The sequence below is a fragment of the Centroberyx gerrardi genome, chromosome 8 (assembly GCF_048128805.1).
Source record: "Centroberyx gerrardi isolate f3 chromosome 8, fCenGer3.hap1.cur.20231027, whole genome shotgun sequence".
Classification (NCBI taxonomy): Eukaryota; Metazoa; Chordata; class Actinopteri; order Beryciformes; family Berycidae; genus Centroberyx; species Centroberyx gerrardi.
Genome location: NC_136004.1, coordinates 24,094,846 through 24,166,934, shown reverse-complemented (window position 1 = coordinate 24,166,934; position 72,089 = coordinate 24,094,846). Strand labels below are relative to the sequence as shown.

At 41.5% G+C, this 72,089-nt stretch overlaps 2 protein-coding genes across 2 annotated transcripts in view; one reads left to right on the top strand and one right to left on the bottom strand.

The window, feature by feature from the left end:
• The window catches only part of unc5ca (unc-5 netrin receptor Ca), a 215,972-nt gene extending 193,166 nt beyond the window's left edge, over positions 1 to 22,806 (top strand). Inside the window, exons 11-18 of the mRNA XM_078284992.1 lie at positions 381 to 516; positions 1,267 to 1,354; positions 5,868 to 6,036; positions 8,649 to 8,882; positions 11,128 to 11,277; positions 12,542 to 12,706; positions 15,588 to 15,766; positions 18,382 to 22,806. Of these exons, the coding sequence (XP_078141118.1) occupies positions 381 to 516; positions 1,267 to 1,354; positions 5,868 to 6,036; positions 8,649 to 8,882; positions 11,128 to 11,277; positions 12,542 to 12,706; positions 15,588 to 15,766; positions 18,382 to 18,544 (1,284 nt within the window). The 3' untranslated portion in view covers positions 18,545 to 22,806. The remainder of the gene's footprint in view (positions 1 to 380; positions 517 to 1,266; positions 1,355 to 5,867; positions 6,037 to 8,648; positions 8,883 to 11,127; positions 11,278 to 12,541; positions 12,707 to 15,587; positions 15,767 to 18,381) is intronic.
• A 1,951-nt stretch (positions 22,807 to 24,757) lies between these two features.
• Positions 24,758 to 52,465, bottom strand: bmpr1ba (bone morphogenetic protein receptor, type IBa). The gene is made up of 11 exons (XM_071917997.2): positions 52,368 to 52,465; positions 31,746 to 31,908; positions 31,009 to 31,108; positions 30,619 to 30,721; positions 29,504 to 29,600; positions 29,077 to 29,215; positions 28,210 to 28,402; positions 27,140 to 27,437; positions 26,746 to 26,921; positions 26,389 to 26,519; positions 24,758 to 25,894 (listed from the first exon to the last, which is right to left on the bottom strand). The coding sequence occupies exons 2-11, from the start codon at positions 31,889 to 31,891 to the stop codon at positions 25,769 to 25,771; spliced, it is 1,509 nt and encodes a 502-aa protein (XP_071774098.1). The 5' UTR covers positions 31,892 to 31,908; positions 52,368 to 52,465; the 3' UTR covers positions 24,758 to 25,768.
• Positions 52,466 to 72,089: the final 19,624 nt, after the last annotated feature.

Sequence of the window (72,089 nt, the reverse complement as noted above, 5' to 3'; positions counted from 1 at the left end):
GTAAAAAAAAAAATGAATAGCACGAACCTTTACGGCCAGAGGTTGGCCTAGCACAATTACGCTTCCCTATACCTCCCGGCAACCTCTGATATCAACAGAATACACCTATTGTATACTTGCCATTGTACAAGTTTGTTCTCCAACACACTGCACCTACTTTCTGTGTTCCCTGTGGGCGTAGGTCAGCAGTGCATGCATGTAAAAAGTGGAACTTCTGTGATGGAATTAGACTTCAAACTGATCCAGTCTCTGCTGAACCACGAACCTTCATATCTCCCGCACCATGGCCAATTCAGTCTGTTATAGCATAAATTGTGTTATACCCTGTTATGTTTACATCCCTGTTATTACCACACTGACTGTTATCTTGTGGTTGGTAGGTAACCCAGTCTCTACTGGACAACAGCGATACCATGAACTTCCGCAACCAGAGCTTGGCCCGAACACGAGACCCATCCTGCACTGCTCACGGATCCTTCAACAACCAGGGAGGACACCTCATTGTACCCAACTCTGGTAAATTTACTATTCTACACACACGTCTATCAATCTACCTAATCATAAATATGGTTGCTATGATGATGGAGTGACTGGGGTGATTTCTTATAGCACCCAACTTGGGTGGGTGTTACTGCATCACACAACACTCAATTCATGTAATTACAAATATGGCTAAGATCCAAGACCATTTTTGGTTTGTTCATGACTACACTGACAACAAGGGAGGTCACTCTTTTTTCCTAACTAAGGAGAATACTATTACTAATACTACTACTAATAATAATAATACTCATATTCCACCCACTGACCATTCAATAACCAGAGAAAACACCTTATAGTGCCCACCTACTACTGCACTGTCATCATACTACATAAAACTGCTTCAGGATGTTCTCAAGCTAGATTAAAAAAAAAAAAAAAAACTAGACTCATAAGTCAGGCATTGAAAGCTGTGGGCAGGGAAAAATAATGAATAATGAAACATGCTGATAGGAAGCAGCTCTCAGAAGCTGTAAAACATCGTAACACAATTCACTTGATAATATATTTAAGAGAAAAGTTTTACATGGGTTGCCTTTAATAATGATTATTCAATAATTAATCACGATGATTAATTAACTCATAATGCTTTGCCCATTCAATAATTCAGTTGTGTGTGGTGAAATTAATACATTTAATGCTGAAATTCTCTCTCTCTCTCTCTCTCTCTCTCTCTCTCTCTCCCTCCATCCTTCCATCCCTCTCCCCCCTCTCTCCCTCCTGCAGGTGTGAGCTTGCTGGTTCCAGCGGGAGCTGTTCCTCAGGGTCGAGTGTATGAGATGTATGTGACTGTGCACAGGAAGGACAGCTTGAGGTAAGTTTCTCTCTCTCTCTCCTCCAGTTTTGCTGTCTATGTCTGTCTGTCTCTCTCTCTATCTCTCTCTGCATCTCTCTCACTTTGCCTCCCTCTCTCTATCAGTCTGTCTCTTTCTCATAGTCTCTGTTTCTCTCTGCCTGTTCCCTTTTGTCTTTTTCTTTCTTTGCTTTTCTCTGGATTTTTTTCTCAATGTCTCTCTCTCTCTCTCTCTCTCCCTCCTTGTGGGGAGCGGCTTCTCTGGGTTGTTTGTAAGGCTGCACGGAGAAGGTTTCACAGTATGACATGAGCTTAGGATGCACAGCGAGGGATGAATCCCTATTATTTACACTGTGATTCTCTCCATGCACATCCTCTTTTGGTGATTCAGTCAGCAGAGATCAATTAATACCTCAGGAATCCTATATTAATGCCAGGATTAAAACTCCTACCTTAGCGTTGAGACGATTACAATTTAATATTTCACAGATTAGTGATTACCTACTTAAAAGTTTAATCTCTAATGTAATCCACAGAAATAATCAAACACAATTGTATAATGTCATTACTTTTTGTAAATTTTGTTACTTTGCCACCAACCAAATTCCTTAGAATATGCAGTTAAACAATCTATACAAATTTAGAAAATGTAATTTGATTAGTGCTATTATCAAAATGTAGAACCAATATCACCTATTGTTTTAAGATGCGTGTGAATCTTCTACTGACCATAATCTCACAAACTAAAGGATTGTTTCACTCCCCTCCGTGTTTTTGAGTGATCCAAAAAGCAATCACCCATCTTTTGAAAGCATATGCAAGCTGATTACTGTTTCCACAGTAACTGTAACAGATTAGTGGCCTTTTTGGGGATTTCTGTAATCCTGTTGCATGTACTGTAATTCTTTACTCCCAAGCCCTGTGCATGAGGGAGCTAAAGCTTTCTGTTAACACATGAGGGAGAGACGTTCTGTTCAGTTGTGTGAAACATTCCCAGCTTCAGCTTTAGTGGATTTTTTACACATCATTTGAAAGTTTACCCGGTCTTTTGTGGTGTGGGTAAATCCCATAACCCTAGGGCCTATGAAACACCTATATGGTAAATATCCAAAACCCACTGCCTGTGAAACACACACACACACACACACACACACACACATACACACACACACATACACACACACATCCCCGGACACACACATGGCAACCAATATAAAAATAACAATGTAGATTTTTTGCTGCCTGAACAGTTAACATAACATTTTAGAGATGTAAGGATTTCATTCAGCAGAATCAATATGTATCCTGATGATGTGCTTCTCAGAAAATAACAGTCAATAAAAATAAAACCCTTTTAATGTACTACACAGTTTATTTTGGAGACATGCTGCTTCTCTGCATGTCTGTCCTCTACCTTTTCCCCACTGACACAGCTGAGCCGGCGGTAAAGTCCATAGCAATTGTCAATAGTAATTTTTAAATATCTGTAGAGCCTTAAGGATTACGTTTGGGTCAAAACACCTTGTATGTATTATATATATGGATTACCCCCCCCCCCCCCCCCCCAAATGCTTCCCCCTCTGCTTCGCTCAAGTCAATAGAAGTCAGTAAGAATCAGGTCCATGGCAATGCGCTAGAGTATTTCTCAGAATTAAAAACCTCTTATCTGTCCTCTGTCCTCATCTCAGTCAATAGCTGGCTCGCAAAAATCACGCACCCACATTGACTTTACATGGAACAATTTGCAACCCAGAATCAGGTGGTTTAGCTCATTTAAGATCAAACCCACAGATGTCACTTTATTATTATGTTTTTTTTTACATTTTCTACATACTTTTCTACATATTTTTGAATTAATTCAAGAACCAAAAAAAGGGAAATCCGCACTCTCAAAAAGATATCTTGACTGATTTGTTTAACATGTTTCAAATAAAAAATATACAGATTGCCAAACTGAAAAGACAATGTTTCACCCATGGGCTTAGTCAGTTCACTCTTTTCAATTCATACAAATAAAAATGAATAACATAATAAAAATAAATACCACTATACCGAATGAAGGGTTCGTGCATTAGGTGAGACAAAAGGCGCGGTTACAGTGCGAGTCATACTGTCTGTATCTCCCAGTATGCTTCTCCTAGCTTCTCCTATCCACGTGAGTCCTTCCCGAGTCAATAATGAGCTCCAGCAACATGGAGCTTTTGAATCGATAACGCTGCTAAGGATTAGTGGCCCCCTGACATAAGGTGGGCTAAAAAAAAAAAAAAAAAAAAAAATCACTGTTATGTGTTAGACTCATCTCCTGTATCCATGTGGGCTCTTTCCCACTCAATAAATATCTTCAGCAACATGAGGCTGGAAAATGGATTACTGAATACATAGGAGAACATAGACAGTGATTTCTATAAGTATTTGCATTGCGATGTATGGTTTCCGACTTTGGCTCCATAGTCGCTGCTTTACACTTTACTAATAAATCGCTGCCTAAATACTAATGGAGTTTACTGTGTATAATCGCACATGTAGTCACTTTAACACAGCCTGGAGCCAATACATCAAACACTGCTCTGTTGCTGTACTGTAACATAGCAAGTGTATTACTAGTCCCAAACATGCCTGGAGGTGAGCTGAAAAGCAGGAAGTAGATCCTGTGACCTGGCTCCAGTGTGGATGGTCTAGTGGTAATTTATTTTCTGTTCATGTCCTGTGAGCTACTGGCTCCAGCTGCGGCCCAACTGGAGCCCTGCTCACTACAGCAGTCATCCTCTGTTTGAACCTGTGCTAGTCCGTTTTATATTGTAGTCTGTCCAGTTCTGTAGTATTTCTTCTTCTTCTTCTGTTCTGTTCTGTTCCATTCTGTTCTGTTCTGTTCTCTTCCATTCTGTTCTGTTCTGTTCTGTTCTCTTCCATTCTGTTCTTTTCTGTTCTGTTCTCTTCTCTTCCATTCTGTTCTGTTCTGTTCTGTTCTGTTCTCTTCCATTCTGTTCTGTTCTCTTCCATTCTGTTCTGTTCTGTTCTGTTCTGTTCTGTTCTGTTCCATTCTGTTCTGTTCTGTTCTGTTCTGTTCTGTTCTGTTTTGTTCTCTTCCATTCTGTTCTGTTCTGTTCTGTTCTCTTCCATTCTGTTCTGTTCTGTTCTGTTCTCTTCCATTCTGTTCTTTTCTGTTCTGTTCTGTTCTCTTCCATTCTGTTCTGTTCTGTTCTGTTCTGTTCTCTTCCATTCTGTTCTGTTCTGTTCCATTCTGTTCTGTTCTGTTCTGTTCTGTTCTGTTCTGTTTTGTTCTGTTCTGTTCTGTTCTGTTCTTTTCTGTTCTGTTCTCTTCCATTCTGTTCTGTTCTGTTCTGTTCTCTTCCATTCTGTTCTGTTCTGTTCTGATCTCTTCCATGCTGTTCTTTTCTGTTCTGTTCTGTTCTCTTCCATTCTGTTCTGTTCTGTTCTGTTCTGTTCTCTTCTGTTCCATTCTGTTCTGTTCTGTTCTGTTCTGTTTTGTTCTGTTCTGTTCTGTTCTGTTCTTTTCTGTTCTGTTCTCTTCCATTCTGTTCTGTTCTGTTCTGTTCTCTTCCATTCTGTTCTCTTCTGTTCTGTTCTGTTCTGTTCTGTTCTCTTCCATTCTGTTCTCTTCTGTTCTCTTCCATTCTGTTCTGTTCTGTTCTGTTCTCTTCCATTCTGTTCTGCTCTGTTCTGTTCTCTTCTGTTCTCTTCCATTCTGTTCTGTTCTGTTCTGTTCTATTCTGTTCTCTTCCATTCTGTTCTGTTCTGTTCTATTCTGTTCTCTTCCATTCTGTTCTGTTCTGTTCTGTTCTGTTCTCTTCCATTCTGTTCTGTTCTGTTCTGTTCTTTTCTGTTCTGTTCTCTTCCATTCTGTTCTGTTCTGTTCTGTTCTGTTCTCTTCCATTCTGTTCTGCTCTGTTCTGTTCTGTTCTCTTCTGTTCTCTTCCATTCTGTTCTGTTCTGTTCTGTTCTGTTCCGTTCCGTTCCCTTCCATGCTGTTCTTTTCTCTTCCATTCTGTTCTGTTGTGTTCTGTTGTGTTCTGTTGTGTTCTGTTGTGTTCTGTTCCATTCTGTTCTGTTCTGTTCTGTTCTGTTCTGTTCCAGCAAATTGATTAATTGTTAAACTTCAGCATTATTTCATTTACAAGAAGTTAACACAATTAGAGACTGTAGAAGATTGGCTATTTTGATGATAGTTTCACTGTTATCTCTCTACCTTCAACACATATAGGCATCGAATTCTGGACAAAATCATATCTAACAATAAAAGTATTCTCAGATTTGGGTCTGAGAGACAATATCTCATCAAATGGGTCTGTGGCCCTAATGTGTACTAAATTAGGGGTCCTTGATATGAGAATCACTGGTCTAGACTTCCACCTGCTCTCTCTATTATTAATTCTCAGATCCTCCATACATGAAGACATGAAAACATAGCAAGAGCCAGTAGTGAAATCAATACAGTCCTGTGCTCATGGTGTCCAGCCCATTACCGCTCTGCTCTACACTCCCATTTCACCTGTGTGTTATCTGTGTTCCCCAGACCCCCGGTAGAGGACATCCAGACGGTGCTGAGCCCGGTGGTGAGCTGCGGACCACCAGGAGCCCTGCTGACCAGACCAGTGATCCTCACCATCCACCACTGTGCCGACAACGACCAGGAAGACTGGCTCATACAGCTGAAGAACCAACTGGCCATGGGGGAGTGGGAGGTGAGAGCTTATCTTATGTAATTCTTTTGTGTTTGTGTGTTTTGGTTGCTATTGTTCTCTCATTTTTATTTTTTCTGAAGGGCTTTAATGTGTTGCTTTTGAATTGTGATTGTATCGCATTTTCATGTAGACTCCAGAGAGAATGGCTGTCACCTTGGTGCCAACTAATGGGGATAAACTCAAACTTAGAGCTAACTTAGAGATGTAGACACAGAGACATGCACACACATACACTACCAGTCAAAAGTTTGGACACACCTGATTGAATGGACTTGAATGTTTTTCATTATCTTAACTCCATTTTGATCTAAAGGCTTATGCTTAAATGCGTGGAATTTGTTTCCTAGACAAATACAAATAGTGAAGTTGATGCCTATGTATGAATCTCTTCCCAAAGCCTTTGCCTTTCCATCAAGGCAAAGGGCGGCTACTTTAAAGAATCTAAAATATAAGATAGTTTTGATTTGTTTAACACTTTTTTGGTCACTGCATGATTCCATTTGTGTTATTTCATAGTTTTTATGTCTTTACTGTTATTCTAAAATGTAAAAAATTGTAAAAATAAAGAAACGTGTGTGTCCAAACTTTTGACTGGTAGTGGACCGAAAAAAATACAAAAGTAGAGAAGCATGCACACACAGAGGCATCGACACAAAATAGTCACACACAAACACACCAGATTATTAATATGCATGCATGTCCAACTCACACAGCCATGTATATACACACACATATGCCCATGCACATACATACACACACACGCGCATGCACACACAAATAATATTGTCTTACACCAACAGAATTGCCCGCATCGCACATACACATACACACATACAGAGTGAGGGAGTGAGAAGAAAAGAAAGAAAGAAAGAGAGAGAGAGAGAAAGTTTGGTAAACATATAAAGCGCCTACAGGCTACTCGACAAGCAGGGGGTTGAAGACTCCTATCAGAAATAATTTGTTATGCTCCAACCGTCCTCCTCTTCTCTCATCGTTCTTCTTATGTTTCTCTCCCTCCTTCTTTCCTCCCCTCCCTCTCTCCCTCTTCTCCCAGCATGAAATCTCTACCTCAGCATTCTGTGTGTGTGTGTGTGTGTTTGTGTGCACATGTGACTGTGCAAGCATGTGTCCATGTCCGTTTCTGTGTCCGTGTGTGTGTGTGTGTGTGTGTGTGTGTGCATGTGTGTATCCCTGTGTGTATGTGTGTGTGTGGGTGTGTGTGATAAGGCTGTCTTGCAGCATCAGTGTGTCTACAAGGCCCCTGTATGCTGTCTTCTGTTGCTTATCACAGCTCAACACAATGTCTCTGCACAATTAGCCATGCATAAGATTCTGTGTGTGCGTGTCTTTGTGTGTGCATATGTGTGTGTGTGTGTGAGAGAGAGACAGAGAGTAACAGAGCGAGTGAGAGAGAGAGAGAGAGAGAGAGAGAAAGGGAGGAAAAGAAACAAGAGTGGGTGAAGAGACAAAAAAAAAAGAAAAAAGTGGAATTTCACCAGGAAGTCGATTTATTTTTCTCTTATTGCAGTAAAACATCCATTTTCCATCAGAATGTTTCCCCCCAAAACCGGGAGAGGAAGGTAATTGAATTCCCCTCACATCAGGGGGGAGCAGCCATGGTTGTGATTACCAGTAATAACAGATTCATACCATATTGCTCTCCTACCATTTCGTATTGATTCAACTCATCTATGGGAACACAACTCCACATGAACTGTGATTCAAAACTCAATATTTGTATCACGCGTGTGGGTGACACAGATACATAGCACACACACATTTGCATGCACATCCACACGCAAGGGCACACGCGCGCACGCACATAATCACACACAGTCACACACACACATACAAACACACACATGCACAACTAATTGGAAATTCAATACTCATATAAAAAGATCGCAGTGTGTTTGTGCATCCTCCCACAACCCAGAGAACCATATAGATTTGCCATAACTCAGGCTGTGACAGAGAGCTGGAAAAGATATGAGCAACAGCTCACAGATAATCAGAGTGAAATTGAACACACTTCACAGACAAGCACGGTACAACAGCTCCGAACAAGTGCCGTCTATCCCCTAATGGAAACCTTGATTTACTTTATAAGTCAGATGTACAGACAGAATTACATTTGAATTTCAGTTCGGTGTCTGGTAGCTTAAAGTTAGATGAAACAATGAATCCATACTCTGGTGAATCTAAAATGCAGCAAATGGTTTTCCTAAGATAAATTACCAGACTAACAATAGGAATCACACAGTGTTCATTATCTTATTGAAGAGAACCCAAAGCCAAAATGATTAAAAACTCAACATTCTCAGTCGGCCTTTCTGTTGCTAAACAACAATTATTTATACTTAGCACTGCTCTACACCCATCAGCGCTGCCATTGTACTGAAAAATGCCTGTCTGTAGCAACAGAGGAATGCACCAATTACAAAACACACGACGCTGCTAACTGAGGCTTTTTTGCATTAGTGAAAAAGGCTTCAAAGAGAAGTCCAGTTGCGGTAAGTAAACAGGCAGAATATGGCTTGGCATGCCACATACTGACAAAACTCTGTGTGTGTGTGTGTGTGTGTGTGTGTGTGTGTGTATGATTCCTACAGGACGTGGTGGTAGTGGGAGAGGAGAACTTCACCACCCCCTGCTACGTGCAGATGGACTCGGAGGCATGCCACATCCTAACAGAGACCCTGGGGACTTACTGCCTGGTGGGCCAGTCGGTCAGCAAGGCAGCCGCCAAGAGGCTCAAACTGGCCGTTTTTGGACCCGTCTCCTGTACAACACTGGACTATCACATCAGGGTCTATTGTCTGGATGACACACAGGATGCACTCAAGGTAAAAGGTTGCACCTAAAAGAATCGCACCTGAAATAGTTTTGGTTGGGTTGCTTTTAAATGGAGAGTCAGTCCGCTAAATTAATTAATATATACACATACACGCACACACACAGACACACACACACACACACGAGGGGTGTATGACATTTTCAACTGCGTGCCTTGTTGCATTATTGCTTTATGGTGCTATGAGGGGTTTGATTCTCACTTGGACCACCCATAATAACGTTCTTCCCTTTTAATTTGCATTTGAAATAATAATTTCCATAGCTTGATAGTCGTTAACAATAAAGTGAGCATTATGTATTAAAGAAGAATATTGTTGCAGTCCATTCTTGGGAGTTTCTGTCTTCCTACAACATGGAATTCTTCTTCTTCTCTCACACAAGTTTGCCTTTTTTGACCAAGCAACCCTATTCCAGAAAAGGTTGTTTAGCTGTGCCGGCACACTATCACAAAAAGATATTATTCCTTGAATAGAAATGATAATCTCACTAGAGTCATAAATAGAAGTTTCTTCACCGCTAGTCTTCTGGAAATGAGGCGAGGAGCGGTAAACAAAAGGGGTCAAGCAATGTCAAAATAGCGGATGCTTTAGAATTTAAACAAATTCAAAGCACTGGAGGGACCATCTGATATGGGAGATTAACATTGGTAATTTATGCTAGCAATGGTAAGTCAAGTGTCAGTGCGGCACACGTGCACGTGCACGCACACATACACAAGCAGGAGCCCACACTCAGTTTGAACATTTCAAATAAGCGATTGTAGTTGGACAACAAAGTTCAGAGGTTGACTTTTTAATGATGGAGACTTTGTGTAGTATAATTGATCGGCTGGTGTTTCAAAGGGAAAGTGTGCTGTATGTCTACAGTAGAGCTGCTGCGTAGGAAGATGATGGGGAGGAGGAATTGATTATTTTACAAAGGTTGTGGGAGGCATCAGAAGACATACTGATAACTTATTCTTCCAAAAATAACTGTGTGTGTGTGTGTGTGTGTTCATTCATTTGTGTATGCACACGTGTGTATGTAAATGTAATGTAAATGTGAACGTGAAATGTAAATGTGTTCATGTTTGTGTGTGTACCAATGTGTGTGAGCATACCACTTGGTGTGCTTGTGTGTCTGTAAGCCATAGTTATTTCCTTAGCACCCTTGTGGTGCGGGCTTAGTTGATATACAGTAGTCAATTTAAAAAGGATGAGCAAAAATCCCCACAGGACTCCCTCTGCAATGTATTATTGAAACAACTGCAGCAAAGTAAAAAGTGCTGCTTCCTTTGGTATGTAATATGGACAAGGATATCAAATGGACAGTATCAGTTGTACATCAACTGAATTTGTTTTCCTATGATGATATCTAAGATACTAAATTAATAAAGCAAAAACCCAGATTAAGCGTGGTACATCGTCTGAAATTGAAGCTGAACTGAGTGAAGATGCTAGTTACAGAATTTTTTAAAACCATGGAAAACAGAGCACAAGGAAAATAAGTCTGATGGTTCTCTTGCCGTGTTAGTGGAATGAAAAAGTGTAACGGAAAAGAAAAGAAGGGCCCCCAAAATCCACTCTGCATCACTGTTCTTATGTTTTGGAATTGGTGGCTTTGTACAGTATATTGTCTTTGTGTGTTGTATTGTATTTATTTATTGTGTTGTGTCACATTTTAACCAACCTGTGAAGCCAAAAGACAAATTTCCACTGCGGTGGACAATAAGGTTCAATTCTATTCTTCTATTCTATTCTATTCTAAAATCTTGGATACAGAGAGTTTTTATCATTTTGCAGTATATCAGTTTCATTAGGATTATCACTCAATTAAGTGATCTTCCAATGTCAATAGAAGCTATTAGATTTTTACTGTCTTGTATCCAAGGTGTGCTGCATTTCCCTGCATCTCATAACAGCAGTATGCTGACTGATGGTGCATTACTAATCAATGTTTTTTATTGAAGCGGCTCATTGTGTCTCTTTAGTTTAACACAATTAGCATAGCCGCTTGGCTTTGCTTACATCTGTGGCACATCATTTTACATGAAAGCGGAGATGCTGTAGGGGAAATGGATGTAAGAGGACTTCTACAATGGCTACTGCTGTGTGGAAAATAAGGGGCTCGAGGCATTCCAAAATGTGATGGTGATGTCTCAAAATTGAGCAAAAGGAAACATAGGGGGGAAAAATACTTTGAAGTTTGAGTTGTTAACAGTTCATGTTGTTGTTTCTTTGTGGGGTTTTCATGCAGGAGGTTCTTCAGATGGAGACCCAGATGGGAGGGAAGCTTCTGGATGAGCCAAAGACTCTGAACTTTAAAGACAGCACACACAATCTGAGACTGTCCATCCACGACGTACCACACACACACTGGAAGAGCAAACTGATCGCTAAGTATCAGGTGAGATGCAGACACACACACACACACACACACACACACACACACCCCTAAAGACACTTCACAAATTACTAGTTACAAGTTACACAATGCTGCACACTCATTAAAATTCCAACACAAGCCGGTCCATTCCACTCTTAATAGCAGCTGATCTTTAGAAACAACATCACAGTCAATAATACCACTGATTAAGCCACACTCAGGAGAGACTTTGACAAGAGCTTTTTGTGAACATGCTTATTTTAAAGGTGTGTTTAAGGTCTGTATCCTGTCTGCAACAATTTCCTCCATTGCCAGTGTGCTCTACCAGGTGTGGAGTGGAGAATTCTTGTTGTAAAACTAGTGTATATGGATGTGTTTGTCTTTTAATATAGCAGTAACACCCAAGAGGGCTTTCTTTACTGTGATTATGGGTACAGTGGGTACAGCGGTGTACAAGGCACAGCCAAGTACAGTTTGCATTACCATTGTCCCCGTAATCACTGTGAAGAACACTCTCTGGGGTATTGTGGCTGTTACAAAATGATTACCAAAGTATTCTTGAAAACGAATGTACTGTATGTACCATAGACTTGACGAGACTAGAATTTTAATTGCTTGAGACTTGACTCGACGCATGAAGAGAATACTTGAGACTTGACTTGACTTGGATTCTGCTGACTTGGGACTTGACTTTGACTTGTACTTTGATGACTTGAAAAGGTTTCTAAAGTCTTGACAAAAGATCTTGTGTTTGTGTAAATGACTTAGACTGACAGTGATGAGATTTGTTCCACCAGACGACTGAATTTAAATTCTGTTTTCTGAATTTGTTTGGAATGACTGAATTTATTGAAGTTGAAACTGATTATAGAAATCAAACTCATGATGCTCTTTCCAATTTTTTATGCTATTAAAACCATATTGCATTGAAACGTCCTAGATATTTTGTTTTCTTAAAGATATTAAATTGATACTTGACTCTTGATTTGTTCAGACTTGACTTGGTGTTCTACATTTAGACTTGGGACTTGACTTGAGACTTGTGCCTCAAGACTTGAGACTGACCTGGGACTCGAGAAAAGTTGACTCGGTCACATGTACGTAAGAGTAACGGCAGAAAGCAAGAAATATCGCTCAGCAGCTCTCTAGTTACAACAAGAGCATAGCATAGCAACCAGTCATTATCAGAATTATCGGCACAGATGGAAGACGTCTTTGACCAATCGGATTGCTTGCCTGCGGCTACGCGTCATAGAAACACGCATATCCTTTGTGCATTTTCCAGGAGATCCCGTTCTACCAGGTGTGGAGCGGCAGCCAGCGGACTCTCCACTGCACCTTCACCCTGGAGAGACTGAGCTCAGCCACCACAGAGATCAGCTGTAAACTGTGCGTACGACAGGTGGAAGGAGAGGGGCAGATCTTTCAGCTCAGCAACACGCTGGAGGAGGTGAGGTCATCGACATCCGCGTCGCGCACAGGAAAACCGACACACGCTGTTTACTGGCTATCGGCCGTACATCCGAGAGGAGTGTGGAAGACAAATTTAACTCACACTGAGGTAGAGGGTATACACACAGAAGGACAAAAAAGACATGCAGAAAAGAGATGAACACAGGCAGATGGACATGCATGCAGATTCATGCATTAACACACACACACTCGTTCTACATTCTTCTACTTGCTTCTACATTCCACTACGAAAGGTCTTAAAGTCACTAAGTTTTTCTCTAGCTCTCAGACAGTCAGGGTTCCTGCTATGGTTCTGTGACTCTGTTCAATCATTCATACTGGGGCTAGAGGTCACATAACACGACTGGAATAACTGGTCTTTGATTTAGCTGGGCCATGTTACCACAAAGTCACCCCGCGGGTGTCTGCGTGTGTGTGTACGAACGCTTTTCGGTCGGAGGTCAGACAGTTCTTCTGGAATATCACTGCTTTGAATTCTCCCTTGGTGTCATGAGTGATAGCGTTGCTCATCAGAATTTTCTTTAACCCTTACTTAACTAGGAAAAGTGACTAAGAGGAATAGATTCTTTACTGCATACAGGGGAGCGGTTGCAGGAGCAGGATGGAAGGAACGCTGTACACTCACCCACCGTTGGCCGCTGAGCAGAGTGAGAAGGAGAATCGCTAACGTTTGAAAAGTTTGCAACCCTCGGAAAACTTTCTGTTGGCATTCATCAGAGTTTTACTTAAGTTTCAGGAGGAGATCTAATTTACTGAACTGCTCCATCCTGATGAAAAACCCCTCTGCCTTTAATCTCCTGTTTGCCAAAGAAGACAATCCTGATCCTTCCCCATTTCTTATTATCCGATCACATTACCTCCATTTAATATATAAGCCCTCACTTACCTCTTTCCCTTGTTCCGCTCGCCTCGGCCATCCCGCCACCAGCCTTATGTCCTCCCGTGGCATTATTCAGGGTTTTGTAGGGGGATGCACAACATTATTCTCCAACCGAGAGCTGACATCTCCTCACTGCATCAGACAAGACAAAGATGAGTTTCCATTCACACAAGCAATCCATTAGCCTTCTCCGCTCTTGACCTCAGCTGAGGAAGAAGCTCAGAGTAATTAATTTCACTATAGCAAAAGTGGTGGTAAGTAGGTACATTTTCTCTCATGTTTTATCCAAAAATCTATACTTACCAATGAGGAGGCACTGTATTTGTATGAACAAGGGTATGACATCTCCCATCAACACCCACTCCTAAACTGCCCTCTGCCCTTTTTGGGCAAGCTGTGCATCCAGTTGAATAAGTTGTAAGGATACAGCTTTGTGTCTTGGCTCATAAAGTTGTTAAATTGGCTGAATCATACAATGGGAGCCATGGTAGAAATCCTCCATGCTGAATTTCTCATGCACTGGTACTGCAGCAGCCACTGCAAAGTCTTCTTTCTTGAATAATATACACTAAATAAAAAAAATTGACTCAAAACTAAACCAACCTGTAGTCAGATCATGCCTTATGCCTTCTGATGACTAAAAATAGAACAAAATACAACTCTCCAAACAGTTCGTCTTGGCAGCAGTTGTGCAGCGAGCATGCAGTAAAAATTGAGACTTCGACTTCTATTTGGGCAATGCCAGTTTTATCACAAAATTAAATATTTTGTTAGATAATCCATTTTAAAAAGGCAACATCTAGTCTTACAAAATAATTACCGTAATCACATGGGATGGTTTGGCTAGTATGGTAATAAAGAGCTGAATAGCTAAAGGAATATTCAGTGAATCTCTTTGTGTATGCATTAAATAAAATGCTGTAGACTTAAAGACTTAAAACACCCCCAACCAGCCTGCCGTCTTCTGTATATTGAATAATGTACCACAGGTCTGAAGCATTTATTATTTCAGGAGAAAAATAGAGATGTCCCTTTGCATCAATCATTCAATCTCCAACAGCAGAGAGCTTTCTGCTGTAAATTGAGGCTAAGTAGACGCTGTAAATAGTAATCATTTACATCAACAGTGGCAGTTGTTGTTTCCCTCTGCCAAGCCACATTCATTAGACTGCTGCCTCCTTTCAGCCCAGGAGTGGTAGATTAATGGGATGAAGGTTTAGGGATATTAAGAGAGACAGAGAGAAAAGAGACCGGGACTAACAGATAGACAGGGAGCGAGGAGGATAGAGAGAGAGAAAGTGTTTGGAAGCAGATCTTTGTGTGTGTTGCACTCTTGTATTAATTAGGAAACCCATCTGTAATTGGTCACAACAGCAGGCAAGCAGCAGAGAGGAAAGCAGGAATCATGGGAAGATCTCTGCCAGAAAGAAATAGATCATGTCCAAGCAGAAATGAAAAAGTATGCAGAGACGATCATTATCAAAAGTGCCCATTGTATATATATATATCTTTGTGTCAGATAGGAATTTATTGATTTAACCTCACCATGTCACCACATGGATATATATTATAGTCCATATTTCATTTTAAATTGAGCAAGTTGTCAGAGCAGAATATACTGTAGTTGCATGCTCTCAACCCTTAATGCATTCTGGCAGATGGTCCAAGTCCATCCCTAGATACTTTTTCTCCTCTGTCTCTCCTACAAGAGCTGCAGTATACCGAACTGACGATAATCTATAGAATCCTAATTTCTCCATGAACTAAACGATTCAGAAATTGGGAATAAATAGTCATTTTTCCCTTTACACACCCATGTATTTTGGCATTTTAAAATGACTTTGGCATAGTCTGTCGGTCATAAACACTTAGTAGATGAAGGTGGCCAAAATGAAAGCGAAATTGAAAAGTGAGACGCAAGGTTTTTGCTGTACAGCGCTGTATGAAATAACTCATTTCTGCTTTTTTGTCTTTCCAGGAGGTCCAGTGCATAGACACGTCCCTGATGGACCCAGCCAGTAGCATCACTACCTTAGTGGGGCCCAATGCCTTCCGCATTCCGTTGTCCATCAGACAGAAGCTGTGTGGCAGTCTGGATGCACCGCAGACCAGAGGCAATGACTGGAGGATGCTGGCCCACAAACTCAACCTTGACAGGTGTGGAAATACACACACAGAAACAGACACAGGCACACATACACACACACACACACCTTTATCATTTATTTACTGCAGAACTAGTGCTTCCCTCAGGCTTTTTCCTTGGTGAGGTGGAAAGGCCTCTGAAACAGCATTTAGTCTGGAACTAAACTGAAACTGAAGTGGGATGGCAGCTCGTCTGGGTCGCCTGCCGCGCCTCTTCAGTGACAGGGGAAAGACTGAGTACAGCTCTGTTTATTCAAACCTCTGACTTGACTCCTGGCAAACAAACTCCACTGGGACAGATGGGGAGACACCACAAGGATGGGAACAGCCAGTTCCATAGAGACTACTGAAAGTTTGTTTGTTTTTATCTCTGTGGGAGGAACAGATACCATCGCACATACACATAAACACAGAGATACAATGGAATCGCTATTTGCAGTAGCGCCTTGTTCATCCGAACACCAGACTTCTGAGCAGAAATCCACAGTCTTGTCAATGAACAAATCTGAGCTCAAAATTAAACTGCACAAAGAATAATTGTGTATGCATGGTTTCAACACATTTCAGTGTTTTGAACCTGCATTCCTGAAGAGTCTGAACAAAATGTATTCTGCTAAAGTCACAGGAACCTAAACAGTAAAGACGCCTTCTGACTTATGAGCAACATCCTCAGTTTACACACACACACACATATACATATATATTCAGTCCAGAGGCTCATCTTCCAGCATCTACTGAAACAGAGGCAGATACAAAGATGGATAATTGGGCACAGTGCGTCGCATTTGTCCCAATGGGAAGCTCATGACATAGTCTGGTAATGCGTGCACCAAATACTTATGACAAGTGGGCGAAAAATGGGCAGGTAGGTAGATTGTTGTTTACTTTCACATTTCCTCTCCAGTTCACAAGGAGGATGATAAAAAGAAACACCATCTCCCATCATCTCTTCTCTTAAAACTGCCACATCATGACTGCCTGGCTTCAAATTATGACTCCGGTTTTGCCATCACACCCTAACACTGTCTTAGCCTTTTAGCTTTACTGTTAGCTGATATCTGGTAAGACATGCAAAGACACACACACACACACACACACACACACACACACACACACACACACACACACAATGAAGAAATGACAGAGGTGGATCTCAGCTATTGAGTTCACTTCCCAGCAGGATACTGTTGATCACATACTGCAGAGAGATAGAGACTGAGACACAGAGAGAGAGAGGTGAGAGAGAGAGAGAGAGAGAGAGAGAGAGAGAGAGAGAGAGACAGGGGAAGAATGGAAGGAAGAAAGAAAAGAAAACACTCTTATTAAGTGTTTTGAACAAGAGACACATGGGTACAGTTTATAGAGAAAATAAGAAAAAAGCAAGAAAGACACTGAGAAGGAGCGCGGTGACGTCCATGTCTCTTATTATGTTGAAACAATACCAGCAGTACACAGTCACAGGATTTACAAAGGAACAGAAAATCAGGTTTTTACCCCATGGGGCCTAAATCTGTTTTTTCCACTTTAAAGGCTGCAATGAGAAGATCAGATCTTTGTCACAAATGGTTTCAAAGTGAGAATTGTTTCTGCTCCTGTTAGTGTGTACAGTGACTAAAAAACGATTCTCCTTGTTGACTTTTTTGTACATTTTTTGGGCTGCAACAGGATTTCGAACGGCATTTATCCTAGATGTTTTTTTGTTTTTTTGTGTCTTAAATTTAGGCAGTAATCTCTTCACTCCAAGTGTACAGTCCACAACAGGATTTCAAAATGCAGTAGTAAGCTCTTTATTCCAAGTGTACATATAATTCCAAAAGTTAAAACAAGTATATTCACTCTCCTTGTTTCATTTGCGCTAACGTCCCTCACTCTTACCATTTAATGCCATTCTGCACATTTAAATGGGATTTTAGGGTGTAAGTTAGACTCCAGCAGAACACAGAGTTACTGGGTGAACTTTGTGGTTTAGGAATGGATAGTATTCAGCTTCCTGAAGATTCAGAACAGAAGAGAAAGTAGATAAATTGTCAGCCTACTACTGTATTTCAGTCAGGACAACTCACATATTGATATTAATACGTTTATTAATGGTTATGACAGAGCAATAGGTTTGGTTTTGGCGGAGTAGATCTGCTTTTATGGCTTGCTGCTGCTCATGCAAAGACTTAGACATGGAAAGTGCAAATGGTGCACCTTTCACCCTTTCCATTAGACTTTCGAGTGAAAAGAAAAGAAAGGAGTACTTTGTGTTAGATTTCAGGCAATTTAGAAGAAAAAATGCACAAAAAGTCAACGGGGTGGGGGGTCATTTCAATATTTTTTTTGAAGAGTATAATCATCAAACTAAGGATCATGATCTTGTAGACAGAAACAGAGAGATACTGACATGTTTACAGCTAGACTCAAACTCGCAAATAGTCACTTTATGGCAGAGCAATTTAGTTATTTGTTCAGCTATATTCACTATTATGTATTATAATGTAATAACCTCAATCTTTTTCAAATTTTCCAAATACGCTGTTCTGAAAATGTACATCCCAGATGACAGAGCTGGTTATGCTGGTTATACTCCAACATTTACCACATGTTTCTCCCTCCCTCCCTCCCTCCCTCGTTTGTTTCTCCAGGTATCTGAACTACTTTGCCACCAAGTCCAGTCCGACAGGCGTGATCCTGGATCTGTGGGAGGCGCAGCACTTCCCCGACGGAGACCTGAACGAACTGGCCGCTGTGCTGGAAGAGATGGGTCGCCACGACGGCAACCTCGCCTCCATGACGACGGAACACTGACAAAGCAACGTGGTTACCGTGACAATGACAGAACTCTGGAGACGATGACGAGTGAATTCCATACGGTTGATGCAGCAGCGAGGGCAAAAGAGTTTGATATGAGGAAAAGAAAAGTTGTCGCCATGGTGATTGAGAACCGGTGAAATACCGTGGTAATCATGCTGGCGTGGTAACAAACAGAACAAGAAGACAGCAGTAGCAGGAGAGACTGTGTGAGAACTGTGTGTTTGTGTGTGTGTGTGTGTGTGTGTGTGTGTGTGTGAGTGCATGTGTGTGTGTGTGTGTGTGTGTGTGATGTTACAGTGTCACATGTGTCTGAAGGAGCGATAACCCTACCTGCCACACAAACACAGTCGATCAGGAACAAACAAAACATACACACGCCTAAAAAAAAAGGACCTTGTCTAGTGTAACGCCAGTTGTTCTCTTTGCTGTTATTTTATACCGAACAGAAAAAGAAGAGAAAAAGAGAGAACGATAGAGGTACTGACCTTGAGAACCTCTACAGGAATGGAACAGAATCATAAGGAAGGAGAAAGGAGCTAAACTGATTACAGAAGAGCGGGAGAGGGTGAACTGAGGGAAAAGAAGATGAGCGAGAGAGAAGATGAGCCTCTTTAGGAAGAGGAGAATAAAAACAGAGAGAAGCTAAACTGATTACAAAAGAGAGGGAAGAGATAAAGTGATGGAAGAATCAGCAGGTGATCATCGGTACGAGCAGAATGGAAAACGGAGAGAGGAGAGGGGAGATAAAAGAAGTGATCCTCTCCTCTCCTGTGAGCCTTGGCTGTACGTGTTTGCCAGTACAGTTTGTTGTCTTTATATCGTTTCCTAGGGAACGCTCTATATGTATTCTGCTGTCCATATGTGTGGATCATTTCCTGCTAACAGAATTTGCTACACAGTGACTGTCAATCAACGGCCCTGACCAGAAACAAGCCCAAGGGAACAGTTTCCACTTTTTGGCCGAGCTGCGACGTTAAAAACCACTATATCTTCGAAGTCAGTGATTCATTTTTTTCTGTATCCATCTTAAGGTTAAGGTGTAGGCAAAGGTTATCAGTGAAGTTAAAGATGGGGTTAGATTAAGTTTCTACATCGCAGCTATACCAAAAAGTGGAAACCCTAAGCTTAGCCGTCTCTCCAGGTAATCGCATGACAGACTTAAAACTTGAGAAACGCAGCCAGAGGTTTGACTTGTTGTTCCTCAGAATCAACATGAAACCTGAAGTAAAAACAGTTTTCAGTGGCGTAAGGTTGTGACAGAATTGTGAAATTGGCTGTTTTGCTGTGTATTTATGAAATTTGCACTTACGATCAAGAGATAAGTATCAGACTGTCAGCTATTGATTCTCATGTATATTTTACTCTAATGGAATCAATATTTGACCATTTCAGTTTGTTTTTTTCATATATAGGCTATATATTTATCTTCTGATCAGGAAAGCAAATTTCTCATAAGCATACAGCAAAAAAAGAACCAATTTGCACTTGTCCTGTACTGGAGGTTTCACACCAAGCCATTGTAAAGCAAGGCAGCAAAGATGATCTTGAAGCTGCAGATGTATCCATTGCAGAAGTCCCCAGTGTTAACGTGCTCACCGCACTGCCGCTGCTGCTCTGTTGTTCCTCCCTGGAGAGGAATTGTTTGGCCAATGCTGCAGAGCTGATGCAGGACAGATGCAGGGTGGGGGACCTCTTGCCACGGCTACGATCGTAAGACGCGTCTTGGTAACCGGCCCTCAAATCCAGGAGTCTCCGTGAAAGACTGCGGTCTAAGTTAGGGATTGTTTCTTGACAGGGCCCAACTCAGAGAAAAGAGAGAGGAAGCAAAAAGGGACAAACTAGAAATTAAAGTGTGATAAATACAGTAGTGTAGGAATTATGTGATAGTGAATCAAAAATACATCTGATATCATTCATTACCGCTAAATGTACCCAATAAACTGACTTTATCAATCATATTTTAATTTTCTACAATATATATACATACATATATATACAGTATATATATATTTATTTCATATTTTTGGTGTCCCATCATCGTAGGATGTTGGTATCAGCCCTATATTGTGTCATCTGCCCTAAGCCTTCATGTGATTTCATTTGTGATCACCACCACTTTGCTGGTCACTAGCGCCATCCAGTGGCCTTTCAAGAATCACAGCATTTACAATTTCGATTGTCTGAAATGTGTAAATACATGATTATCGTGTTCATCCTAATGACATTGTATTACCATGATATATTTTTTTTTTTGTTCAGTGATCATTATTGTGTTATTTACATTAATATTATTTTACCATTTTTATGTTTCTTATAGGTGTGGACTGTATGGAAAACAAAAAATAACATGTAACATATCAGTTAGTTGCCCTTTATCTGAATAGACCCCTAATAGATGTTTAAACAATGTTCTGTCAGCAACTAACATTCCAACACTGGTGTATTTGTTGAAAAAGTTGCATTCGATAACTAAAACGTCTAGACAACAACTAATGGGGCCTATGTAAAATGAAGTGTAACATATTTGTGTTTTGCAGAACAACATTGTGAATCAACACTGGCTGTTCAATTCGTACAACTCATATGTATGCAATGGGTGGGGTCAACAGAGAATAGTTAGCCTAACGCTGCTGTCTGATGGAAATCTCATAGCTCCAAAAAAAAAAGCCAGCTTTGTGGGAATGAAGTAAAAACAAACAGCCTTATTTTCAGTGGGTTTTTGAATAGGTGTCATGGGCTGTCTGGGCTCATGAAATGTATTCAGAATGTAAAGAACAACATGGACATTCAGTTTAAGTGGAAAAACAAAAAAAAAGTAAACTACTCAAGAACTGGAGTTACGATGTTTTCTTGTGACAGCTATGAGTATACAACGTCTGGAAGAAGCTGTAGTGTGTAATGTTGCCATCATTAAAACAGACTGTTTCTGCTCTGAACTATGGAGAGACGCCATATGAAACTGAACTGACATCAGGTATGTAGAGGAGATACCGAGGAGGATATTATGAAGAAAACAAAGCAGGCAAAGGCTGAGTTTATACAGGTACAAAAGGTCAGATCTTTACCTGGTCTCATCTTCATGTGGCTGTCTATAGAGGGGGAAACCTTGAAAAATTGATTTTTCACATTGATTTTTCTGTCTTTGTTTAGACAGCCAGAAGTGTGCAAGTTAAAAATATCAGATCTCTTGTACCGGTGCAAAACCAGACATATAGTAGACACGGAGGCCTCAAGTATGTACATTTTAATTTTGGACAGCCTTATTAACCAAATTATAAAGGTTCATGGTTAAATGAGTGGATATTTTGTATATTTTCAAATGTACTCTTTATCAACGTATCAATGTAACTGATATAACTGCTGATATCAGATGTGGGAATCAAAAGGAAGAGTCGGATTCTAATTTTGTGAGGATAAAAGCCTAAAACATCAAGTCATCAATATACTTTGTTTCACATGAAAACGTGAACTTAAAGGTCATAACAGTGTCTCCAGACAATGTGATGCGATCATCGACATCTCCAGTTAACGGCAGGATTTACAGGCATAAAGGCATTTTTAACTCTTTGTAGCAATCTGATTTCCTCTGAAGAATTGTGTGCGAGCAAGCAAAGGGTTAAAAAAAAAAAAATGTAAGTTACCAATTCCTGTGTGACTGCACCCATCCTTGCCATGGTCTACATTTTACCAGCGCGATTTATGTCGAAGGAGTGGGCTGAAAAAGGGAGTTTTTATACGAGCGGAGCGCATGTAGGCCTCAAGGGGAACATTCAGACAGAGTGTGACATGAAAGACGAGAAAGTAGTGTGTTAAGATATCAAAGTATGTAAAAAAAAAAAAAAAAAATTCTATCCACAGTATGTACAGTTGTGTACTGTCAGCTATATTTGGCAAATTTCAGAATATGGAAAAAAAAGAGCAGTACAGTTAGATACTAGTTTGTATGTTTCAAGTTTTTATTTAAGTTTCTTTCTTTTTTTGTAAAAGCAGTGTCTACTATGCAAACTTGGCATTGGTTATCATGATAGAAGTCTATAACTAGAGCTGTGCTTGTAAGTGCATTTTTATTTTACTATCAGGGGTGATTTTATTTGATTAGTGTGGGGTAGTATTGGTCCATTTTAGCTAATTCTGGCACGCTTCATGAATCTTGCTCAATCTTGCAGAATGCTCGCCTCTCTATCTCCTCTAATTGTTTTCTGTACAAAGTGTAAGAAAGAATTTTTAAGACAATTAATAAATTATATTTATAAGCAACGCTGAAAATGTGTGATGCTGTTGTTGTTATTTCTGTAGATTTACTTTCACATAATAATAGTTGTGAAGGAAGGTTAACTCACATTTCATTACGGCTTCTCAATGTACTAAGCATGCTGTCCGTTAAAAATACAGCATGTCTTGGTAGTGGGTGAAGGTGATTTACACAACAGTCAAAAGTTTGGACACACCTGATGAATGTTCTATGGTTTTCATTATCTTAAAGCCATTCGGATCTAAAGGCTTGTGCTTAAAAGCTTGAAATTAGTTTTTTAGACAAATATAAATAGTGAAGTTGATGCCTATGTATGAATTTCTTTCCAAAGCCTACTTTAAAGAATCTAAAATATAAGGTAGTTTTGATTTGTTTAACACTTTTTTTGGTCACTGGGTAATTCAATTTGTGTTATTTCATAATTTTGATGTTTTTACTATTCTAAAATGTGAGAATAGTAAAAATAAAGAAAAATGTGTGTCCAAACTTTTGACTGGTAGTGTATAGAACATGACTATGCAAATGTTGTTTATAATCTTGATTTTTAAAGGTTTTTTTCTTGTGAAGTAATGGATATTATCAGGTTCCAGACTTAATAATCAGTTGAATATAATAGCCTGAAAAGGGGGGAAATTGAAATAAACCTTATGGTGTCAATATTAAACATGCTGTGTGCTCAGCAGCAGCGGCAGGTTGTACGAAGGCAAGTCACTGTTAGGCTAACACAGAACATATGGAGAGCATATCTTAACAGTACGGGGCGCTGCCAAGTCACTACTTAGTATTCGCCTCGTAATTTCAGCCACCACAAACAGTGCGCCAGCCATGTGGATGAGTGAAACACTTTATTGGGGGAATGTTCAACCTTTTACTGAATAAAAACACCACTTTCTCTCACAGACAACTACAGTAGGTGCAGATTAAATAAGGCACAACCCCCAAGAGGAAAGAGGGGCATTTATAACACAACAAATCTGTTACACTTGAAGCTCCCATGGTAGCAGAGCACCCCATTATTTCACTTGGCAGAGACCAAAAAAGAAGCTTACTGACCTCTCAAGGCAAGTTTATCAAGGACTTTACAACAGGACTATAAAAGCTTAAAAAACGAGCAGGTTGATGCTCATTGAGGGAATTTTCTTTCAACTTGTGCAACATACTTTGCCCGTTGCAGCGTTCACCACCAAGTCACAAAGGATAATAATGAGGATATGTGCTGATGTCACACGGCTGAGAGGTGTGGAAGACTAACAGTCGGCCAGATGTGATGACGAGAGGCGTCCAGATGAACCCAGAGAGCCGAGGTTCACATGGAGGCAGGAGGCCTGTTTAAGCTCTGTAACACTCGACTGTGAGAATCTGTATCGAATCACATGGAGCAACTTTCCTGATGGCAGCCAGATGATGGATGCTATGACTCAGCTGTCACTCGATTTCACTGTCACAGCTGTAATTGGTTTCGTATGAGTAATCAGTTAAAAATCGATTATACATGAATGACAAACTGGTAAATAGGGTACGTGACATCATGTGATGCCGGTAATTTTATACAAGTCACAATTCTGGTGGTGTGGTGGGTTGGGGGGTGTTTCCCAGGACTAGACCTTTTCAACAAGACTGTCGTTGGACTGTTGAATCTTGTCGGAAAGGCTTCTGGTCCAGCGTGGGTGCAACAGCTAACAACGGCTAGCTAACATACAAACAAGATAGCACCCATCGATCTCCTAGTTATGAGCGCCACCCTATATTATTGATTAGTTCTCCTTGACAAATGACTTCAGCTAGAGTTTTCCTGGAATGAGGAGAATGATCTGGCTAAACATGATGCACAACGCAGGCTAAATTAGGAAGCCTTCAATTAACATGAGCACAATTCCACACATTATAATGCAGCAATACATCATCAAGCAAGAAGTCAACACTGTAGTTGTGTAGAACAGTTTCTGATTGCCTCGGCAGATTTCCCCTGCTGTAGTTGCTGTGCCGTGCATAAAGATGGCGCCATCATCCTTCACTAACTCTCTGTTTCGCCTCCTCTCCTTTATTTTTAACACGAGTTCCAGGCTTTGGAGAGCAAGGAAACATAAGAGGCCTTTAGAGCCCCAATCCAGAATGTATTTGGCCATATAAACTTTATTATTCACATATATTCTTGAAGAGTTTGAATTATACACGGAAAATAAGCTTTTGCAACTTTCATAACTCATCACAACTCAAAAATACAGGTATATTTTTCTTCAGTGTCTACAAACATTACCAGCGTAAACAAAACTTTTAAAGCCTCAAAATACATTTATCCGTCATATACTGTCAGTCCTTATAATCAAAAGCAATCAATTTGAGAGTGGAAAAAAAATCCAATTAAAACATAAAGCCAGTAGTGGGGTGACAGTGTTTTGAGAGGTGTCATGCTGCAATTACAGGTTGAGCCTTTGAGCTCATCCCTTCCATTCTATCATTTGGACCTTCATCTACAGGTAGGGCAGCTTTCACAGAAAGCATTGATACAGTATTCCACTCACTGGTTTAAGGTCAGCAGCCTGTTTTTGTATCTCTGCAGCTACAGTGCCAAGTCAAACTGAACCTCTGTTTCCAAGGCCTTTGGAGCATGTGAACAGGAACACGTTTCTGGTTTTAGAGTCCTCAAACTGGTTCGAAATGAAACTGCCTCTTCTCTGATGGACAGAATTCTAACAGGGCATTATTAATTTAAGCTTTAATTAACCAGGTTAGTCCTGTTTATATCCAAAATCATTTTTTCAAGGGGGACTTGGATTTGCCGGCTTCTAGGCATCTGGACTCCCAAGTTTGTAATCCTGCGATCTTCTTGTGATCTTCTTGCTTCCCGTCCCACTTCCTTTTCCCATGGAGCAGAGGATTTTGTGGCCCGGACCAGAGCCAGTGTGTGTGAGATTGTCAGGGCCCTTTCTACTGTATGTGTGTAAGCACACACCTGCAGCGCCTCCTCACAGTTTGATATCCTGTGATTCTGACATCTTGGCGAGTGTCTTTTTAACCCGTAGTGCCGTGAGCCGGGAGGCCGGATTATGGGCCCAGCATTCTGTCATCAGCTTCCCCATCTGCCTCAAACACTGGGGAGACAGAGACATCATGTTAGGGAGTGTGTGTGTGTGTGTGTGTATTTTTGTGTACATGTGTTAGGCTTGGCCGATACCAAAAGTTAATATCACGATACTGTCCCACAAATTTTTTTATTCCTGGTCATTTGTTTTGGTATTTTATTTTATTTCTTCTAAAGTCGGTCACATTTCTAAGCTATTAATACTAATAATACTTTAATATTTAAATAAATATATAATTTGCTCAACCCTGCTATTTCCAGGAAAACAGGCTGATTGTGGAAAAGGGAATCCACTTAAGTAAAATGACAGATTTTTCACTACCTTTGTTTTTCTACTATCATACCACTAGTAGACTATAGGTTTATGAGTTTAAAAGCTTGCACAATTGTGAGGGGGAGATATTCGATATCGCGGAAAATATCGCACTATTCACAAAATATCGCAATATTCGATATGATCGAATAGTGGCCCAAGCCTAATGTGAACATGGGTACATATTTTACCTCGTCACTTGTCCATCGATTAGGGAAGGATGGCCGTAGTCTCTTGATGCAGACCACTTCTCTCATGTCTTCATATGAAGGGTCTGTAGGGACCAAGTCATGGTACGGCAACTGGTACTCCTCAAGGATACCTACAACAAATAAAATAACAACAGTCACTATTCATGCCTTGTTTGTGAATGAATGACTAGGCCCTATTCCCATGAACACAAATTTTTAAAAATCCATATTGCATCAAGAAAATAAAGATTTGAGATTTCACGAGAATCTGAAAAGAGGGATTAGGAGAAAAAAATACAGACAAGCTATATAGATATATATATATATATATATATGTATATATATAGTTTCAAGTACCTCCTGACACACAACGCCGAGCGATCTCCCAGAGGATGAGCCCGAAGCTGTACATGTCGGCCATGATGTAGGACTGGAAATGGCTTCTGTTCAGCGTCTCGTCCAGAACCTCTGGAGGCATGTAGCGCTTGGTGCCCACTCTAGTGTTGGGGGGGATGTCAACCTCGTTGGTGTCGCTGCAGAGTGAGAGATTAAAGTAGATATTTAAAGAGAAAATCCACACTCAATAAATCAACTCCATTTGCTAAACGGGATGCTGAATCCTAGGGAATATATTGGAACATATCTTACATCGGTTATTCCTGCTATCTTGGACAGTTAAATGAACATGAACAACTCTTAGCCCCAAGCTTGAATACAGCAAACCAAGAATCAAATCAGGACTTAAACTCACCTAATGAACTTGACCGCCAGCCCCAGGTCGGCTATACAGCACGTCCCGTTTCGCTTCACCAGTATGTTCTTACTCTTCAGATCCCTGTGAGCAATGGCAGGTTTGCCCTGGGTGCCGAAGATCTCGGTGTGGAGGTGGCAGAGGCCCGACACGGAGGAGTAGGCCAGCCGCAGCATGGCTTTATTGTCCAGGGTGGTGGACTTGAGGTAGTCGTACAAAGAGCCGTTTTCATGGTAGTCAGTGATCAGGTAGAGTTGGGTCCAAGAGCCAGTTCCTTTGATATCTGCGGCTATGAAACCTGCAAATGGAGAGAGAAGGAGTTTATTAGGGTGGGAGTCTATAGGTGTAGTCGAGAGAAGCAGTTTTCATGGTCGTCTATGTGTTGGATCAAAGATGTTTTCGTTTCCCTTTTGCTGTGAAAACTGGGACAAAGACACAAACTTCTAGTGTCATTATCATCAATCCATCTCTCAATCCATCCATCCACCCAACCGTCCATCTATCAATCCGCCCACCCATGCACTCCATCCATCTATCCATCCATTCCTCTATAGTTTGTGATCAGATAAAGCTGTTTCCATAAGCCGGTTCATTTGATACCTGCTGCTATGAAAGGTTGGCAGGTAGAGAGAATGAAAGGAGGGAGAAAAGGAGGGATGGAGGGAGGGAGAGCAGGTAGAGAGGAGAGAGATTAGGTTTGTGATCTAAATCTAAAACTAGAGGCAGTCTGGGATCAAAACATGAACTGGTTCCTGTGATGACAGCTTCTGTGAAACCTAGGGAGGAGCGTCAGACTTATAGCCACATATCATCTATCCATGCAAATCTCTGTTTAGTAATGTGATTCCACAAACAACATTGTGATGGAGCACAAAGAGTTCATTTGGACTGATTTTAAAGGGAGGAGAGAGATGGAGAGAGAGAGAGAACTAGAGAAAGAGAGAGACGCAGAGGTGCAGACACAGACACCACAGGGATCAGAGAGACAGGGAGGGGGGGAGGGAGGGGAGGGATGGAGGGAGGGCGACTAAAGAGAGAAACAAGGAAACAAAGAGGGAAAGCAGCCTCACCCAGTATGTTCTCGTGTCTCATCAGGACAGTCTGGTAGATCTCGGTCTCTCTGAACCAGCTGGCCTCCTCGGTGGTGAAGAAGACTTTGACAGCCACTTTCTCTCCCCTCCACCTCCCCATCCACACCTCCCCGTACCTGCCCTTCCCTATCTGCTTCACCATCTGGATCTGCTTGGCTATGGTTCTCTGGACCTGAGGAGGAGCAACAAATGCTGTTACAGACGCGTTACCTAAAGTTGAAAAATAACGAGTGCTGAAAGTAATTAAAACGTGTTTGAGAGAAGCATAAATCACCAAATTGTGCATTAAGTCCAAAACCATGTTCAAATATTTATATGGTGATTTAAACCAACAGGTGTTGTTATGTTCAGAGAAGCCATTAGATTCTGAGCTCTGTGTGCGTTTGTATTGAGATTAAGAATATTTTCCCTTCTCATGTTTCAGAGCAGTGTTTCTCAAACTGGGGTCCGGTGACCCGCGGGGTCCTTTAGGGGGGATCCAGGGGGTCCTTAGCAAAACGAGGAATAGCTTAATTTCACTGTCATTTGGTTCACTAGAAGTTATCCCAAATGGAAGACGTGTAATTATTCTATTTTAATCATGCTGTAGGTTTCACTCACCACTTCTATCTCCCAAATAGAGAGTTATATTCAATATTAAATCAACAACTACAAGAAAAAATCCCATATGGGGGTTCCTGCGACAAAATCTTAATCTCCTTAATCTTCCGCTAATGTGTGTATTTTTGGGGTCTTTGGCATTGAAAGCATTTGAGAACCTCTGTGTTTGAAGAACCTGTTTTTGAGATGGAGCGTCATTGTAATTGAACAGGACGGGTGTGAAGAGCTGCGGTGTGAGTCTCTCACCAGTAGAGGGAGCCCCGAGCCTGAGCCAGAGCTCTGAGACTGCTCTATCAGGTCCTTCAGAGACTCTCCAGGGGGAATGTAGGTCTCATCCTGCTCCAGGCCAATACTGTAGTGCGGACGGGACTCCTGGCGCTTATACCTGTCAGAACACAGCAGTGGAATAACGATCAATAAAACACAGACCGTTATGGGACACACCTCCTTACACTGACAACACCAACAAACCACTAAATCTCCTTCCTTACCATTTATGATTATTATCATAATAATCATCAATAATCACTGATTCTGTATACATTTTATTTCACTAGATATCCATAAATTAGGCAAGCATTCCATATTGAAACTTCATTGAGGTGTGTGTGTGTGTGTGTGTGTGTGTGTGTGTGTGTGTGTGTGTGTGTGTGTGTGTGTGTATCTTAATTACCAGAAGTAGCAGAAGATAATAATGACAGCCAGTATGATGCTGCAAACAGTCACTGAGATCAACAAGGCCATGTAGTGGATGCTTCCATCTGCATAGCCTGGAGAGGGGAGGATGAAGAGGTAGAGAGAAGAATGAAGGGATGGAAGGAAGGAAGGAAGAAAGAAAGAAAGAAAGATAGAAGGAAGGGGGTAGAAGATAGAGGGAGGAAGAATGGAAGGAGAGACAAAAAAAATGTCAGCAAATCAGTCAACCTTACCACAGACTGCAAAAGTCACAAAGTACAAATCACATTTCGCTTTCCCCCTTTCACTTTCTCATCATACAGATCTTTTTGTTTGTGATCCACAATAATGCGATACATGTGGGACAACTGGAAATTGCCAAGAAAAATTAGTGGAATCACTTTCTGCTCAAAAAACGTAAAAACCTGAAACTAAGAAAAACAAAAAAAAAATATCCCTAACAGTGAAAAACATGGGAAGGAAAGACAGAAAATAACATCAAGAAATCAGTCAGCCGTACAAGTCACTCGAAAGAACCGGTGTACAGTAAATCAAGTACAAATCATATTTCACTCATCAATTTTTCATTTTCTGCTGGCACACACTCCTTTCCCCCAAGACCCCAGTCAACGGCGAGAGGAAGCCCTCAGCCGAGTCGATGAATTCTCTTCCTGATCCTCTGTGATAGGGTTTCAGATTGATGACTCTGCCCTCAATGCCTTCTGGGGCTCGTGATTTCCCTGGGAATCTAGGCTTACTGTCTCTCAAACACACAAAACGACACACTCACACACACACACACACACACACACACACAGTATACTTGTTGTATACAGCAGAGGCCTTGGTATTCTCTTGACAGACAGCAGCCCCGGCGAGCTGCAGGACAGTCTGACAGTAACTCCCTCTGTCTCCACCACTTTATCCGTCTTTGACTCTCTGACAATGTCATGATATCTCTATCTGTGAAGCCTGTGGCGCTGCGGCACCATCAGTCTCTGTTGTTTGCCCTGTCTGTGTAATTGTCACTGCCTCACTGTCACTGTCACCTGCCAACTAGAGAACAAATGGCCCTTCAGATAGGTAGATAGATGGATAGATAGAGAGTCTTACTAGGTGGTTTGAGTGGTGGCAGTGTGGGATACAGGTCTCTGTTACAGTAATCCTTTTTTGTACAGCACTCTAGTGATCTCCTTTGACGCGAGTTCCATGTGTCCTGCAAGACAGAAAAGTGTTTTTTTTTAATATATTTTAGCAATCCAGTTACTGATGAATTTAATGTTGTGCCACAAACTTAAAGGTGCCGTACGCGCAAGTCATGTAAAATGGTTTTCAACTGTAATCACACATGCACCTTGAAGCACCTGAATCCAGACCCCATTGCAAACTGATTTTAGAGTTTTTTCTCCCTTATTCATTCACGTTCTGAGATGGTAGACCCAAATGAAATGGATGCTTCTTTTGGAGGTAATGTTGACTTTAATGTCACGACAATCTACTCACCCTACACTGAAACTCAGATCCCACCCGGCCCAGGCAGCCTGCAGTTAGGACCGGTACCCCTCCCTCCTCCTCCACCATGGTGAAACAGTAGCCATCCGTCCTGCAAAACAAGATATAGCAACCTCTATCACCATAATCATGATCATCATCATCATTTTTAAATAGCAGTCCTTCGTAATCACTGTAATAATCATCGTCACCACCACCGGCAACATTATAATCTAGTGCAGTATAAAATCATCATCAGAAAGTCTGTGAGTGCATATTCACATGTGCACGCATAAGCAAATGTGCAAACGTGTGCAAAGGTGTGTTCAGCCTAACTGAGCCTAAACTGCGTGTATTGCAGACTTTAGTTTATTTACACATGTTAAAAAAACAAACAAACAAACAAACAAAAAAATTACCAAAGAAAGAAAGGGAAAGAAATGTAGGTGAGGTAAATGCAGGTGAGGTAAAAAGCCCAAGATGAGCTTATATCAAAACCTCACCAAGGTTTTAATTTCATTCAAAGTTCAAAGTTCATTTTAAGTAGTTACTATAATGAAAATACAATTACTGAAATGCAGTTACATAATAATGATTAGTAAACTGGTACAACAAATATTAATAAATCACATAAATCTCCAGGATATTAGATAAGCGATCAAATGTAATGTCAGGACAGTGTGTATACGTGTGTGTGTGTGTCTGTATTTATGTGTGTGCATGTGTGTTTGTGTACCCTCCCTCCCTACCTGCATGTGTTATTGGTGGAGTCTTCGGGACAGTAGTGGTAGCAGTGACACCACAGCAGCCTTTGGGAGGACAGAGCCGGAGCTGTGCTGCCGCTCGCCTCCTTCCCGCTCTCCACTGCTGCCTTGCTGGAAGCTCTCAGCAGCATACTGTCCAGTATGTTCGCTGGAAGAGTCAGAGAGAAGGAGAAGACCGTTAAGGTTTGTAACACAGAGATAAAGGAGATACCAGTTAGAGATACTTATTCTAAATCCAGCACATGGGGAAATTTAGCTGTTTGGCTTGAAACTAGTCTATATTTTAGCTGGAAGGAAAGAGAGGAAAAACAAGTTGAAATCACAAACATGCATCACAGCTAGAGCTGCAACGATTAATCGATTAATCAATTAGTTGTCAACTATTAAATTAATCGCCAACTATTACTATTACATTACTATTACATTACTATTACTATGATAATCGATTAATCGGTTTGAGTAATTTTTTAAGAAAAATAAGTCAAAATTCTCTGATTTCAGCTTCTTAAATGTGAATATTTTCTGGTTTCTTTACTTCTCTATGACAGTAAACTGAATATCTTTGGGTTGTGGACAAAACAAGACATTTGAGGACGTCATCTTGAGCTTTGGGAAACACTGATCGACATTTTTCACCATTTTCTGACATTTTATAGACCAAACAACTAATCGATTAATCGAGAAAATAATCGACAGATTAATCGACAATGAAAATAATCGTTAGTTGCAGCCCTAATCACAGCAGATACACTGAATGTACAAAATATGAGTGACGTCTCCCTGATATTGAGTTGCAGCCCCTTTTGCACAATCCACATCTCACTTGTCTCAAAGCTTAAAAAATCTTTCTCCAACTCTTCTGCTTCTCTTTATCTACATCTCCTCCTTTGTGACTGGTGTAGATTCAATAAGGTCCCTAATATTTGGTACATTCAGTGTATTAAGGATAGAGCAAGGTGCTGACACTGCCAGGTTTAGAGGTTCCATTCCCACCCATGCTAACATAGTATGCACTTCATGGTACTGGAAGGGGCTTTGGATAAAAGCGCCCACAAAATGGCAGACACTCGCCGTGTAGCTCACTGGGTGAACAAAATATTAAGATGGAGAATAAAGATGTTATATGTCAGAAACAAGATAGAGGGAAAGAATATAACATTAGCTACAGGTACAAAATGAGAGATAACATTTTGAATTAAGCGCGACATGCTCAAACATTGTCACAAAAAGATCATTAAGTGACTGAGAAAAACAGATTTTGCCTCGAATCCACAAAATTAGTAGCAAAACAGAATGCTTATCTAACAATTGTTTGTCAAACAACAGAAAAAAGTAGAATGGATAATAGACCCTGATCAAAAGAGCAAACCTGAGAAACAAAAACATGCACCATTTAGGAAAAAATGCTTTGTCCTTGAACACCTGATACCATGAAACAAGTTTACCATTCACTGCAGATCCCCCCCCCCCCCCCCCCCCCCCCCACAACTGATACAGTTCCCAAGAACTGGAACGAAGCCGTTTTAGTATTCCCTAGTTATCCTATTTCAAAAGGGCACCTGTTTGTCACTTGAGGAAAAGAAAAAAAAAAATATCACGGAAGTGTCTTTCTTTCATGGCTTTTGAGATTTTCATTCATTCCGGCATGATCATTGAGACCAGATGCTTCACAGCTGCAAGCCGAGACGGTCCAACATAAGCATGAGCCCTTCCTCTCCGCAATAAACTACCAGCAGATAAAGAATCTTCTCTCTCCTCTACTGCTCTCTCCCGCTTTCGTTCTCTCCTTCTCACCGTCTCTTTCTCAACGTCAGGTTCATTTTTTCCACAGATGCTGCTCAATACAGAATGACTGAGAATTAAGCAATTCCACGCGTGCGAATGTGCACAGGCACTCGTGACGTATGAACCAGTGATGAACTTTCACTTTCTCTGCAAAGTTTACTGCCCTGCTGGTGAAAGACTCTACTTGTGTCACACAATAAAGCAGAAGTGATCCAGAAACCCTTCCTGACATGAGAAATTCAAAGCAGCAAAACTAACCACCATTTTTCATAGTGAGGTCGTGCAACACATGAAATTTGAAACAATATGGACAGTGGATTGCTTCGATTTAAATGGAGGATAAATTAGCGTAGCACTGAGGGTTGATACACAAGAGATATTAAGTAAATGTATGTATATGGGCAATTTTAGCAACAATTACAATCAACAGCACTTTTTATTATTCTTTCATGCCTTATAGACCACTTTCATTTTGATTCATTTGACACATTTCCTCATCCAAACCAAAGGCAACATTGTCTCAAAATGTATCACAGTAGCAACTGTAGCAAAACTATCTGATATCTGCACGATTTTTCAAATACTTGGAGATATGAGCGAATGAAGCGCTCTCTCTTCAACTACTAAATGCCTGGATGAACAATATCCATGACACTGAGGCTTCACTGGCAACTATAGCAAGTACATTGGATGGGAAGATGAAGATCTGTAATCCAAACACCAAACATGGGATTGTAGTTTTCATTTTTCAATTAATTCTCAATATTGAAAACAAAAGATTTTGGATTGGGACTTTAAAGGATAGGATGTGCTGTATATTTGTCAGGGTGGTTGTGCCCTGTCAATCAAAAGCCTTTCATGTGAGCGCAGCTGACTTTCACAAAACATCAAAGAACTTCCTCTAGGGTTAAGTGGTTAAACCTTCCTAACATGCAGAGATACAGAGGCACACAGACACACACACACACACACACACACACACACACGGATACATGCATACAAGCACACACACATTTACACGCACATTCCTACACACATATGGTAAAGCCAATACATGTATGTAGATGCACATGAACACACACATGCTTTCGGAAAAGCTCTATCTCTGTCTGTTTGTCTGTCTGTCAGTTTCTCTCTGTCATTCCCTCTGTCTCTCTCTCTCTCTCTCTCTCTCTCACTGTCTCTTGCTTTGCCGCATTGTCACAAAAAATCTATTTATGTTCTTTTTTGTCAATGCGCTGCACTTGTATTGTTTGAGTTTCAAGAATGTGTCTCCACAAAAACTAATCACCACTTTAAGTGGCATCAATTGTAATGAGTTTCTGATGAGGCTCATATCATTAGCAAAAATAAGGCTACTGTGCAAAAGAGAAATTAGCATGTAAATTATGTTCTGATATTGTGTATTAAAGGCTTTGATTTTGCCTCCTTTGCTTCAAAATAAAGGAGCTAGTGCTATTGAATGGGTGAGGGGGTTGTGTTCATTCATCTCATTCATGCTGAATGTGATGAATATGAGTACGCACTGACAGTTAAGAACCACTCTGATATGAGTTGACATTGGTTTTGTAGCCAACGGCTAGTCAGTGCCTGTGAAAAGACTCTCACTGCTTCTCTTTCTCTCTCTCTCATCATTAAGGAACTCTGCCCACTGTTAAATGCCTTTCACAATCTATAATTACCTTGCTTAATGTCTCATCTACATAGAAACTCAAAAGGTTCAGTGGGTTCCCATGCTGTTTCTTATTTAAGGCATTCATTTGCACAATCCAATAAAAAGGAAACTGTATTTATATAAGAACAAGTTTGGCAAATACCCTTAAAAAAACGTATAAGTCACTTGTTTTCAAGCACTCTCGTACGTAATGATAATGTGTTGACAATACTGCGAGAAAGGGAGGGTGGGGTTTAAAGGGGTCACATTAACAATTGACCAATTTGAGAGAAAGGGAGCGAGGAAGAGAAGGAGGGGGGGAAGAGAGGAGGATTAACAAACGAGAAGTGACAGAGCTGCGGGGAACTGGTGGGCAGTTTAGCAGCGCACAGAGGGGACAGAGCAGAGGCCACTGGCCTTTTTCACCCGCTCTCTCACTCTCCCTCCCTCCCTCCCACCATCACTCACTCCATCCCACTCCCTCATGCTCACTCACTTTGTGCCTCGCTCGCTGCCAACCTCTCTCTCTCTTCTTCTTCTTCTTCTTCTTCATGGTCTTACCTCTCGTTCTCTCACCCACCTCTACCTCTCTTCTGCATCTCCTCCTTCCTTTAACAATCAAACTCTCCACTCTCTGGCCTTTTCTCGCTCTCACTCCAACATACTCACTTTCTCCTCTCGCGATCTCTTTCTCTTTCCCGCTCTCACCCACAACCTCCCTGTCTTCTTCTATCCCACCCGCCCTTTTTCTCTTCTCATCTGCCACTTTCCCTGCCCTCCCTCCCTCCTCCTCCATGTGAGTCCAGTGGATAGTCATGTGAGGTGCTGCTGAGCTGTTGACAAAACACAAACCCTTTCACATCCATCCTGCACCTGGGTGCTGTGTGTGTGTGTGTGTGTGTGTGAGAGAGAGAGAGAGAGAGAGAGAGAGAAAGAGAGAGACAGAGAGACAGAGAGACAGACAGACAGATAGACGGACGCTTTGTTGAATTCATCAAATAATGTTCCTTCCACAGAACTTCAATGGAATTTTCAGTGAAATGACCGACCCAAAATGAATTTAATTAACTAATTTAAATAACAATATTAGCAAACATTATCAGCATCCATGTAACAATATGTATACCAGCTCAATCACCATTAAAGAATCCTGATTTGAATGAGAATGACAATGTTTCTCCACTGTCAGCTAGTCTTTATAACATCTTATAGAGAGCGTTTCTCCTTTATCTGTGATTTTGTTACAAAGTGTTAGACGCTGATACAAGCTGTCACGTTCCAAATGGAAACCATCTTGCAAGAAACAGTGTATCTCCTAAAGGGAACTTTGTGATTTCCTTGCTGAAAACCTATGCGTTTTACTCAACAATTCATAATATATTATCAGTACTTTAGTTTGGGCCCAAGACCACTGTAGGATATAAGGCCAAAAACAAATGGAGGTGCAAGGTTTCTGCATGGCCCTGACGATATCTAAGCAATGCTGCTGTGCCACAGAACCCAGCCAGTTTACATCTCATGCCCCGTGCTGGAAAAGTGATGTGAGAGCCAAGATGGGGTTTAACTGTGTGTCTCTGATGGAAACTGGCATGGTGGTAGCGATACAGATCCTTCTCTGGTAGAACACACACTTTGTACCGGCTGACGGCGACAACTGCCCTCAGCGCGCAGCGAGTTCCAGTGAAAACGCCCTTGTTGTATCACAGATAAGGCTTGAGGCAGGAGGAAACGAGCAGAGGAAACAGAAGGAGGCTCAAGCAAGTCCCTGGTGAGATAGAATTAATACGAGGCTTTGTTAATTTGTTTTCCCCTAACGACTGGCCTAACTCAACCCTTATTAAATTATACATGAACATGTGAATTTCACATGTACACAGTCATTCTAGATTAGATTTCAGATAATTCCCGTTATTCTACTCCAGATGCAAAGAAAATATTGTTCCGCTCATTTTGATTAAAATGAGGTCAAACATAAATTAGCGTTCTTTAATGTAACTTATTTTCTTTTGATTTTATTTGCTGGGAGTATACGGTCATACAAAGCCAAGTAAGTAAGATCAAACTACCAATGTATTATTGTGTCTAATGATGTTCCCAATTCTCACTGCTTTATCTTGATACATTTTTGTTCTTGTTACTCCTTAAAAAATACATCTAATTCTTTTTCTCTTAACTCCTTTGGATACAAAAGATTTTTAACTGTTCCAGCTGTAATGTAGTTTTTATATGAGCTTGTCCCATCTGTCTGAGGGAGTGAGAGCGACCAAGGTTAAACACTCTGCTGTTTAAGAAAGGAGGAAGGCTTTGACCCTGCAAGTTCCTCAACTCTTATCTTCAAGAGAAAAAAGATTGCTTCCATGGAATTCCAGAGGAAGATAAACTTTTTCTTAGAAGTTTATGATGTGATCAAGGTTGCACCACAGGGATTTATCAGATTTATCACACTATTCTACACTACCTCTATTGGCCCACATTCAGATTCTGGCTGGTGAGGAGGACTATGTTGAACTAGCCCAGCCCAAAAAGTAAAAAAATACTAATCATATATTCTTATATGATTTATAAACTACTCCTTTATATAAATCTTTCTTATCTGACTGGCATATTTTCAGAAAAATACTTGCCATAAAGTAGTAGCAGGTAAAAAAAAAAAGGAGCTTCACCAGATGTCTTCCTGGTACAGCTACTATTTGTATTTGTGTGGTAGATGCAGTCAAGAAACAGTGAGTTGCCTCCTCTACCTAACTAAGCTAAACCAACACCTTCAACTGATTGGAAATGAGCTTTTAAGTCACTTCATAGTAGAGCTGAACAATTAATCGAGAAAATAAAAACGAAATCGCAGTTTGAACTTCTGCACTTTCCAAATCCAAATTGCTTAAAAAAAATTATTTCTGAACAAGGTATTTTAGAGCTCCAGGTAATCTTTGGTCCATGAATCAAGTACGATATTGTTGAAAACCTTTCATCGTACTCAAACGCAATAAATCCACAATTTTAAACTTGTGATCATATGAATCGCAGTTTAAATCGCAATTGCAATATTCTATCATATAATCACAATTCAATTTTTTTGTCAATATCTTTCAGCCCTACTTCATAGTGTCAAAAAAGATAAGGCAGCTTTTGGTCTATAGTGTAGTTGGAGCGTGGTTGGGATGGTGTGAATGAGCAGAAATACAGGATAGTGTTAAATACGGAACATGGGATTAAATATGGGATGTGGGAAAATCTCACCCCATGGTCCGGGCTTGGCAGTTATGTGCAACCCTGATCCAAAACATGTCAAAAAAATACCCATTTGTGCTCCGAAACGGGTTCTATTTCCATGCACTTTACTGACACTGTAAATGTTTTAAGGTCACACATGGCCGAACAGACACTCGCCAGTGTGAGCTTTCAGATCTCCCCTATAGGTTTTCTCAGTCGACCGACGGAGGCCTGATGGCAGGATATAGGGGCCACTGTCAACACCCAATTAACAACCCTGGCCCCACAAACCCCCAAAGCTAAAAGCCCTCTTTTCAACAGACGCCGCTTTGTACAAACTCCCCGAGGTTCAAAAAAAAAAGGAAAAAAGAAGAAGATAGATATTTAGATAGAGGGCGGGAGAGGGATATTGTGCATGAGAGAGAGAGAGAGATAAAGAGAGGAGGACAGACAGAGACAGACGGACAGACAGAGGGAGACAGAGAGAGAGAACATATTCATTAGTTATCCTGGCCATGTCAAACAAGGCCTACCAGAAAAGCCCTTTCACCGGCCCCATGTAAACATTACCCGCCTCCCCCTTCCACTTAAGACACACTCATTTGACAACATTGCTCCCTCCCTCCCTTTCTCCACCCCCCCTCCTCCTCTAAGTAGCAGTTCATCTTCCCGCTGTTTGACAGTGCCGTCTGTACAGCGGGGGAAACATGGAAGGTGAAAGCTTTTTTTTTTTTTTTCCCCTGCTCTCTTTCTCTCTCGTTTGTATTTTATGTTTTGCCTCTCAGAGCCGGGTCTTATCTCAGCCCGTTCCCGTCAATGTTGAGACGACCCGAACCGTCCCACGCAGACAGGAATGTCTTAATGAACCCCACTTTGGTTTCACTGTGATCTGGAGGCTGAACGCCGAGAAGCTGAGGTTGTCTGTCTCGCAGCTGTGGGTATTACTGACTTGAAAATCTACCCTAAATACCCAGAATTCAAATATGTTTTCCCTATGATTCCTACAACAAAAGCTCTCCCAAAGCTAGAACAAGCAAGAAATGTTTTCTTGCTCTTACTGTCATGGCTGTACTTTAAAGCCATGATAAATTTACACCATTTAAAAGGTAAAGCAGAGGTGCAATTGTGCCAATCGTACTGAGCAACAGTATTTCTTCATCATGCTAATTGATTTAGTCACAACAGTCAATCTAAAAACTCTGCGGATGGGATTATTGCTCATAAACTCTACCTCAAAAGTTTACACTGCTATCCATTCTCTATCTTCTTATAAGTACAGATCTAGGATCAGTTGTTAGCTGATGTGACAATACACTTCAACTCATACACTCATACACTATGACTTGAAAACCAGGCTCAGATTAGCATCTCAATATCTGTGCTTTTTAAAATTCAGGTCTATAATAAAAAATCATTATTGGCATATAAATTGTATGGTGTTTTCCCAGTCATTTCATTAAGCAGTAGTGCCAATTAAGGACAAAATCCTATTAACAATGATGGCCTGGCAAAAATCAAAATGCCTTTCCAGTTCTGGCCGGTGTTTTCAGTATAGCCCCAGAATCCCAGGCACAGACTCGGGTCTCTGCTGTGTATGTAGGTGCCTTGAGGGCAGGAAGAAGTTATGCATCATTACTCCTCCACCTCGTCTTCCTTTTCCACCTTTCACAAGAGGCCCACTCTGCTGTTTTCTTCTTCCTAGCAGCCTTTTATACCTCCTCCTTTCTTTCTTCTCTCACACCTCTTTATCCCTCCTCTCTCCTAATATCCTCCCTTCTTTCTTACTTTTGTTGTTCTTCTCCGTCTCTTGCTCTCTCTCTTTTCCCTTCTCTATCCCTCTACTAATCCAAGGCGATAGACTAGATCAGATAAATTCAAAATGGGGGTGCTACTTCAGAGTACAAGTGAGATAAATAAGAGCCTGGGAAGCTACTTTTAACGTAGAGTTCCATCACTTTTACGCAGTGATAAGGAGATTGAAAAAGTTCCCCTCTAAGCAAACTCATGGAAAATCATTCAGTTGCCAGTCTGTTGGTATTGCTTATCTGTAGCACTGCCTCCTCTCACTGAGCAGATACCAACTGCCACTTGAATTCAAATTATTTACCATCTGATAATACCGGGGAAAATGTGAGGTTAATAAACATGTCTGGAAAACCTTTATCTATACCCTAACCCTATCCAACATGCTCTCCAGTCAGAACCTACATTGACCGCCAAGTAGCCAATCACAAAAGAAGGAACAAGTGACATCATCTGACTGACAGAGCCTCATATATGTCATTTATCAAAGCGAAAGAGGGAGAAAAGCTTTTCAGATGGATTTTTTCTCCAGCAGGAGAGCGATAATGATGAGAGTAAAAATAAAACTAAAGCCTACTGTTTTCCCAGTAACTAAGGGGGAAAAAAAATTCAACATTAAGATTTATTTTCTTTCAAAGATGTCTTGTCTTCCAATTTGTTAGAGTTTTTATTTTTCTTTCTTCATGTTTTCTTTGATAACCACCCATTTTCAAATCCTGGTTGAGCTGCATTCAGAAATCCCATGTCCCTCCAGCACAACGGCGTCATCAACAGCTCTTCAAACATTCCTTCATTATGTCACACTGATGAATGATGCAGTAATGAGCTAGTGCCAGTCTCTGGTTATACAGCTGTCAGCCTTTTCATATGCCAGCTTTATGCTGCGACCAGTGGGATGACACGGTTGGGAGGCTGGGTGTGTGGGGGGGTGCGAGCCTTGAATGGGGATGAGTGACAGATACACAAGGGTTCCGGAACTCTGAGTTCATTCCAGAAGGCCCTCTGCATTCCCTTTGGGATACAAGGAAATGATAAAACGGTCCTTTAAGGAGGTGTGAAAGAGTGAGAGAGCACAGCAACAGAAAGAGAGAAAGGAGGCCAGCTGGTCTCTTCATCAAAAGCTCCTTTGGTCCTTCACACGGCCATCTGTGGGCACCTATTGGTCACAAAATAACCCACTTCAATTCACAGACACTGGGCATCCTCCTGGTCGGTGGGCTAAGGCACATACCATGTACCCAGCGGTTTAAACCTGGTTCATAACTTATGTCCACTATATGCTATCTAATAAAGTGTCATAAAATTATCTTAAAAGCCAAAGACACTATCAACCCAAATCCATCAAAGTGATGAATCAGTGATCCATCACTGATCCAACATTTGAGTTGCTCTTTCCTATCAGAAAGAACTGTATTTCACAAAGGAATCTTTTTCTATCTGCAAGAGTATATAAACTAACACAGAACATACAGTGCCAGACACAATATCAAAATAATAGCTTCATAGCTAAAAACACACCGCACACCACAGTCACACCACAAAACCCTCTGACACACAGCCAAGACAGGATAATGCAGTACACCTTCACACATCGTCACTTGCAACCTGGCTAGTACACAATCTTTCATCATTATATCCACACGCAGACATACAAATCTTCAGAAGCCAGACATTGGCAGTGGATGGCAGTATAGATTTATATATACCTTGCATGTGATTGATTACCGTCATTGTGATTTTGCATGTCAGTAAAACTGATGTTGAATTATAAAGATGAATAAAACGAACAAATCATCTGTAAAAAGTAAAATGCTGTACCATTGTAAAAACATTATAGAAAAAACGCTAAAGAAAAGAGTCCCTTCAGGAACAGGTTTGTTTCATAGTAGACTCTGTTCTGATTCAGTTTGGTCTGGGTATTTTTATGAGACAGAGCAGATGTTAAACGAAAACAACCAGTGACTTTTAAATGTTTTTCATGGCCCCTAGGTTTATTAAATCTGCTTTAACCAATGCAAGTACAAAACCTCGATGAAAATCACCAAAACTGGAGTCTGTCCAACTTTCTTCACACTTGAACAACAAAAAAAAACAGAATGGAGTGTCTGTGACAGGCAGGTGTTAGAGGGGATAGCTGAATCTGCTGCTGTCACTCAAAATGGGACAGAAAACACACGAACAGCGCACACATGCATGCATAGCTGCACGTGCACAGACATGCATACAAACACATGTGCATGCATGCGTGCACTCAGACACACACACACACTCAACACTTGCGTAAACCGAAGTGACTGTAAAAGACAGTTTGTGGTGTAAAATGAACTGTTGCTGAACTGTTACCAATTGGTTCCATTGGTGATTTCTTGCCAGTTAGGGTGTTTCTCCCACAGTCTGGGAATCCAACTTTTGTTCTCTGTGTGTGTGTGTGTGTGTGTTTGTGTGTGTGTGTGCGTGCATGTGTGCGTTCCACAAAATGTTCCAAATGGCACTCTGATCAGCAGCGAAAATTGGATTTTTTTGACCTGACCACAAAGTAAAGCAATAAGATCCATAGCCGTCATCTTGTGGTTTCTAAAGCAAACTCTTATTCCCAAAAACACTGTAAACTGACAGTGTGTGATCCAAGGCAGAGCTGAAATCCAAATTTCTTCAGTTTGAGGTGTCTACTGCTTAATTGGCTTAGATTAGGCATTACGCCTGCAGTATTTCAAATGGTGACAATGTTTTGCTCGTGTGGAAAACCCCTCTCAAACATAGATTTCAAATCCAAACTACATCTAAAGATTTCTTACAACCACAAAACAAAATTATTACAATTAAAAGTTCTATAATTAAATGCTTTATATGTCACACAATACAGCACACTTGTACACAGTATGAAGCACGCCCATCATGGAGCAATAAGCTGCACTGGGCTATTGTACACACCCACACAATCTATTCAAACTTGGCAGCTATTTTTGCCATATTGGATATGCTATTCCCGTGATATCATCATGTGACGCATTGTTCCATCATGGTGGTATGCAAAAATCATGCCTATAAACTGATAAACAATAGTCACACACCCGCCAAGTTGATACTTGGCCATGGCAAATATAACAACCCAAGTTTAGAATTAGAGGAATGCAACTCTTGCCTCCACACTCACACGCATATAACCGTGTAATTAAAGGCACACACACACACACACACGCAGGCTAAAGCTGGTATGGGGAATGGAGAATGACATCAGCATAGTAGGGATACTTGGCATTATTGGGAGATGCAATCCTCGACTGCTAGAAACAGTGGGTTTGAAGTTAATTGATAGGTTGTTTGATGTTTTGTGTGTGTGTGTATGTGTGCGTGTGTATGTGTGTGTGTGTGTGTGTGTGTGTGTGTGTGTGTGTGTGTTAGAGCCTTGAACAAAGCGAGAGACAAAAAGAGAAAAATTAACAGAGAAGACTAAGCAACCATATGGAGAGAAAGAAAGCCAGATGAAGAGAAAGAGAGACATAGAAGAAGAGAGAGAAAGATGAATCAACAAATTAATCAAACACACACACACACACACACACACACACACACACACACACATAAAAACATATTCACACAGTGGTTTGTGTTTTTTCAGGTGTGCAGTGTCCATAATTAGTTCCTCAAGGTTACTAAGAAACAAGCAGCAATGTTTTCAATGATGTTTTCTCCCTCTCCCTCTGTCTTTCTTGCCCTTACAAACCGTTCACAGTAAAGTTTTATCCAAGAAATACAGTATGTACAACATGGCATTTTTAAGATCGTTAAAGCATCGTTAAACTGGACTGTCTGTTTAAAATGACGGCTCTAAATGAATCAAAATCGCTGCCGTTCCTTCAATAAACATGTTGATGTTGCACAGCTGCTCGTCTCCCTGTCAACACAATACACAGACACACCAATACACACACACACACACACACTTTCATTTTTATGTTCATTTTTTTCCTCCTGGCTAGCTGAGAAATTGCCCCACTTCAAACACCAATCTACTGCATGGTTTCTTCAAATAAATACTCCCAGCGACACACAAACACAGCGCACCAGAGAGCGAGGCGGCAAGGGCAAGAAAGTGTTTACTAATGTATAGAGAAGAGAAAAGGTGAGGGGAGTGAAGGTCCATCTGTAGAGGAGGAGGAGGAGGAGGAGGAGGAGGAGGAGGAGGACTGTGGCACCAGAGACAGCTCAACAAAAACTCTATCAACTACAGTCCACATTACAAACCTCAGTGTGGATTAGGTCTTTATGTCAAAATAAAAATTGCTTTCACCTACTTCAGAAACTTGACTTGTTTCTCTTTTTGGTTTCTGTGAGTTTTAAGAGTAGGGAACCTGCAGAGAAGGCCATGACTTCACAAGTATGTTTGACACGACCGAGTTGAGATTAGATGTTGATTTAATGACTAAATGTGAGCCTGGTTTTCGTAATGACCTGAGGTGCGATGGGCAAACAAATGGCTGAATATGAAGCAAAATTACAGCTGATGATTCTGTAAACCCCGGCCATTAGTGTGAAATATCAATATCTGCCATTAGTGTGAGTGATTTGCTGTGATTAATTATGTCTCTTCAGCTTTATTCTTATCACGGAACGTCAATGTCACTCTGCAAACGACCCTTAGCCCTTTCACACATATAAAATAGCAGTGTAACTAAATGCACGCACACACACACACACACACACACACACACACACACACCATAAACAGTATGTAATAAGACACCAGAAACTATAGTTTCTCTTTCAGGACACGTCTAGCCCAGGGCAGGAGCAATCATAACACTCTTTGTCAGTTAGACACACACACACAGACACACACACACACACACACACACGCAGAATTACTGTCGTGCAGAGCTAATAGCCACAGATAATGATTGCCTTGGCTGGATGATAAATGAACAAAATCTGAATTTAAGACGCCTTGAAAGAATTAGACCCTGAGACTGAAAATGGTTAGAGTTAAGGTTAGATGTGTGGCAGATGTGTGTTTGTGTATGTAACTGTGTTGCTGTGTGCCTGTGGGTGTTTGTGTGTGTATGTGTTAGTGTATCTGTGTGTGTGTGTGCGTGTGTGTGTGTGTGTGATGGTGTTAACATTACAGCTGCCATGTGTTTATTTCCCAGTGTTCTGGTCTGTGGCGTCTCAGTCATCTCCACAGGCTTAAACAGTCACTTTCCATCCATTTACAACCTCTGTATGTGTGTGTGTGTGTGTGTGTGTGTGTGTGCGCGCTGCTGGACGATATTAATGTGTATTCATGTATGTGTGACGTCCGCGGCGAAAACACATGCCAGTGAGCGCAATGTGCGTCAGCGAGTCAGAGTGCCTACTTTGTGTGTGTGTGTGTGTGTGTGTGTGTGTGTTTGTGTGTGTAAGTGTTTACAGTTCTATGCGTCCCACTGTCTCCTCTGTGTGATTAGGTTCCCATTAACTAAGTCACATATCACCCATCACTGGCTCCAGGCCTCCTCTGTACAATCTCACTGGACAAACACACTGTCTGCTAGACCTTCACACACACACACATTCAGCATCCACTCTCATCTCAACACCCATTAGGTACCTATCACAGCGTATGGTAATTGTCTCTATTCCAAAGCCATTGGGTTAGAAGTGGGCATCCTGACATCCACAAATGACCCTAAAAGACTCTGATTACAGCCTGTAAATTCATTCATTTTTCCATGAGTTTGAGTGCTGCTCACATTTTGCTGTGCACAAGCTGGTGTGATACTGGTTTCTCTGTGAGCACAGTTGTACTACCACTCCTATTTCCTTTCTTTCTTTCTTTCTTTCGTTCTTCCTTTCTTTCTTTCTTTCTTTCTGTTTGACTGACTGAATAAATCAATTAAGTGACGGCGCCTTTGGAAAGCTTGTTTTCCTGTTTTGGCATAAAACACTGTTGATCTAGCTGTGTGTGAGGACCCAAATGGGTCACGGGTCTATTTATTTCGGGTCCCCACACAACAAGAGTGGCAGCGTCTTTTAATGAACCAGCATGAGGCCGTGTTTGTTCACTTCGGGGTCTTGGGCTGAAGACGCCGAAGAGCCCCTGCCTTAAATCTAGCGGAGGAGTTAAAAAGCCGGTTGAGCTCAAAAAGTCAGGTAAGGACACAGAAAGACTCCATATGTGGTAAGTTAGTCATGCTAACTTTCATACTGCTTAACTGTTTTGAGGAAAACAGAGTGAAGGGGGGGCAAGGATTTGTTTTTTTGTTTTTTGTTTGCAGAGTGATTGAATAACCTTGAAAATTGCACACAAGGTGCTTGGAAACACACGTTTGTCCGTGTGTGTGTGTGTGTGTGGGTATGTTTCCGGTCCTTCTTATCCCCCCCAACAACATGTCACATGTACACTACACCACCAAAAGGACCCCCTCTTCCCCCCTTTTCCTCCTTCCTTTCACATCTGTTCCTCTCACTATACATCTCTATCCTTCTTACCCTTCGACACCATGTAACACACACGCACACACTGAAAAAATGAGCAGTTACTCTCTCCCTGCCCCTCTCCTCTCACCCTTCCTCCCGTCCCCATCCCCAAAAAAAAATTCTTCCAGGGGCTGCGGGAGTGGAGGGGCGGAGGGGTGGGGATTATGGGGGGGGAGTGAGGGTGTATGGAAAACCCTAAGCCTTTATAGTCCCAGCGCACTGTAGCTGTGACAGCCAGCTTTGCTCTGCTCTGCTCCGCTTCACCTGTTATCTGTCCATCATTGTCTTGCATTGTACTGCAGTGAAAACTCTCAGCTCACACAGTCAGAGTATCAGGACTCAACAATGCCCGCAGCAACTTGACCGCCTAACTACAAATTGCAACAATGGCCGCTGCACCGCCTGAAAGTGTCTAAATGCTGTACATAAAACTGTTTGACTGCAAAACTTCAGCTTCAGTGCGACGGTGTAATTACGGGATAAGTGAAATTGACACTGTAATCTTTTCAACATGCTGCCTGTTAATGTGAGTTGGATTGTATTGGATTCCAGCTTTGTGAAGTGAAGGTGAAGGTTAGCAAATTGTGGAGCAATGTATTACGCAAACCTATTTTTTCCCTTGCACTGAATTGTTTGAACAAAACAGGCAGACCAAGACCTGAAACTCTAGCAGACGTGAGCGCGCACACACACACACACACACACACACACACACACACACATAAAATCCATTTTCTTTCCCCCAATTCTTTTCTCTGATTCCCGTGCCGTCTCACAAACAGTCAAACATACACACTCACAAATGCATACACACACACAAACGCAGCTTATTCTTTGTGTGTAAAACTCTCTCTCTCTCTCTCTCTCTCTCTCGCACACACACACACACACACACACAAACAACTTCCCCTGCTCCAGCTGTGTCTTAAGAAGTCGGGGCCAGACCGGTAATCTGACTGGGGTAGAAGTTACTGGATCTGTATCCATTACAGGATGTAATACCCCTCAGTCCTAAACTCTCCTCACTTCCCCTTACCTTCCACCTTTCTAGCGGTCATTTCAAGATCTCTCTCTCTCTCTCTCTCTCTCTCTCTGTCTCTCTCCCTCTCTCTCGCTCTCTCTCAAAAGCACACAGACATACAAAACATTTCATATGAGTGTCAAGAAACCCTATGACCCACTGCAACATAGCAGAGTCATATTCTTGTCATTGCTTTGTCATTGCACTGCTAAATCTTCCACTACCACCACCACAATTACACCCTTGGGACCCCCTTGTTAACCCTCACCCCTACAGAGGCTCCCTGGGCAGACCACAGTTTGTGGCCCCTGAAATGTTGAACAATATATTTCGGTTGTCAGTTACGGTAAAAAAGCTCAAGGTTTCTTCAGGACACCGACGATTTGTTTTCCACAACCAGCAGCAACACCTCACCTCAGCTTTTACAGCCAGCATATCAGTACTTCTAATGAGGTATCAGTTTCCAGCGAGGAAACCCAGCACATCCTGTCAGGATGCTTCAAGACCCAAAAGCAGAAAACACTACACTAAACACTACTAGAAGTACAGCGAGTCAGCTATAAAGCCTTCCCTTTCTTTTTTTTTTCCTTTTCTCTTTCTTTTGTTTTCTCCGTCAGCTTTCCATAAAACAGCGTAATGGTTTTGTCAGTGACTTCCTGTAAACTAAAAAGCAATTACCGCTATATGACATCCATTTGTCTCTTGTTCTCCGTTTCTTGCTCTTTCAATCACATGGTTTGATTTCACAGGCATCACTTTGTGTCCCCAAAATCGATTGAACTGAATGCTTCTGAGAAGAGATGCAAAGCGGCCACTGCAGCCAGCAAACTGCCTGCAGATTGAAACTGCAGCATCAGATGAAAGCAAAGAATAGAGCATGCAGTCTGTCAGTCTTGTGCTGTCTGTCTCCCAGTCACCTGCACGGCATGTGAAGACTAAAAACAGACACCAGGTATGGATTGTGGCTGGAAGTTAAGAGCCGTCCTTGTGTGAAGAAAACATCGACTCAGTGAAAACTAAAATCATCAAGCAGGTGTTCAACAGATACGACTCGCTGATTTTGCCAACAGCTTCATGAAGACCAAAAACACAGATCACTGTGAATTGGGACCCAAAGATAAGAGTGGTACAATGCATCCTTCTTGAAAGAGAACGAAGTATTGAACAACATGTGTGAAGAAATTCTTTTGGCTAAATACACAGCAGGTGTTTTATACGGTTTTATAAAAAAAAACAAAATCTGAAATTCAGCAGAGAGCACCGGAGTCTCATTAGCGGGCATTGACAAAAGCAAAGCAACTGGCAGTGCTTTGACCGTGAAAACCGATACAGCGGTGCTTATTTCCACCAAGGACAATGAAATGTAAGCTATCACGCTCACTCCTCACTTCCCAGAACTCACGTTGAAGGCTACAGCCTGCCGTAGGTGGAAGGTCACAGAAGATGTGTGTGTGTGTGTGATTCATAATGCGTGCATACGTGTGTGTGCATCCCCTACACTCCCCGTTTCTCCTTGAAGATTAAAGAAACGCCTCGGCCTTTACTCGTTTGCTGCAGAGACAATAGTCTAGACACGCTGTAGGGCAAAGTGTGACCTTCATGCAGACACAACACTGCAGCTGTCTGCTGCCTGTCTAAAACCTACAATGACTTCAGTTCACCTGTGGCTATAGGGCCAGGAAACACTAGCTCGCCGAGTCTAGACGTCCATTCACTCTACCGAGCATCCATATGGTATTTCAGAGGTCAGAGACAGAGAGAGAGGCAGAGAGGGAGAAGAGAGCGAGAGGGGAGAGAGGGAGAGAGAAAGAGAGAGAGATACAGAAATACAGAAAAACTCAGAAGTCTGTAGCTCTCTACCTGGTCCATTTAGACTCTTGTTTTTCCATACAGTATTTCAGAAAACAAATATTTGCCCGTTGAGTCACGGTCCACCCAATTGCCAGGACAATCAATCAACTGTGTGTCAACCAATGAATGAGCCTGTTGCTGGTCCAATCAATCATCTATGTGTCAACCAATGAATGAGGCTGTTGCTACCAGGCAAAAAGCTATTTCAATATGGCTTCAACAGTTTGGAGCTGCTTGAGTGCACCTGATTCTACTTCAACGACCTACAAACTGAAAGCATCCAAGTCGAGAAATAAAATGACGCACTCATCATGTTTATTTTTTGAATTTACAATCTGGGCATTTTGCTGATGCTCTTATGCAGCGCGACTTCCAGTGAGTGCAACACTAAACTAAGCCAGGAAGTGTGAATTTTGTAATCACAAGCAGAAAAAGAGAAGTGCAGACCTCAGCGGTGCCAAGAGTTTGAAAATGATCTGATCTGTTTTATTCATTAACTTATTTAGACAAAAAGACTTTTGGGGGGAATGAGTGGCGAAGGCTTGAATGGGTAAGGTGCGGCCTGGAGAAATGTGTTTTCAACCTATTTGTTCCAAAACATAAATAAAGAAACATTTTAAACTAGTATTGTGCCCAGATCTGGTGGCTGTCAGGTAGGGTGAATCTGTTTGGTTCACCTGTAGGTGGTGCACTAATGTTACTGTTACCACTGTATCCAAAAGCTGAAACTTTACATCCCTACAGCTGACACCAAACCTACAACACTGCACTGTATGAATAACCACTTCTTTATGTCCCGAGTGCTGTAATTCAGTAAAGCAGTAATACAAAGCGTATGAGAGGAATGAAATGAAAAACCATGAACCATTTCTAAATGCAGTCAATAATAAACAAAGACAGAGAGAGAGAGAGAGAGAGAGAGAGAGAGAGAGAGAGAGAGAACGAAAGAGAGAGCAGCTGATCTATCACTTGCTGGGCGTAAAATACAAATATGAAACAAACTTGGTAGGAGTCCAACTTTCTGTCAGCATTCACATATGTCTTGTTGTTGGCAGCTGCTCTGTGGAGACTTGGACAGACTAGTCTGTGTTACCGTGAACCTAAAATATTTAGGCGATTTTTATGTTTGTGTCCTAAAGCTCCTGTGTGCATTGCGAATGCTTCAAAGTGCACGGCATTGCGTTTCAAAAAGACTTTATAATTCCTTGCAAGGCCTGATGTTGGGGTTAAGTGACAAAACAGCATCTGCAACCAAAGAGAGTGCATCAAAAGAAAGGGTAACACTGAATGTACTCCATAGGAAAAGGGACTGAACCGCTGACAATGACAGGAAAGATGGACGAGAAAGAGGGGATGACATGCAGCCAAAGGTCACAACACACTGAGTACGAGGTATGAGCCTTAGCTGGCTTGGCGTCGGGACACCCAGTCGAAACACTCTCCAGTGACTTTAAATAAAATACAGGATGAAAAGAATCATAAATGAGAGACACCGTCCAGTCCTTTCTTCTACACAACTAAACAAGACACGCACCATCATCTGATTTCCTCAGAACAAGTCAATAGAAGCTGTGAAGATCATTTATATAACTGCCATGCAGTGGTTTACCATGCATGAGAAACAACAGGAGCAGAGTGTCAAACCGTAATGACACATATCGCAGCACTAAACATAACAAGACTATTAAATGTGACACGTTCTCCCTCTAACACCTCGCCAATCACACTGCAGATACCAAACATGGTCACAGACAAAAGCGGCTGATGCGGCTAACAGCAACAATGTCAGTCCATGACAATATATCTCTCTGCCTGTTTGAAGGGAACAGCGAGTCCACTATGATTCAATATATGTAACTGACTTCACTGAATGAATGTGCGACCACAAGTGAAAACACACTTTGAAATAAGAATGAAAAAGAAAAAGTGATCTGAGCATGAATAAAATACAACTTTTAAACAAACATAGTCTTCAAATGTCTTGGTATAGATGAGGGGATTGATTGTTTTTTATAAGAATGATAAGATATGAAACTGTGAATGTTATCTTATATTCTGCACTAGAATGTGTTCAAAATGACTCCTCATCACATTACAATTCACTATGGTCAGTCCACCAAAAAGACAAAACACACAGAGCGGAACACTCCCCTTTTATGAACAAGCCTTTAACTGGAAAACAAAACGTGAAAAGTCTGTAAAACTAACTCAGCCTGCACTGTTTTTCAGCTACTTGTCTACTCAAAATGCATTGCATACTGCCATGCTGCATACATGTAATACGCAGCAGAAAGGATATCTGTTGTGAATGTAAAACAACCACATACACGTCTGCAAAATGTTTGGAATCATGTCAACATCAGTTGCTACACTTAGGAATCAATTCCTCTTTGACTGATTGAAATAGGCTATGCAAAACAACTTGCATATTTAGAATACAGATCTAATAATGAACAGCAATGTGCATGGGAGAGAGGATAGGTAATAAATCCTAAAACGGACTGTCATCACGAGTTGCTCACAAACGACAATAGCTCCACAGCAGGGCACAGAATTAGGCTGCAGCATTTAAAAGTAACACACTGTATGAGTAAGAAAATGTAGGCTGGAGACACACTGAGACACAGAAGGCAGGCGGGACAAAAACACCAAATATTGCTTGCAGTGTTGGAGAAGAGAACGCTCAACTATAAGCAACAAACTTTGAGAGAAGAGAAAATACAACACACACTCTGTGAGTTGCAGCAAAGCAGTCTCAGAGCAGAGATAAGCCGAGAGCAGAAAGGCTGAGGGCAGTGCCGAGTAAATAAAGTTTGCAGTAACTCACCGTGTGTTTGTGTGTGTAGGGAGAACAGTCCGAGCAGCAGCAGCGGGCTGCGCAGGCTCCGGCTCCACAGACAGAGAGAGAGACAGCGCTGCAGTCTTTCTCCCTGCACTAGCATGGTAGAGTCTGCCTCTCCGCTCTTCTCTTCTCCTCTCTTCAATACACTCCACACAACAGGCTCCGCCACTCACACTCACACACTGCCTCACCCTCCGAGTGTGTGTATGTGTGTGTGTGTGAGAGAGAGAGAGAGAGAGAGGGAGAGAGGGGGATCGGGCATGCAAGCTCCTGAGTGTGTGAGTGCGTGTGTGTGTGTGTACCGCAACGTGAGAAAGTCCACACCACACAAAACACACCAGCGGCGGCAGCAGCAGTTGCAGTTGATTGTCCTCCACACAGTCTGACAGTAGCAGCCCAGCTGAGAGAGAGAGAGAGAGAGAGAGAGAGAGAGAGAGAGAGAGAGAGAGAGAGAGAGGTATGAGAGCAAAAAGGGGGAGTTTACTTTACTTGCCTAGTAGGGAGGGCTAACCCACTCACACAAACACACACACACACACACACACACACACACACACTGGGAGGGTCAGGGGTGGAAAGAAAACGGGGGCAGGGAGCAGCCTGAGGAGCACGATGGGGTTTAAAAAAGAGCAGGAGGAGGGCGAGTGAGGAGGATATTCAAAACAAGCAGAAAAAACAAGATCTACGAGATTCTGTGCCTGTAACAGCTTACAGGACAACTGTTTCCAGTTTTCTTTTTTCTTACATAAACTCTTTGATCAAGGTGAAATGGGAATTCACAGCGTGGATGTGTTGATAAAAGTCAGATATATAGTTTGAGCAACGGTGAGCAACAGTGAGCAACTGCTAAATCACAGATGATTGGGTATCAATGGGGCAACCATTTAAAAAATGATACATTCTTTAGCAGAGAAAACAACATAATATTTAATGTGGGGATTAGCCAAATGATGAACAGGGCTATAGACTGCAACCAGGTCAAAGAACAGTCATGGTCAGTCACATCAGATAAAAATAAATTATCTATTTAAACATAAAAGTGTAGGAGAAAATGTCTATGTCTCTCTCTTTACAAGATTAGCGTTTATAAGAGCGCCGTGATTTGTGAATATTGTGGATATTTGAATGGCATATGTCCGGCATCATGTATCAGAGGCTCTTATCCAGAGCAATGGCCAACAGTGGACTGAGCTAACATGTGCATGTCCCCACCTCCAGCACAAGTGGCAAAGTAATTAAGAGCAAGAGACCACTTCAAGTGTTTCAAACTGCTTCAAACACTTCAAACTTGTAGTATACTAGACACATCCTCTTAAAGTTTTTCCAAGTCCAAAATGATGACTTTCTGCATGGGACGAAACAGAAACAGGTCTATACAAAAGGTTTTAGGTCTCACACTGTACCAAAGTCTGGGTTGGGACCCAAAGCAGACAGTAGAAAATAGTATTCTGGAGAGGATTATATCAAAAGCTGTGTACTAGGTGATGTTGCTATACTTCAGATGAAGAATAAAATAGTGTGGGTTGGTAGATAACACTTTTTTGTCTTGATTAACAAACACCCAAAATCAGTTTTGAGACATGACCAAAATGTATTTTGAAAAGATACTGAAAACAGGTTTGAAAATGAAATGAGGATCCCTGGAGTTTTGAGCTGAAAAACAGCCCAAAACTCCTCTCGCTCCACTCGCACTGGTGTGTTGTTGACAAATCAGGTAGCTGGTAGCTGGCAAAGACACATTAAAGGAGCTGTTAGAGATTACATCACTCTAGCCTGGAGCTTTTCTACTAATAAATAAATGGCTTGAGACACTCTAATAGACCATTTCCTTTTCAGAGCTATCCTCCTGCCTGGAAGGCATTTACTGCAGACAAAAATGTGTGTGCATGAGTGTGTGTGTGTGTGTGTGTGTTGAGAACACTTTGCTTTTTAGCAAAAAGCATTACAGACCTGAAACAGCTCAAAATGAACATCTCAAAAGTGGGATTTTTTTCAACAAAATACACAGTTTTCAAAATTTTGATGTTAAATAGAAGGGGCAAAGTGTTTTTGTTGTCATGTTAATCTGCCTCTTTTGTAGCCGCCGCTGTTCTTTCCTCCTCCTTTCTTTCTCACACTCGTTCACGTTGTTCATTAGTGACAAACAATGGGCAGCCTGGCTCCCTCGCTCCTCGATGAGAGGAAAAATCACTTCATAAATAAACAGTCCTGTCCCGGTCCTGCCCTCTTCTCCTCCTCTCTCCCCTCATCCCCTCTTCTCTATTTCTCTTCTTTCATGTCCTTCTCTCCCTCTTGTTTTTCCTCTCCTCTCCTAGGCCACCCTCACCTCTCTCCTCTATCGTTCCTGCCTCTCCCCAGTTTTCTGTAACTCGAAAACCGAACCCCCTCCCCTCCGCTCGGTCTCTTTCTCTTCTCCACTCCTCTTCCCACTGCCCTCCTCCAGTGAACCAGAATGTCATTTCAAGCATGTCCAACCACGGGAAGCCTTTTAAAAACTGTGACAGCATTTGCCCCCAATCCCCACTAGCTGTGAAAGCTCTGTGTGTGTGTGTGTGTGTGTGTGTGTGTGTGTGACGGGTGTCTGTAGTGATTTGTTGGAAGACAGGATATCATATGCAGATTGAGGAATGACCCCTATATAAAACATTGTTACTTTAAGTTATTGTAGGCTGGGGTCCACAGACACACACACACACGCACACACACACACACACACACACACACACACACACACACACACACACACACACTTGCTAGTCTTTCAGAGTGTCACCCTCATGCTGGGCCTATGATGGATGGCTGAGAGTGTCACAAGCGAGGGATGAGCAGAAAAACTGAAAGAGAAGGAGAAAGAACAGCAGAGAAAAGGCTGGTGACAAGAAAAACAAAGGAGAGTGGAATGATGGGATATTGGGGCGGGTAGAAAGACAGATTTTTTTTGAAGGATTGAGGAGAAGACAAGAGACAAATGGAAGATGGTGACCTTTTGGGGAGAAGTGAGGGAGTTAGGAGAGGGAGGTAAAAGGATGGATGAGAGGAGGAGGACAGATGGAGGGACGTTAGAGAGAGATAGCAGAAAGTAAAAAGTCCGAATTTAAGTTAGTGATAAACTTGCTCAAACACCTTTCTCGTACTAGTGTGTTAACTGAACTGATGAAGTGGCACTCCATTGTCCTGGCTACTTCTGTTTTTCATATGCTAATCCCATTCAAACTCTCTTTACACATTCAGATAATGTGTCAACTAGTGCTGGGGTCAATACGCTTTCTATTCAGCATTCATTCTCTCATTTGTGACAGGTTGTCATAATATAACAATCTTCTTCCATGTCACAAGTCTTTCAGTAGTAACAGTTTAAAGAAAGACGACTTCCTTTCTGCAGAAAGCTGAAAGTTGCCAATAGAGAAAGAGTGGAAAAATGAAAAAGCATTTACTCTCTGATCTCTAATTGAAATCAGAGCATGATAGGCATAATACAACTAACCATTTATGATGCTCTATAAATAAAAAGGATTCCATTGAAATAGCATTAGACACTAAAGGCTGTATTTTGCTGCTGTCAAATGAACTCTTTGTATCTCCGAAAAACAGATGTTCAGGAAATAGGCAAATAAGGGCAGCATTGCATTTTTATAAATGACACAATGGCTTTTCATGGTTACATGGGTTTATGAAAATTGTTGAACAAATAAGGTGCTTGGCATATTTTTAGTTCAAATAAATGATACATACATTTATATCCAGATGTCAAATACTGCAGAAGTCATCATTTGGAGGGTTCACATTTACACACATGCATTTCTTATTTAAATAGACCATCTTCATCCAGGGATTTCCATCTGTGCCAGAGGATTTCAAGACCACCTTACGTTTTCCTGGCTCGCTTTTAGAACCGTTTATCCCTTATTTCATGTGTGAACTGACTAAACAGCATGGGGATTAACTCCGTTTTAGAGAAACACCTCTGTGGCACAGCAGCACATCTGCTAATCCCCATCCATTCACTTCAGTTCGTCTTTAAACTAACAAGCAGTTTAACATAATCTGCTTTAAGCCTGTCCATTCACTCCTATTCAACGGTGCATTTACATAGCAATCCTTTCTGCCTCAATGGCTTGCCGAGAGGGAGAGGGAGAGGGAGAGGGAGAGGGAGAGGGAGAGAGAGAGAGAGAGAGAGAGCGCAAGACAGTGAGAGAATGTGTGTATGTGTACGAGTGGGTGTAGTGTGCTTGTGTGTGTGTGTGTGTGTGTGTGTGTGTGTGCGTGCATGCGTGCACATGGGTGTAAATGGAAAGTGAGGTGCAGGAAGAGTTCCTCTTCCTATTACAGTCCATTTGCACTCCCCGCTTCTCTGCCTCAGGGAGACACATGCAGTGGAGAGAGAGAGAGAGAGAGAGAGAGAGAGAGAGACTGTGTAAGGCAGTGTTTTGTTTTGCTTTTTTTTTTGTTTGGGTCTCAAGGAAATCAAACTGGGCACCCAAATTATTCTGAGGAAACTGGCTTCAAAATTTGTCAGCTTTGTCATGCGGTAAAGGCTTTCCCAAAGTCCATACAAAGCATATTAAACACTATAAACTAGTAGATTAGTAGTGTAACATAAGATACATTTAAAAAAATCAGTTTTGTCTTGCCAGGAAAATGAATTTAGAAATAGTGGAAAAAAATAGTGTGGAGAAAGTTTGAGAGCAGTTGGAGTAAAAAGACACACGGATGGAAATTTAGCCCAAAAAGAATGTATAAAGGGTTAGAGCTGGAGGGAGAAGAAAAAAAAAGAGGAGCACAATGATGATGGATGGAGTGAAAGGACCGTGTATGAACAGTGTTAAACCTTTTCACTCTGGAATTCAAACAAGAAATTTATCCTGGAGTCCTGTGACCGGGGCCCATTGAAACTCACTGCTGCTCCTGTCCTGCAGAGACCCACCGGGAGCGGTCCGACAACGCGGGGGAATCGCTGAAAGAAGCGAGTAAAAAGGAATGGGAGAGCGGAAAGAGGTATGAAGTGAGGAGAGGCGCGATGATGAAGCAGTGACAGAGACGAGGCCTGCCAGGTTCACCTCTGACCCCGACACCGATTTGTACTTGGTTGACCTTTCACCTTTACGTCAAAAATCCCTCCGCACCACAGCCAGGGAATCCCTTCTCGCAGACACGGCGAGGCAAGGCAGGATGAAAGACAAAAGTGAAAACAGGAGTCGAAAGATGACGTAGCAAGAGTGTGAAGAGAAAGAAACTCTCTCAGTATCTTCTCTTTTTCCCTCTTTCCTGATTGTTCTCACCCCTACATCTAAACCACATTCCAGACCTGCAAAACCACTGATGTAGTGATGAATAAAAAGGTGGATAAACTGGCCTTCTGTCAGTGATCATCATACACAAATAACCAATAGAAAGAATTAATAGAGCATTAATTTATGGATTTTCCTCCTTAAACAACCCTATCCTCATGTAACTTAATCAGTTTGATACTACTTACTAAGATGTATATGATGAATTTATGTCTAAAAAAGTGGGTAAACTCTATTGCACGAATAAAAAAGTGGGTAAAATGATGTTACTATCCCTTGTGCCATAATCCAAGGTGAGCATTCATATAGAGGCCCAATTCCCAGTTGAGCAGAATGATATACTACCATACAAAGTACCATTGAATCCATCAGGCTGTTTCATTGAATTAGGCAAAACATCAGTGAAATCCAGCCTCAAATCATCATCCTCCTGCAGAGCTTAAAAATTTCCATGAGTTTATAGTTTATAAATAGTAGTTCAACAATAAATTCATTAGGGAGAAACAGCTGTCAGAGTTAGTTTAAGCTCTGTAGCAGCAGCGTCTTCATCCAAGGCTGCTTTGAGATAAGTCAGACCCTTGTTTACTTGTTCTCAGTTACCACAGCCATGTGCTGAATACGGCCTTGGAGTAATTTAGAGCCAAGTGGAGTTCAAATTCTCATGAGAATACATTAAAATGCAGCAAGGCTTGAATGTAAAACATGGAAATAAGAAATCAAAAGTCTGATGATGTTTATGACACCTCAGATACTGGAGTCCACTAAAGTCATCACACAATGAGAATGTTTGACTAGATATTTAAAAGAAGACTTTATTAAATATAACATGGTTCTGTCCAAATATTTTGTTTATTTATACATTTATTTATGATACCCTAAAATGGGAACCTCTTCAGCCAACAGTGTTGGGCTTGTTTCTAAAAAAGTAATATAGTACTCAGAACTGCTTACTCGTTTAAAAAGTACATTTATTTACTCCCTGGGAGCAGTAGCTTGTTAGAGTTTTTGTTATATGTTTTTTCTCCTATTTGCAATTGCATCCTCTCTTATCTTTGAAAATCGGGATGACTCAATAGCTTGGCCTGCGTGCTTCTGTGTGAATGATCGGGGGAGTGTGGATGTCCAATGCTTTTGTCCTCCTTCTGCTTGATAAAATCAAAGTGGGAATCCGTAGATTGGATGAAACTTTAGTGATCCCTGTTGGGGATAGTGGGTGACAGACACTGCTCAGTTTCACACCCAGGATCTTCAGTTTACTAGACAGGCACTTTAATAATTCCACCAGGAGTCAACTGCGGTGTCATTTCTCATCGAGGCTCTGTGCCCATGGGAGAGGATTCTGACAAAAACATATCCGGGGATGGGATAGAGTTTTAGGATAATTCAACTTGAATCAGATTTTTAAATGGGGTGATAATAAATATGACTTAATTTTTTATTTGTAACTTTAATATTTATACTGCAATTGAAATAAACATTTCTTACATGACTCATTACTAGGAAAAATAATAATATTACTGCAACGTCTTATCCAACACTCTCAGCCAATATGAGTGAAAATCACATCAAATTGAAGCTGACATTGTGCACTTAAACCTCATAGTCAGACTGTTATTTCAAATCCCCAAAAAGGGTATGAAGCCAAATACTGTCAAAATACTGTGGAGCTCACTGTACTTACACACACACACACACACGCGCACACACACACACACAGACACACACGCATACGCACACACCTGTACAGCTTTCAAGGCCTCCCCTAGTCTAATAACCCAAACACACAGCTAGAGAAAGGCCAAAAAATACAGTTCTGCAAATCAAGTACAGTTTCTTTCTTTCTTTCTTTCTCTTGGAAACACACACAAACACACAAATACAACCACACGCCACACACACACGTACCACCTCTAGACAGAAAGAGGAGTCAAAACAAATTCAAACATCTCTACATAAGGTAGATTCCCACCAGAGAAAAAAAATCCCACCACTTTGCCACTGAAACACAAGCTACCATCTGACAGAGGCAATAATCATACGATTACATAAACGGTTTAACAGTGACAGCAAGTTGTGTCAGGCGCACTCACACACACACACACACACACACACACACACACGGCTAGGTGTCAAGCCATTTAAACTTAATGAAGGCCTAATGATAGACTAGGAATGGCTTTTACAGCTCGTTATTGTCATTGTGAAACCACTCACTGTATCACTTTACAACCACTATAAAATCATTGTCAGGAAAGGTGTGGTTTGGGGCGAGGTAGAACAGGGCCCAGAATGAATGGCTGAAATCCACCTGTGGTAATCATGATATTGTAAATAACTCCATTATATTTAATTGCTTTACTGTATATCAGGACTGAATGGCTGAGTTTCCCCTCAAGCCATTTGGCACATATTGTAATTAATGTTTTCTATGGGATTTCAGTGGGATTTGATATCCTGTTACCATGCTCTAGGGCATATGTGAGGTACAATAGAACTGGGAATTAAAGGCTCAAATTTACCTCATGTATTTGTAGCACCATAAATAACTTATCCAGTAGCGTATATGAATGTCAAAAGCATTCAGTTCAAGGGATTTGTGGCTTAATGATAGGGGAGAGAAAAGTGCTTAAACACTTTTTTGGAGTCTGGAAGGGCCAAATTAATTTGGACCCCTGTAAAGAAAGAAGCAAGAGTTGTTTAAGAAGTGGCTGTTTGGCCAAAAGGATGGAATGTCAAAAATGTCCCGTGAAGGTAGTGGAATAACAAGCAGAAGAGTCGAGCGGGAGCCACCTGCTCTGTGGGAGACGAGAGAGAGAGGGAGGGAGAGAGAGAGGGAGAGAGAGAGAGAGAGAGAGAAAGAGAAAGAAAGAGAGAGATGTCCCACCTGCTCTGTGGGATCTACACCCCCTTACTTTTCTGATTCAGCAGTCTACAACAGCTTAGCAAATAACCAAAGGATCATGATCTGTAGCCACCCACCAGCAATTTATTTCACTTTGGAGGTTACGTTTCTAATCCACCCTTCACCCTTTAACCCTGTACTAGGTGTAGGCATCACTGTGTGATTAGCCCAGCCAGGTTTTGCTCACATTTACTTCTGCCAATTTTAAACGAAGGTTGAAATTCCAGGGTTTCACATATCAAATATATCATGGTATCGAACAATGGGAAGCAGGAAATAAGGGGTTTAAGATTAAAAAGTAAGTGGCATCAAAAAGTTCAGCAGGAGTTCAATCAGCTAAGGAGGAAGCGCATGCCTGTCATGCGGGGGAATAATTGCACAAGTCCAGTGTTGTTTTTGTCGAGTTGTCACAGTGACAGTTTGGGGAAACAGCCTGAGTCCTACCTTCACAGATGGTCACTTGGCAACTCCACATCAGCTACACAACAATGGAATATCTATGTGATCAGCACTCCCCGGTTTATATGCAACAAATAAATAATGGAAATCACCTAAAAAAGCGTGCTCTGTTTTTTCCATTTTACCATTTCAATACTTGCCACGTGTGATTCATGGTGTATATTTCACACCAAAAAACTGTGATTCCTGTGTGAGCAATACTCTTGCATAGTGCAGCCTACACAGTGCGCTTAATCACAACTGACTTACAAGCACAAAAGACACAGCATTAACAATTAATCACTAAAAAGTAGTTATACTGTGTATATTTCACTTGTGCCATTACAGTTTTTTGTAACACTTGCCACCATGCCATGCATAGGTCATTGATTTGCAAGCACGGGCTTCAGGTAATTCTAATTAATCATTTAAAACTCACTCACTTTGGCCCTGAATAGGTGGAGAGGACCACCTATAGTGGCAGCCTGCGCTAATAAAAGAGCTACACGTGTTTCCACGGCCAATGACAACTGTTCTCGCAGCCAAGAATAGCGTAGCTCTGTAAAACCTCCCTGTCTCTATTGCTGGTCCTATTCTCTGTCTCTCTCCCTCTCTCTCTTTTTCCTCTCTCTCTCACACACACACACTCATACATGCCAAAGACAATGCCTCTTTCACTTGATTTATAAATCATGCGGATGCCTGCTGAGTGTTGTATGTTTTGGACATTTAGTGCTATCATCAAGTTATAGGCCTGAGATTTTTACGGCTTTGAAAACAAAACACTTCATTTATGAACGTAATTTAAGTGAAAAAAATAAAAAAATGTGCTAGTGGTTAATATGATTAACTAGCTGACTGTGTAGAGGATGACAGGTCTATAGCACCAGTAAATTATCGGAAAACATATGGAGACAGATTATCGGACAGATAACTAATTGAATCAAATGCAATAATTAAATCATCTGTACAGAGTAAGAGAAGAGGACATAGGTGGAGAAGAAGCAGAAGAAGAAGGAGGGGAGGATGGGGGAGGAGAAACAGGAAGTGGGAGAGATCAGAAAAGAAAGGAAGAAGTAAAGAGAGAAGAGAAGAGAATCAGTGCAGTGGGGCCTCGTTATGGTGGCTGTTTTGGGCCAAACAGAGCAAGCTGACACCAGGGGCAGAGAACTGACCTACAAACCGTCTGTGACCCCCACACCTGCAGGACACACACAAACACACACACACACACACACACACACACACACACAAACGCATACAAACTTATTCACACACCAATGCCCACAACACCAACTCCTCTAGATCTGCCAAAAGGCCGCCATTTGAACAACTGATAACACCATCTGTTAGGCAAAACACTAGTGCTTTGTAATTGTCCGTTCTCATAGACTTTACCAAACAAACGGACACATACTGCCGGGGCTTGAAAAGAGTATGCTACTGAAGACTTCAAAGGAAAACTGTGTGAGAGAGGTTAGAGGTGAGGGCTGAGATGGAGTGAGAGAAGAAGCATGTGGTTTGATTGGAACAGGCAGACCAGAGCGAGGGGGGTGTGAAGAGAAAGAAAGAAAGACAGAAAGAAAAAGGAGAGAAAGAAAAAAGAGGCAGAGAGAGAGAAATACAGAGTAACTTTAGTTAGATGGATGTATGGGATGTGTGTTTCAGGAAGCTGAATCAAAGTCAAATTGTGTGTTAAAAATTCTATTTTTTGACTCATTTATTCAACAAATTCTTTTTTTTTTTTTTTTTTTCCAATGGTTCAATATTAGCATGTTACCAATTCAAATTCATGGCATTCAAATACAATTTCCGCTGACACCAACCTCTTTCCATAAATTCTTGCCATGTGGGCACCCAGAGGAAGCAGGCCTCTGATCCCTAAATATGACAGAGAGGTAATGCACACCAAAAACTGCTGAGAAGTGCTAATCACTGGAAGTAAGTAGGAGAAAACAAGAAAAAGCGTCGCACACTCTCGCTCCATAGAAAATATTCTTTATCAGATGACGATTTGGCCCTGCAGCCTTCATCTAATAAAGCATATTTTTGTCTATGGAGCTAGAGTATGCGGCACACTTTTTCTTGTTTTCTCCTGCGATCCCTAAATAACATCGATTAACACTGAATGTATACCGCTATCACAGGAGCACGGTGTCCCACAGCTATAGGTGCGTCTTCGCCGAGCTCTTGCAGAATCTACAGCTTCGGTTCCTGACGTTAACAAAGCCGGACAGGAAGGAGGGAGACCGGGAGACGGGGAGGGAGGAGTGAGCCGGACGGGAGGGAGGGAGGTGATGGGAGCAGAGCGGGGTGTTGGACGGGTGGCAGGGGGGGCATGAGGGTCCAGCAGGGGTGAGTGGCGCAGTGGGATGAGAGCGTGGGGAGTTCATGCCCCCGCCAGGCCCTTTTCGCACTGCATAAACAAAGAGATTACAGAGAGAAGGGGCTCCGCGCTGCTAACAAGCAGGGGCACCGCACACACACACATTTAGACACGGACGTGGACACACATGCACGCACACACACATGCATATAGGTATGAATTCGCACAGACATACAGACACACAAGTGCGCGTACACACACACAAACACACACCACACGGACACACACACAGCTAACAAGAAGCATCACAACATAGTGGCGCCACCTGTCTCCTCTTCACCAATTAACGAGCTCCCAGCTCCCGGGATGCTAGAACGAGGTGGCAATTAGCAGAGAAAGAAAGGGGGAGTAATGAAATGAGGGGAGAGAGACAGACGACAGGGTGGTGGAGGGGGGTGAAGGGGGGAAAAGACGAAGGGAGGGGAGGAGATGGGAGAGGAGAGAGAGACCCGAGAGAAAGGGGTAAAGACAGAGAAAAAGAGAGGAGAGAGAAATACAGAGATATAAGATTTAAAATGTGGGATGAGAAGGGAGTGAGAAGGTGGACGGAGGAACAGGAGGAACAGGAGGAGGAGGAGGAGGAGGAGGAGGAGACTACTGGATCACCGTTTAGCCAAAAGCAGGCTGCCACGGCAAGTTGAAATAATAGTTGTATTACTGTCATTGTTGAGCTATCACTGTCATAGTTTGCAGGAACTATTGTATTTCCTAGGGGGTGTTTATGTTTGTGTGTGTGTGTGTGTGTGTGTGTGTGTGTGTGTGTGTGTGTGTGTGTATGAATCAGCAGCTCCAGGTTGCACATCTTGATGACATCCCGGTTCCTGTCCTAAACCATAGTTATAGCATATATTTAGGAGTGTGAAGTTCATGGGAGAGAGACAGTTACATAAAGCAACATTATCCTGAAATTATAGCATTCTTTGTCTCTTTTTCATCGTCTCTCTCTGTTTGCCTCCATCAATTTCCATCTGTGATTTTTTTCTCTTTTTGCATTTCTTTTTCTTCCTCTGTGTCCCTCTGTCATAGAGACAATCTTTTTTACTTTGCCCCTGTTTCTCTCTCTCTTCCTAAAAAACACACACACACAAACACACACACACACACATTCTTTTGTTTGCCACCTGATAACAGGCAGTCATTCATACAGCCTCTGAGACCCCCATGACCTACGAACTCTGAGACCTAAATACGGAACAAGAACTGAGAGACTGGTCACGCATTGGCTAACAGCGAATGCGCACGCACACACACACACACAACCGCACACACACACACACACAGAGTTGAACTACTGAGGGATATCTAGCATTAGAGAAGGAAAATCACGCTACATTCTTGCAAAAGTATCACAGAAAGTACAGAACCAAGCTAATCCAAACCCTTTAGGAATGGCGGTAGCTTCGACTGGTAAAATGATCAGTTGAATGAAATACTTTGAAACACCAGGAAAACTGTAAAATATGGAGCAGGCATTCATATCCTGAAATGCCTTTCACAGTATACTACTCTGCAGCCATTAAGCTTTTAATTTAATTTAACCAACGGTTGTGCACCACTCCAGTAGTCAGTCATTTTGTCACTAAACTGGCAAGTTTGGATGTCTGTGGTTTGGATAAATGAGGTCTAACTGTATTTACACTTGGAAAATATAAAAACAATCTTTCCAAATATGATGAAAATAATGACATTTACATACATGGCAATTCTAGGTGTAATTCTACTATCAATATATGCAAAAGTAGTCCTGTAAAAGTACTGGAAGAAGCCATAAATAGCCATGCGTCAGTTTACCTTTGTTGTCAAATGTAGAAGCAGAGGTTATGGCGTGCAGAGCTATAAAAACTTTCTTTCATGCCTGTTTGTAAGAAGGGAGCCACTAATTGAAAATCATAATTAAAATGAAAAGCATCTGATCAGTTGAGGTAAACTAAGCAGGAGGGGCTTCTCTGTGAGTTGTCAATCAGCTGCGCGCTCACTGCCACCGGCTGGGTGGGTGGAGGAGGGAGGGGAGGGGAGGGGAGGGGAGAGGGGGGGTAAGTGCGTTCACCTTCCTGTTTTCCTTCAAACTTACCTACTGCGGCTTTAAGCCTGGGTACACAAAACAATCCTTTGACACAGTGCAGTTGGGCATGATTTTGTCCACAACTGCAACATACATACTTTTCATGCCTTTGTTACTCATAGCCAACCATGTTATCCACATTGATTCAGACCCATTTTCCAATCTCCATACCAGGTGTGGGCAATCCACACTGCCCCAAAATGGCACATGGTCTTTACTGAAAAGGAAGTAACTTCTCCAAAAGTAATTATCCCAGGAGAAAGAGACTAATATAGACTGACAGAGAAATACACAGGGGATATCAGTACTTATATTATACGATGTGAGACTGGAATAAAGGGCCTGTTCTGAATGTGGTGACAAGCACACACACACACACACACACACACACACACACACAACATAACGCATTTTAGGCCAAAAAAGAAGGGCAGAAGCACACACACACACACACACAACACACGCACACACACACACACACACAGGCAGGGCAGGTGTGGGGGTCAGTGTTAGGGTCAGTAGCCTCGGTCCACCTCCCAAATATAGAGCAGCCACTATTGGGGGATCTTTAAGTTCACCGCAGGTTCTCGTATGACCACCATGGACCCTTTATGTACAGAGAGAAACAGACATACCTAACACACAAAACATGCATTCATTCATGCATGCATTCACCCGCACACAGCTCATGCGTTAAGTATTCACATACACACACACGCACACACACCACACATGCATGCATGCAGGCACTGGAAAGTACTAGAAGACACATACACTTGCAAGTGGATAAACACACATATTCACAGACACACACTCCCTTACTCTGTAATAACATGCCATTAAGATCCCTATCGTCCAGCTACCTAAAAACATGAATGCTCATTTCCTCCGTCATCTACCTCCCCTCCCCTGTCTCTCCACTTCTCCTTCCCCCCACTAACATCTCTCTCTCTCTCTCTCTCTCTCTCTCTTCACGGTGTCCATTCAGTGTGTAACAGAGGACCCTTCTATAGCTGAAACATAAGACTGACACTCTGACCCCTCAGAATGACCTTTGCACCCCAAGCTAACGGCCCTGGCACGCAGTAACATGCCTGTACGTGTGTGTGTGTTTGTGTGTGTGTGTGTGTGCGTGCATTTGTTCTCTGTGCACCAGATGTAGCAACAAACAGATCGTTTTTACCTCCGTCGGCTGTGAGATCAGCCTTGTGTGAATATGTGTCTGTATTTGCATGTGCAAATGTTTGAGTGTGTGTGTGAGATAACCATTCCAGTGTTACAAACAGCAGCCACATCAGACACGTCAGACTGCGGTCATCTCAACACTTCACCACAGAATTAGCAGGTATAGAGAAGACACCCGTCCTTCCTCCTACTTTGCCTGACATTATGTATATCCTCCCGGGACACCTGAGCCTTGTAATCTATTAATAAACGATTTAGTCCTAACTTTATAACCTCAAAAGAGCAAATATTGTGATAGTGAGCTATGTTTTATTGTTAACTCATGTTAACTTGTACGCTGAAATATAAATTTATCATGAAAAGATGAATATGAGTCAAAAAAAAAAGGCTACTAGCTTTTCACTATATGTACTAAAATTCAGCAAAAATACTTGTAGGACTTTAGTTTTAGTTCTCATAATTAATCTCATAATTGAATTCTGGCAGCTGTTTAATTAGTGACTTAGTTGCCAAGATTATTGCGCTTTAAAAGTTTCATTTGCTGGATCAAATGTAACAACTTCAGATCACTCATGATTAAGCTGCAGAACGTTTTGAGATATCTAATAATAACTCTGCAGAGGAAGATATAGAGCTTTCCAAGGCAACAGAGAAGTGATTATGATCAGCATTCTCTAACATTTCAGACAGAAATGGGAATTTAGAAATAGGTCAATAATTACTGAAAATAGAAGGTCCCAGACTAGGCTTTTAAGAAGAGGCTGGACAAGTAAATGCTTAAAATGTGATGGAGCAGAGCCAGTAACCAATGAGCTGTTTATGCTAGAAAGAATATTCCGGCAAAGTACAGTAAGAGAAGTTACAGTGACTGGTTTGTGCCTTGGTTTGTGAACTTATAGGAAAACCACCAGCCTCTTTTTGCCATGCAATATCTAGGTTGGCCAGTCTATTTGCTAGTCCTACACATGAAAATGTTCCTGTCTAACATACACACGTTTGTTCGTTGAAAATAATTTTGCTGATTTGCAGTGAAGAATGAAAGAAATAAAAATGTAAAATCCAGGTTTTCATCTTTATGTACCTGGTCCTTAAACAATAGACTGTTTTTAGTAATGCTATTTTATGCCCATTAAAGAATGAAACAGAATGGATAGTGGGGAAGGATGCAAAAAGCAAAAATTATTGGCAACGCAAAATGATCGGCCATGACATCAAATGAAAGAAAAGGAATCCTCCTGCGAAACAAATGGCTGCAGCAAAGGTTTGAACATAAATCTTCTGTCTATTTTAGAAAATGGCAAACAGCCTGACACTTCTTTCAGCCCGAGCCAACAGTCCTGTGGTTGTGAATAAAACGGTCTGAGCTGTTCGCTTCTTGATTAACAGCATGTTTAAAAAGAGCCCATCTTCATATTGGAAATCACATTCTGGATTTATGATTCAATTTGTCTTCGCTTAGTAAACGACTGCAAAAATGACTTCCCTCCTAAACTTTAAGCTCTTTTTTAATGCAAAAATGCAAAACTGTCAAGTAAATTAAGGTTTCTATAAAGAAGGAGAAATAGGGAGAGAAAACGGGATGTGGTTATTAAAATGATACTAATATGATATTAACAATATTAAAAAGTCTAAGACAGTCTAAGACCACCTCTCTCTATCTGTCTGCATCCACACACACACAAGTAAAGAAACACAAACACACATACCGCACACACACCTACACACATACACACTAATTCAATTCCCCCTCTCTGACTGGAAGCGCATGCTTGTGCCAAAAATATTGCAATACACTATGTAATTCAATAGTGTGTGTGTGTGCGTGCGTGTGTGTGTGTGCTGTCTGTTAGAGAAATTTGAGCACATTCCATCGCTCTACCTATATTAGTTCAAATCCTCTTATTGAATCCACATGATATGGATTCAAATGGAGCACACATAGCATTACATCACCACATCCTCACATTGTCTCTACCTCTCTGTATCACTCTGCAGTAATGGATGGGCTGAGCATAATCAAACTGTAATATTGATTAGATGGAGATGTTTTGGTATAGTCAGATTAATCATAAAATATAAAATGTCTAAATGCTGAGCATATTGTGTGTGTGTGTGTGTGTGTGTGTGTGTGTGTCTGTGCACACGTGTGTATGTGACCATCATGTTTCATGATCTGGGTGGTCTTACACATTCCTGCAGCTGCAACCTTAATACAGAGCTGTTAAAGTAATGTGCATTTAGTCACTAGTGTCATAAAACCATGTAGGTGGTGTGTGTGTGTGTGTCTGTGTGTGTGTGTAGGCCAACATAGCCAAACCACCTGCTGATGTTGGAAGACACTAGAATGTGTGTATTAGTTTATAACATGTAATAAATTGTTAAGTTTATATTTGTTAAATTTTAAGAAACTGAAAGATTTTGCACATGAACGATAATGTGAAAATACACTGATCCTGACGATGACCCCTATGTTGAAATCTTTCACTATTTTTGACCTGCCAGTTTCAGTTTTGGTAATCGCCTTACGATGACGTTCATCTGTCTCCCTGTGAGTCACATGTCAGTCGTCTCGACACTGTTTTGCCAGGAATAGACAGATCGGTAATGATGTTTGGGAACATATTACATAAACAGGCCTGCAGACTTCTCCATGGTCGGAACTGGGGTTCCTGTTAATGACCCTGAACACAACTCCAGACAAATTCAGCTGTCCCTTGGTCTATTAGCTCGTACATTAAGATTGTATTTAAATTTTGTTATCTTTGATTCCTGTTAAAACTTTGAGTAACAGAGGAAAAATATGGCTCAAATATGTTTTTACCAATGTAGGAACATTGCAAAGATTAAATCGATTAAAATTTGATTACATTTGTCTTTACTATACTGACATAATTATACACGCTTTTACAGCTATATTATCTCATCTTGACTGACATAATGGCTGTTTTCTTGTCTCATCCAATAAGCTGTGGTATGGTATGCCAGATCCAGGTTATTGGCTATGACTAAATGCACATATTAATATCATCCTGCCCCTGTCTGAGCTTCACCACACTGGTTACCTGTTACTTATATAATTGATTTTAAAGTTTTACTGATTATGTTTAAGGCTGGCAAAATCAGTGACATCTTTTAAATCATTTCTTCTTGAACACATTTCACATTATATTTTTTGTCTGAGGAGCAAAGCAGTGACTGATCATACTGCAAAAATCAACTCAGACTGTATTTTCATATTATTATTATTTTTGTATTCTAATTATGATCGGTTGGTTTCATTAATTATATATTTCACCTTTCATTTTGTGGCCACTTTTTGTTTTATGTTTCCCTCTGTCCTCTTCTCTTACTCATCCTTTTCTTCTTTCCCATACATAGAGACCAGTAGTCAGTCCGTGTGTGTGTGTGTGTGTGTGTGTGTGAGTGTGTGTGTGTGTGTGTGTGTGTGCCATTGAAACATTATTGGATATTCTAGAACATCGGCCTCTGACATTTAATAACTAGTGTAGTCTCCTCATCTAAAATACCTATAGCTCTCTAGGTACATCGGTACATTCGGCTCAGTATCAGGTGTAGAGAACAGATGAGGCTTTGAACCAGTAAAGCAGGGCTTCACATACACAAACACACACACACACACACACACACACACACACACACACGCATACAGCTTTACCCCGGCCTCTGACAATGCCACATTTGTCTGACAGCTGACCTCCATATGATAAGAGATGAAAGCGTATTAGGTTGGACACACACTCACACACACACACACAATTATGTCTTTAGATGGTTATCGTATTTACATAATCATTAGCAGTGGGTGAGACTCTGTCACGATCTGCGTGGTGTTCCCGGTGGTATTAAAAGCAATTACTGTGTCAGAGAGAGATAGGCCTACACACACACGCACACAGACGCACACGTGCGCACGTGCTCACACACACACACACACACACACAATCATGCACACTGAGAGGTAAGATCATTTTAGTGACTGATAAGAAACGAAAGTGCACACACACAGACACAAAACACAACATGTACAGTACTTTAAAAGTAAATAGGGATGGGACGATATGCTTATCGCATGATACGATTCGATAGGCAAAATATGGAGTTCAGGATTCAATGCAACAGAATTATGTTTATTTCTGAGCCACAAATCTTTCTACCAATGGTATTGCCTTGCTAGAATGTAAACAATTTAAAAATGTCACTACAAAGTGCAAATAATTTGGATGGAGAGCTTGTGAAACTGTGATGGTCAAGCCGTCTCATTTGTGATTACTACAGCAGAATAAAATGTAGCTTATGTTGCGATTCATTTTTCTTCCCCACGATACGTACTGTCAGATATTGTGATATATTGAATTTCGATATCATCCCATCCCTGAAAGTAACAAATATCTTCAAAAGTTAGTAATTTGTTTTTAAATCTTAACCTCAACCAACTTTCTCTCTTTTAAGATGAACCACATGCTTTAGTATGTAAGCACACACACACACACACACACACACACACACAGACAATCCAACCCCACTGCCCCTCCCCAGGGCTGAGAGAAATTAGTGCCACCTGAAGCGGAACCCTGTCCATCACAGCGAGGCCCCCCAATGCCCCACAGGTGTCCGTTAACATGCCTGAGGGCCCCCCCTGCTCTCCAGGTGGCCATTCATACGCCTGCAGCAGGAGACATCAAAACAAAACACACCCCCGGGGGACAAACCTCACAGCTAACAATACACATGAATTACTCTGGAGTGCAGGCACAGCTTTGCAGCAGGGCTTCTAAAACTGTGGCTTGGGAGCCAAACTGGGTCAGGTGCCTGTTTGTGGTGGACCCTCACGACAGGAGTACTACTATGTTTCAGTAAGACTATGTCCAAGAATGAGACAGAATTTACTAAATGTGGGTCCCATAAGGAAAACTTTAAGATTTTCTACTTTAGGGAGAAGAGCATTGTTCCATGTAAAACACAAACTCAAACAAGAACCAAGTCACTAAGGTTACTGCGCCCCCACTTTTATCAAATGCCTCTTCAGCTTTTTATCCTACCCAGATACACTCCCAATCCCAAGGTAGGCTACATTGCCCCATCGCTACATGTCTCAACTCCCTTTGTGAGTTTGTCCTGGAACAAGTGCTTGATCTGGAGCCAGGAAGTGGAAAGGAACACTTGGAACTGAGCAGACATGAAGCGTGAAGATGAACACATCCAGTATATCTGAGAGGCAGGTGGAGCGTAGTGCTGCATGGGAAACACAAAGAAAAAACTGTGTGTGTGTGAGAGAGAGAGAGGTTGAAATCTCTGAAAAAATGCCAGCTGGCTCTAATTTAAAGAAGCCTTGTTATTTATTTATTTTTTAAATTGGTGGAAAATGGAGCAATCAATGATTTTTGCTAAATGGCATTCAAGTAAAGCAGCCAAATCCAGGCGGGTA

Excerpts from the sequence above, each read along its gene's own strand:
- bmpr1ba (XM_071917997.2), bottom strand. The coding sequence starts at position 31,891 with ATGCTGCTGAGAGCTTCCAGCAAGGCAGCAGTGGAGAGCGGGAAGGAG. Across the intron at positions 28,403-29,076 it reads GCTCGGGGCTCCCTCTACTG|GTCCAGAGAACCATAGCCAA; the intron begins GTGAGAGACTCA and ends GCTCCTCCTCAG. Across the intron at positions 25,895-26,388 it reads ATCGATGGACAAGTGACGAG|TGTTTGAGGCAGATGGGGAA; the intron begins GTAAAATATGTA and ends CTGTCTCCCCAG.